Source organism: Panthera pardus, unplaced genomic scaffold, assembly GCF_024362965.1.
Source record: "Panthera pardus isolate Hobbes unplaced genomic scaffold, ASM2436296v1 HiC_scaffold_5, whole genome shotgun sequence".
In the NCBI taxonomy this organism is placed as follows: Eukaryota; Metazoa; Chordata; class Mammalia; order Carnivora; family Felidae; genus Panthera; species Panthera pardus.
Genome location: NW_026526980.1, coordinates 19,052,478 through 19,121,872, shown reverse-complemented (window position 1 = coordinate 19,121,872; position 69,395 = coordinate 19,052,478). Strand labels below are relative to the sequence as shown.

Below are 69,395 nucleotides of genomic sequence, written 5' to 3'. Positions count from 1 at the left end.
TTCTTGGCCATGCTGGCTGTGAATACATATTGGTTCAATTTAGGCATTGTGAGGGTCGGGAGAGTGGTTTATGGAATAGCTAAGGCTCATATGTGGGAAGCTGTATTGATTTTTATGATTAAAAGTTAGCACAGTTAACCTTATTTATTTGTAATGGGAAGATTCTCGTTTTAAAGAATCCTTAATCAAGAAGCACTAAGGTGGTGCCTGGGTAGCTTAGTCGACTGAACTTGCCAACTCTTGATTTTAGCTTGGACCCCTGTTCCCAGGGTCATGAGTTCAAGCCCCATGTCAGGCTCTCTGCTGATCTCATGGTTCATGGGTTTGAGCCCTGAATCAGGCTCTCTGCTCAGTGCAGAGCCCGCTTCAGGTCTTCTGTCTCCCTTGCTCTCTGCCCCTCCCCCGCCCATGCATGCTTTCACTCTCGCTCTCTCAAAAAATAAATTAACATTAAAAAAAATAACAACTAATTGGCATTGATGGAAGTCAGAACAATGGTTACCTCTGGTGGAAGTTTTGACTAGGAAGGGACACAGAGAAACTTGCTAGAGTGTGGGAAAGTTCTATATCTTGATCTGGGTAGTGGCTACACAGGTGTACACAAATGCAAAATTTCACTAAGCTGAACTTTTAAGATTAGTACACTTTATCACTTTACTGTATGGTCATTATACCTGAATGGAAAGAGATAAAACACATCTTACAGGTAAGTGGGTTTTGGGGTCAGTTAAGGATAAATGAACTGAACCAGATCCAAAAATGCTTTCCTAGACCACAAACTTTGGTAGAAGGTGGAGCATTACATCAGATATACCAGGGAGTGCGTTATGTAGTTTCTGAAAATTTAACCAAAATAATGAAACCCTTTAGCAATTGGAGAAACAATAAAAGCATGCTTAAGCAAAGTTGTTGCTATTATATTCCTGATAAAAAAAAAAAGACATAATCTCTTTTTTAAAAAATTTGGTAACATTACTTATTTTCTGAACTGGGCTTCTCGCTAAAAAGGTTGATTATCACTGACAGAAAAAAAGACATCCTTCAGATAATCCTTTAAAAATATTGTTTTGCAAGATGCCTGGGTGGCTCAGCTGGGTTAAGCGTCTGACTTCGGCTCAGGTCATGATCTCGTGGTGAGTTCGAAGCCTGCGTCGGGCTCTCTGCTGACAGCTTAGAGCTTGAAGCCTGCTTTGGATTCTGTGTCTCCCTCTCTGTCTCTCCCCCAATTGCACTCTCTCTCTCTCTCTTTCAAAAATAAATAAACATTAATTTTTTTAATAAAAATATTGTTTCACTTGTATGTCAATTATTTCTTAATAAAACTGGAAGAAAAATGTTGTTTCTATCAGCCAAGCTTTTGAAAGGTGCTGAATGGTGGGAACAGGTGACCGTTTCACCGGTTAGCGGCATAGCCACATACAGGTTACATAAGCTGAGGCTGACAGCACTGCATCTCCCTGTGATAAGAGGATGTGTACAAACTGGAAGTTACTCCACTTCTGGTCAGAGCTTCTCTGTGAAGATCTTGCTGGCAAGACCCTCTGTCTCCTCAGAAAAGAATCTGGGGTGTCTACTCAAATGCACCCCAGAACAGGTACCCCTGCAGAGCAAGTCTGTAAATATTTCAGTTTGGAAAACTGTTAAGGCAGATATAATGCCTTGCAAGGTTGCTAGATAAAATAGAGGATGTTCAGTTAAATCTCACATAATTAATAAATTTTTTGGTATAACTATGTCCTGTGCAATATTTGGGACATGCTCATACTAAAAAATCATTTATGTTTGTCTGAAATTTAGATTTAATTGGGTGTCTTGTATTTTTACTTGGTAAATCTGGCTACCCTGTTACCTTGGCCATAATATTGTCTTGCTAAGTAACTGTGTTGTCTCCTCTGCTTGGAAGAATGAGACTTTCTGGGGTGTGCTCCAAAAAACTTGATGTAGAGTCTAAAATGCACAGTCTAGGGGCACCTGGGTGGCTCAGTTGGTTAAGTGTCTGACTCTTGATTGTGGCTCAGGTCATGATCTCATCGGGAGTTCGAGCCCTGCATGGGGCTCTGTGCTGGCAGTGCAGAGCCTGCTTGGGATTCTCTCTCTCTCTCTCTCTCTCTCTCTGCTGCTTCCCTGCTTGTGCTTTCTCTCTCTCTCTCTCTCTCTCTCTCTCTCTCTCCAATAAATAAAATGCATAGTCCATGTTACTCGATGGAGTGATCCTCTGAATGGGGATATTTGAGAAATTATTATTATTATTATTATATTTTTTTTTAAATTTTTTTTTCAACGTTTTTTATTTATTTTTGGGACAGAGAGAGACAGAGCATGAACGGGGGAGGGGCAGAGAGAGAGGGAGACACAGAATCGGAAACAGGCTCCAGGCTCCGAGCCATCAGCTCAGAGCCTGACGCGGGGCTCGAACTCACGGGCCGCGAGATCGTGACCTGGCTGAAGTCGGACGCTTAACCGACTGCGCCACCCAGGCGCCCCTAGAAATTATTATTATTATTTTTTTAACGTTTATTTATTTTGAGAGAGAGAGCGAGCGCCGGGTAAATCCCGAGCAAGTTCTGCGCTGTAAGCACAGAGCCTGACGAGAGGCTTCTTGTGAACCGTGAGCTCATGACCTGAGCTGAAATCAAGAGTCGGTCGCTTAACTGAGCCACCCAGGCACCCTTGAGAAAGTATTGATGAAAGCTGAGGACATATTGACTCCACTCTGTATGAGAAGCCTGGTCAACAGGTAGGATCCAGTTGTGCCTCCTGGTGCTCCCCCTTGTGACAGGAAGAGTAACTGTTCCTCTTTCCATTTCTCTCTGCTGGACCCCCTGCCTCCATCACCTGGGCTGCAGAGACCATGTTGTTACCAGGTCACCACCTGAGTCATCTCCCAACCTTTCTCCCAATATAGCCCTGGAGCAGGTGAGGCCCACTGGAGCCAGAAATTGCCCCAGTACTCAGCACTTTGGTTTCAAATAAGCAGCCCCACTTCAAGAGTACCTCATCTTAGTGAGATGCATTATATGCCATTTGGAGAGTGGTTCTTGAGAAAAAGAGGAAATGATCTGGTTGGTTTCAGGGATAGCTCTGTCTTGGAGGAGAGCAGTTGTGGGGTTCTTCACAAAATAGATGAGTGTGGCTAAGCCAATGCAGTCCCTGGGGATGAAGAGGGGAGGCCAGGAGAGGATGGAGGTGAGGGCTAGATTTTTTTAAACTGTTTACTTATTTTTGAGAGAGAGAGAGAGAGAGAGAGAGAGAGAGAGAGAGAGAATGCACACATGTTTGAAGGCTGGAGAGGGGCAGAGAAGGAGGGAGACAGAGGATCTGAAGCGGACCCTGCGAGTGACCTGAACTGAAGTCGACACTTAACCCACTGAGGCCCCCAGGCACTGTAAGATTTTATTTATTTATTTATTTATTTATTTATTTATTTATTTTGAGAGAGAGAGAGAGAGAGAGCACACAGGCGAGCATGGGAGGGGCAGAGAGAGACTCTCAAGCAGGCTCAGCAATCAGTGCAGAGCCCAATGTGGCTCTCAAACAGGAACCTCAAGATCATGACCTGAGCTGAAATCAAGAGTTGGACACTTAACTGACTGAGCCACCCAGGTGCCCCAAGAGCAAGAGTTTTGAGAAGTGGCTGGAGTAATAGGGCCCTGATTTGGAGGCCTGTGGGTTGTTTTTGTTTTCTGAATTCCAAACATCTAAAATGAGTGCATTAGGGGTGTCTGGGTGGCTCAGTTGGTTGAGTGTCTGAGTCTTGATTTTAGCTTAGGTCATGATCTTGTGGTTTGTGGGATCAAGCCCTGAGTCCAGCTCTGGAGGCTGCTTAGGATTTTCTCTCTCCTTTTCTCTCTGCCCCTTCCCTACTCTCTCTCTCTTTCAAAATAAATAAATAAACATTAAAAAAATAAAATAAAATGAGTGCATGAGGGGGCGCCTGGCTGGTAGAGCATGGGACTCTTCATCAGGGTTGTGAATTTGAGCCCCACATTGGGCAAAGAGCTCACGTACATACATACGTACATAAAATGAGTGTATGAAGAAGAAAACTGTAGGAAACAGAAGTCCATTCAGACTATCTTTGTTTGTTTGTTTGTTTTAGGAGAGAGAGAGAGAAAAAAAGTGTGTGTGCACTAGTGGTAGAGGGGCAGAGAGAGAGAGGGAGAGAGAGAATCCTAAGCAGGCTCCGTGCTGTCATCACGGAGCCCCCAACTCAGGGCACCCCTCCATTCAGACTACTGGGGTTTCTCACTGAATCCCAAGAGCTCCCAAGGGACTAGAGCTACATGTGCTGGACTTCTACACCTGTACTGTCCACTACAGAGGTCACTAACCACAGTGACTACTAAAATTAGAATTAAAATTAAAATGAGGGGCGCCTGGGTGGCGCAGTCGGTTAAGCGTCCGACTTCAGCCAGGTCACGATCTCGCGGTCCGTGAGTTCGAGCCCTGCGTCAGGCTCTGGGCTGATGGCTCGGAGCCTGGAGCCTGTTTCCGATTCTGTGTCTCCCTCTCTCTCTGCCCCTCCCCCGTTCATGCTCTGTCTCTCTCTGTCCCAAAAATAAATAAAAAAAAAAAAAAACGTTGAAAAAAAAAATTTTAAAATTAAAATGAAAAGGGTGCCTGGGTGGCTCGATCGGTTGATCATCAGACTCTTGATTTCTGCTTGGGTCATGATCTCATGGTCGTGGGATGGAGCCTTGAGTTCGGCTCTGTGCTGGGTGTGTGGGGCCTGCTTGAGATTCTCTCTTCCTCACCTTCCATCTCTCTCTCTCTCCCTCCCCCCAAAAATAAAATTAAAATTGATTAAGTATAAGTTAAAATGTACTTGCTTAGTTACAGTAACCACCATTCAAATACTCAGTATCACATGCGGCTAGTGGTTCCCACACTAGACAGCAAAGTTGTGGAATTTCTTTATTGCAGAAAGTCGTATGGGACAGCCAATCTGTTCTAGATTATTTGTCCAGCTTACAATAACCATTGTTCCTATCTGCTCCATGGTCCCCAAGAGTGGGACCTTGGCGGCTATTAAATCAAATTTAACAACTCTTTGCCCCTGGGGTGCCTGGGTGGCTCAGCCGGGTAAGTGTCTGACCTTGGCTCAGGTCATGATCTCAAGGTTCATGAGTTCAAGCCCTGCATCAGGCTGTGTGCTGATAGTGCAGAGCCTGGTTGGGATTCTCTCTTTCTCTCTCTCTTTCTCTGCCTCTTCCCCACTTGCATGTGCTCTATAAATAAATAAATAAATAAATAAATAAACAAACAAACTTAAAAAAATAAAATGAGACACCTGGGTGGCTCAGTTGGTTAAGCATCTGGTTTCAGATCAGGTCATGATCTCAGGGTTCATGGGTTTGAGCCCCGCGTTGAGCTCTGGGTTTGGATCCTTTGTCCCCCCTCCCCACCACTCTCTCTCTCTCTTGAAAATAAATAAACATTTAAAAAAAATGTTTGCCCCTTCTTATGGGGTGCCTGGCTGGCTCAGTTGGTGGAGCATGCAACTCTTGATCTCGGGGTCATGAGTTTAAGCCTCATGTTGGGTATAGAGATTGCTTAAATAAACATTTAAAAAATAAAAATAAATACATAAAATTGTTTGCCCCTGATTCAAAATTTTCTGTGGATGGGGTGCCCATCTGGCTCAGTCAGAAGAGCATGTGACTCTTGATTTTGGGGCTGTGAGTTTGAGCCACACATTGGGTGTAGAGATTACTTAAATAAAAAATAAATTTGGGGCGCCTGGGTGGCTCAGTCAGTTAAGCATCTGATTTTGGCTCAGGTGGCGATCTTGAGGTCCGTGGGTTCAAGCCTGTGTTGGGCTCTGTGTTGACAGCTCAAAGCCTGGAGCCTGCTTCAGATTCTGTCTCCTTATCTCTCTGCCCCTCCCCTGCTTATGCTCTCTCTCTCTCTCTCTCTCTCTCTCTCTCAGAAATAAATAAACATTAAAACAAATTTTTAAAAATAAACAAAAAAATCTTCTGTGGCTGCTCAAGGCTCTAATAATTGAATTAAACTTAGTATGGCCTACCATGCCCAAAAGAAACGTCTCGGACTGCTTTTCTCAATCTCATACTATCAGCCATTTTGAAAGACCCTGGCAAGTTCTTGGTCCAGAACAATAGACTGAAGCTGGGCCAGTGTTAGAATGGATGGTAATCTGCTAGTGATCTTGACTGGCCCTGCCCTCTGATCCATATTTCTCATAGTTCTCTACAGAGGGGGCACCTGCTTTGCATCTTGGTTTTGAAATTGGGTTAGTTCTTTTGGTAGTTGACCTTTCCAAGAAATGGTCTTATATTTCTGATCACTAAAGTCCACTTGGGTTAGGTTAGTACACAAGCTGTCTAGGTGTGGACTTGTATTTAGCCCCAATCAGCTTGTAGAAGAAACCATGTGGCTTCCTGATCTCTTTTTGCTGGGGACTGTTCCACAGAGATTTCTTAGGAGATTTGGCTACTGTCAGGGATCTCCATTTTTTGGAATTTATTTAATTAAGTGACTAAAATTTTTTTTAGACAGAGGGCATGTGCACACAGGAGAGGGGCAGAGGGAGAGGAAGAGAGAATCTTTTTTTTTTTTTTCTCTTATTTTGAGAGAGGGACAGAGAGAGAGGGAGAGAGAATCTGAAGCAGGCTCTGTGTTGTCAGCACAGAGCCTGAGGCAGGGCTTGATCTCACGAACAGTGAGATCACTACTTGAGCCGAAATCAATAGTCAGACACTTCATTGACTAAGCCACGCAGGTGCCCCTCCAACTTTATTTTTACCCTGTTTTCAGATTGATTTTTATAATAGATCATAGTTTAGTGGCATTAATTCTAGTTCAGGAGTTGGCAAACCGGCCGTCCAGCCAAATCCAACCATCAGCTTGTTTTTTTAAGTAAAGTTTTATTGGAATACAGCTACTCCCATTCATTTACCAGTTGTCTATGACTGCTTTTGTGCTTCAAAGGTAGCATTGAATACTTGTGACAGAGATCTTTACAAAGCCTAAGATATTTACCATCTTCCCTTTAAAGAAAAAGTTTAATGGTCTTGTTCTAGATGGTCAATTTGTGGACTGAATTCCCATTTAAAACAATTTTAAAAAGCTAACATTATATCATTTTTAAAGATATCAATGAATAAAGGCGTCTGGGTGGCTCAGTCAGTTAAGCAGGTGTCCCACTCTTGATTTCAGCTCAGGTCATGATCTCATGGTTGTGAGAGCCCTGCGTTAGGCTCTGAGCTGACAGCACGGAGCCTGCTTGGGATTCTCTCTCTTCTTCTCTCTCTGCCTCCCTCCCCCCCAATAAAAAAAATAAATCTAAAAAAAGATTATCAATAAATAAAACAAAAATCTCTAAAGTTTGAAAAAGAAAAAAGCTGAATGTGCTTGACAGAACAAGATATTCACTGGGAGTGATGCTGAGAGGGAGAGGTCAGGAGTTTTGAGTATTACAAAGGAGTTTTGATGGTAATATGCTGATTAAGAATTAAAAATCAAGGGGTGCCTGGATAGTTCAGTTAGTTTAGCTTCTGACTTCATTCAGGTCATGATCTCAAGTTTGGGTTTGAGCCCTGCGTCAGGCTCTGTGCTGACAGATCAGAGCATGTAGCCCGCTTCAGATTCTGTGTCAATCTCTCTCTCTGTGTCTCCCCTGCTCGTATTCTGTCCCTCTCTCTCTCTCTCTCTCTCTCTCTCTCTCTCTCTCTCAAAAAATAAAATAAAACGTTAAAAAAAATTTTTTTTTAAAATGAACACTTTGGATAGAATGGAATGAGTCCATAGGTCTGACCCAACTGGTTAAAACAAGTCCCATTGTCATTGGCTAGGAAGGAGTCTTCAGTTTGTTCCCATAAGGGTCTGGCATCCAGGAGTCACTCAAAGTCCACACCTGTTTATTAGCTTCAGCTGGTTAGAACCAGTTGTGATGAAATACAATATTCAGTTTTTCTATCTCTTAGACAAGTGTTTCTCTAAATGGAAATCTTCTCTTTTAAGAGATACACCTCTGGCATCAGTGGTGCCTGGACTGGCTCAGTAGAGCTTGCGACTTTGTCTTGGGTCATGAGTTCAACCCTCACATGGAGGGCAGAGTTTACTTAAAAAAAAAAAAAGAGGGGCGTCTGGGTGGCGGAGTTGGTTGAACATCCGACTCTTGATTTCGGCTCAGGTCATGATCTTCCAGTCATGACATCAAGCCTTGAGTCAGGCTCCACACTGACTATGAAGCCTGCTTAAGATTCTCTGTCTCTCTCAGGAGCACCTGGGTGGCTCAGTTGGTTGAGCATCTGACTTCAGCTCAGGTTATGATCTTGCAATTCATGAGTTCGAGCCCCGTGTTGAGCTCTGTGCTGACAGCTCAGAGCCTGGAGCCTGGAGCCTGCTTTGGATTCTGTGTCTTCCTCTCTCTCTGCCCCTCCGCCACTTAGGCTCTGTCTCTCTCTCATTCAAGAATAAATAAACATTAAAAAAAATTTAAGATTCTCTCTCTCTCTCTCTCTTTCTCTCTGCCCCTCCCCCACTGATTTGTGTACTCTCTTTCTTTCTCTCAAAAAAAGTCTGTCAAAAAAAAGAGATACTTGGCACACCTGGGTGCCTCAGTTGGTTATGTATCTGACTTTGGCTTAGGTCATAATCTCGTGGTCCTTGAGTTCAAGCCCTGGGTCAGGCTCTGTGCTGACAGCTCAGAACCTGGAGCCTGCTTCAGATTCTGTGTCTCCCTCTCTCTCTCTGTCTCAGAAATAAATAAACGTTAAAAAACTTTTTAATAATAATAAAGAAAGAGATATCTTAGGTACCTTAAGTATGTTTCCTGCCTATTTCAACATACTATTTGTGATTGCCAATGTGAGGGCAGACCAAAACAAAAAAGGGGGGATGATGGTGATAGCCATTCCTCTCCTTCTTTCTTGCTAACCAGACTCCAATTTTGTTTAGCCATTGGGTGGGCAGCAATATGTTCATGGATGTAGGTCCCCTACCCTCTGCCCAGGAGTGCATGATAATGGTGCTGAGGCTGTTTGGGTTAACACTGCTCCTCTTTACCAGCAATTGGTCAAATTCTGACCCACAGAAAGTCTGTCGGGGCTTCTGAGAAAGACTCTGTTTCCTTATTGAAAAGAAAAAATATTTTCAAGGAGAAAAGATCATTTTCACATGATAAGATTGTACTTCCCAGCCCCTCCTTATGGTTGAGGAGAGCCATGTGACTACTTCTGGCCAATGAATTGTGAATGGAAATGAATGTACAACTACTGGGCCAAAGCTTTAATTCTGAGACCTTCTGGTGCTAGCTTTTTCACCATTGCTCCAATAACCAGCAACGTTCCACTTTGGTCCCCGAATGAGGATGATACAGAGCAGAGCCTTCAGTGGACATGCACATAAGCAAAAAGCAAACTTATGTGTGTAAAACTACTGAGATTCTGGGGTTGTTTATTGAGATAGCATAATAATCTAGTTCAGCAGTTGTCAAAGTGAGGTCCGGGGACCTCTGTGGGTTCCCAAACCCTATCAGAGGGCCTGTGAGATCAAAACTATTTTCATAATAATACTAAGAGGTCATTTGCCTTTTTCACTTTCTGAAGTTTTCCAGAGACTACATAACATGTAATGATAATTTAAAAAGTATCAATTTCTAGGGTGCCTGGGTGGGTCAGTCCGTTAAGCATCTGACTTCGGCTCAGGTCATGATCTCACTGCTCAAGGGTTCGAGCTGCATCCAGTGTTAGGCTCTATGCTGACAACTTGGAGCCTGGAGTCTGTGTCTCCTCTCTCTGCTCCTGCCTTGCTCATGCTGTCTCTCTCTGTCTCTCAAAAATAAATAGATGTTAAAAAATTAAAAAAATATATCAATTTCTAATACAGTAATTGTAGATAGAGGTAACCTATGCAAAGGAAAGCTTTTGGCTCAGTTGGCTAAGCATCCGACTTCATTAAAAATTTTTTTTTTAATGTTTATATTTGAAAGAGAGACAGAGACAGAGACAGAGCATGAGTAGGGGAGGGGCAGAGAGAGACACACACACAGAATCCAAAGCAGACTCTAGGCTCTGAGCTGTCAGCACAGAGCCCGATGTGGGGCTTGAACCCACAGACTGTGAGATCATGATCTGAGCCAAAGTCAGCTGACTGAGCCACCTAGGCACCCCTGAGCGTCCAGCTTCAGCTCAGGTCATGATCTCTCGGTTCATGGGTTCGAGCCCTGCATCGGGCTCTGTGCTGATAGCTCAGAGCCTAGAGCCTGTTTTGGATTCTGTGTCTCCCCGCGCCCCCCCCCTGCCCCTCCCCCACGTGCACTCTGTCTTTCTCTCTCTCTCAAAAATAAATAAACAGTAAAAGATTAAAAAAGAAAAAAGAAAAGCTTTTTGGGTGTCCTTTCTTTTTTCTCCCTTTTCCTACTTTCTTTTTTAAAAATGCTTATTTTATTTATTTTTGAGAGAGAGAGCATGTGCATGAGCCCTAGCACACGTGCACAAATGGGGGAGGGGCAGAGAGAGAGTTAGAGAGAGAATCCCAGGCAGGCTCCACACTATCACCATAGAGCCAGACACGGGGCTGCATCTCATGAAGCTTGAGATCATGACTTGAGCTGAAATCAAAAGTCAGATGGTCAATGGACTGAGCCACCCGGGTGCCCCTTCCTTTTTCCCTACTTTGTTTTCATGAATATATACATTTCCCCCAAATATTTGTTTTATGACATGTATTATCACACAAAAGTATATGTTTAAATTACTGTGCTATCCAGACCTTTGTGTTTTATCCGGGAGGAGCATGATTGCACATCCCACTTGGAGTCTGAAGTACTAATATAGTTTACATACAGAGTGGATGGCTAGCATATCTGTTGAAACAGTGCAACGGCCCCTGTAATTAGCGCATCCTGAAACAGCCCCTGCAGCGTGTGGGTCCCAGCGGTGCTCCCAGCCAGCATGTCAAACACTTACAGCCATAGGGTCCCCAGCATGCCAGCTGGAACCCACACTGTTGCAACCTATTTTTGTATTTTCCAATGTATAAAATCATAGGCTCTCCATGTTACAGGAAGTTTCCTTATTGTTCCTTTCCCTGTGTTAGGAGTGAAAAGCTTACATCCTTGTGTTTTATTTTACCATCTCTGTGTAAAGATTCTCCAGGTTTCACCCACTTTTCAAAGATGTTTTGTCTTTAGGTCTGTGCCCATTTGCCCTCTGGATTCTTTTTGAGAGAGACAGTGTTTCCAGGGTACAGAGATTAAAGATTAAAGGTTTTATTACTCAAACATTTTAGAGGGTAAAGTAAAAGTCTGAATTATTGAGAATTACTAGGGAAAACAGGTCCTGCACATCTATTTGCTTTTGGTAATAATTAAATAGCTTAGACCAAAGCTGAACAAAGTTATCTTCGGGGGGGTGCTTGGCTGGCTCAATCAGTAGAACTCTTTCTTTTCCTTTCTTTCTTTCTTTCTTTCTTTCTTTCTTTCTTTCTTTCTTTCTTTCTTTCTTCATGTTTGTTTATTTTTGACAGAGAGCTAGCAGGGGAGGGACACAGGGAGAGAGGGAGACAGAGGATCCGAAGTGGGCTCTGTGCAAACAGCAGAGAGCCCAATGCAGGGCTCGAAGTCATGAACCATTAGATCATGACCTGAGCTGAAGTCAGATACTTAACCCACTGAGCCACTGAGGCACCTCTACTTGAACCATTTCAATGTAAATACTACTTGTTTGTCTTAGACCAGTAAAAGGAAGTTCTGAAATACGAAAACCTTGGTGAATCACAAATCCATAATTCCCCTACATTTAGATACATTTTGATATGGTTATCAGCAAATTTCTACACAACTTTGGTACTGGTCCAGAGGGTTTTGCCTATTGTCATAGAAAAGTATCAAATAACAATTATATTGGGCAGGACTATGTTATTTTTCCCTGTGGACTAAAACAAACCATGTCTGCATCTCCAATTTTATACTCATTGGTAATTTGGCTTTTGGGATGATGTCTTTCCTCTATCACAGAGAAGAAACACATCTTCGCTAGAAATTACTAAGGCCAAATTTACCCATAAAATTGCCTTATTTCAGTAAGGATCATCAGGTAAGAAAATGTCCAAAATGAGAAGCAAATCTTCCAGTTTTATTATGCTATGTTTTTCAGACTTTTTTTTCTTTTCTTTTTTTAAAGTTTATTTATTGAGAGAGAGAGAGAGAGAGAAGCAGAGAAAGAGGGAGAGAGAGAGAATCCCAAGCAGGCTCCATGCTGTCAGCACAGAGCCCAACGCGGGGCTCAGTCTCCAGAATCCATGAGATCATGACCCGAGCAAAAATCAAGAGTCAGACGCTCAACCAACTTAGCCATCCAGGCACCCCTCTTTTTTTTTATTTGAGAGAGAGAGAGAGGGAGAGTGTGAGCAGAGGAGAGGGGCAGAGGCAAAGAATGAGAGAATTCTAGGCAGGCTCCATGCTCAGCACAGAGGGATACTCAGGGCTCCATCCCCCAACCCTGGGATCATGATCTGAGCCAAAATCAAGAGTTGGGAGCTCAACTTACTAAGCCATCCAGGTGCCCCTGGGCTTCTCTGTTTTTTAATTAACTAATTACTTTTTTTAAAAGTTTATTCATTTACTTTGAGAGAGAGAGAGAGAGAGAGAGAGAGCATGTGAGCAGGGTAGGAACAGAGAGAGACAGAGGGAGAGAGAATCCCACGCAGGTTCTGCACTGTCAGTAACAGAGTCTGATGCAGGCTTGAACTCTTGAACCATGAGATCATGACCTGAGCCAAAAGCAAGTTTTGAACGTTTAACTGACTGAGCCTCTCGGGCACCACTCTTTTTTTTTTTTTTTTCAAACAAAACTTTTTATTTCATATGAAGCTTTTACTAAAGAAAGGAGTTGCTAAATTCTCTGGTTTCTAATCAGCTAAAAGGCAGGAGTCTTAGGACAAAATTCTTTTTTTAAATTATTTTTTATTTTTGTAATGTTTTATTTATTTTTGAGAGAGAGAGAGAGAGAGAGAGAGAACGGGGGAGGGGCAGAGAGAGAGAGGGAGACACAGAAGCCGAAGCAGGCTCCAGGCTCTGAGCTGTCAGCACAGAGCCTGATGCGGGGCTTGAATTCGTGAACTGTGACCTGAGCTAAAGTCTGATACTTAGCTGACTGAGCCACCCATGCTTCCTAGTACAAAATTCTTAGAAATAACAACAACGGAAAAACAACTGTTTAGTTGGGAATAGAAAAAGCAGTCATGGAAATGACCAGGGATGGCCTTCTAGGTGTGTACGTGTGTCTGTCTGTGCCTTCTTGGTGTGTGTAGCCTTTTCAGGCTCATCTTGGTGGCCTACCAGATTTCAAAGATTTAGGAGAGGAAAAAAATAATGTAAACTATCTCACTAATTTGTTTTACTTTTTATTTTTATTCATTTTTAAGTTTATTTACGAGAGATAGAGAGAGAGTGAGAGAAAGAGAGAGAGAGAGAGAGAGAGAGAGAGAGAGAGAGAGAGAGAGAACGAGTGGGGGAGGGGCAGAGAGAGAGGGAGACACAGAATCCAAAGCAGGCTCCAGGCTCTGAGCTGTCAGTACAGACCCCGATGCTGAGTTAGAACCCATGAACCTTGAGATCATGATCTGAGTTGAAGTTGGATGCTTAATGACTGAGCCACCCAGGTGCCCCTCGTTTTACTTCTTAAAATATTACTCCTAAAAAATTTAAAGTACATAGGTGGATCATACTGCTCTAGATAGTTCTCTTGAGACAACAGTTTACAGAAAAAAAAATTTCATATGTGTAATTTTCCTTTTAATTGCCCCACAGAAAGTCAGAACTCTTACACCTTTCTGTCAAAATATGCAATTGAATCTGAAGTATATATATTTTTGGCGACACCTTTCTGTCAAAATATGCAACTGAATCTGAAGTATATATATTTTTGGTGTGTGAGGGTTTAAATCTTCTTTGCATGAACAAGTCAAGCATAAACAAGTTTTGTCAGATTCTTTTGCATATTTGTCTGGCAGTCCCAATTTCTTCTGCTCTACCCTCTCCCTTTTCCTTTGTCTTTAGAGCTGAAGACCCTAAGGGCCCTGGAGCCTCAAAAAAAAGCAATGATGCAGGAATGCTACCAGAGCCTTTTATGTTACATTTTTCATGAGCCAGGTACCAGAATTTGGGTATGCCTAATTTGTTCCCTTGGGACATCTACCCCATTCGGAAGTCATCGTGGCACAAAGGCGGGACAGTTTCCCACTGTCCCCAGGCTCCTCATCCTGTGCCTGTTCAATTTCCTCGCCCTGCCTCCTGGGAGGCCTTGCCCTTTGTGTTCAGACCCAGTGACCTGTGTGGCCCTTTTCCAGCTGGTGCAAGCAGCTTTTCTCTTAGTGCAGCCCAATTATCTGCCTGGTATTTACTTTCCCAGTTCTGTTTACCATGACAACCTCTTCTAGAGACACAAAACCTGAGTGGGCCCCATAGGGGCACTTCCTGTCCTGCCCAAGGAAATAATAAAATAGTTATTTCTTTCTGGAAGCTGTACATCTTGAAGGAGGGTGAGAGAGAAAAGGACTTTTATTCATGCCTATTATGTTCCAGATGAAGTTACAGGTGATTTGCAAATGGAAATATCATTTGATATTCACAACTGATCTACAAGGTCACTTTCTTCTATTCCTGTTTTGAGTGGTATGAAGTAAGAGTCTTTTTATGCCTCAAGGCCTCTGCTTGGGATGGTATGGATTTTGTCCTACAGAAAAGCTAATTGGGGCAGAGAGAAATTCAGCTCCTGGCTGGGGTGATTGGCTGGCTCAGTCAGTAGAGCGTGCAACTCTTGATATCAGGATTGTGAGTTTGAGTCCCAAATTGGGAGTAGAGATTACTTACAAAGGGAAAAAAAAATTTTTTAATTAAAAAAAAAAAAAAAAAAAAAGGAAAGAAACTTAGCTCCTGCTCCTTTCTCCAAGGCTTCAGCCCTGCATTTGTCACATTGGCCTAGAGGAAGGAATGAGTTTCTCTAGTTAGCACTGCAGGCTGGAAGTGGCCCAGGTCTGGTCTACAGCCCTAACACTATCCCTCCACACTGTTCCTTGGGCTCAGTGGACACTCCTGAGGGACATTTTCAGTTCTTCCTTCTGGATCTTGTAGACAGGGACCCAGCCAAAGTGCAAGGCCAGGACAAGAACTCAGTCAAGTTGTCTCCTCCCTCCTTCCTCTGTTCTAGCTGGATTTAGGCTGATAAACTCCAAGCTGAAATGTCATCACCTCAGGGAAGGATGACCCATTATATTCTACTCAATGCAAAACTAATCACCCCTCTCATCCTAATGGTCCCATTCTGTAAAATCCTTTTATCATCTTTGCTGTGCTGCTCTGTAAAAGTCAATTTCTTTTTTGTAATTTCTTTTTTGAATTGGTCAATATACATTCATAGTAAGAAATTAAAACATAAAAGAGGATCCAGGAAAAAGTGAGTTTCCTTTAAACACTTCATATATAAAAAAAATAAAGAAATGGGGCACCTGGGTGGCTCAGTTGGTTCCGACTTCCAGCTCTGGTCATGATCTTGTGGTTTGTGACTTTGAGCCCCATGTGGGGCTCTGTGCTGACAGCTAGGAGCCTGGAGCCAGCTTCCAATTCCGTGTCTCCCTCTCTCTCTGCTCCTCCCCCTCCCCCGCTCTGTCTCTCTCAAAAATAAATAAACATTAAAAAATAAAAAAAAAATAGGGGGACCTGGGTGGCTCAGTTGTTTAAGTGTCCAACTTCGGCTCAGGTCATGATCTCATGGTTCGTGGGTTCAAGCCCTGCATTGGGCTTTGTGCTGATAGCTCAGAGCCTAGAGCCTGCTTTGGATTCTGTGTCTCCCTCTCTCTCTGCTCCTTCCCTGCTCACGCTTTGTCTCTCTGTCTCTCTCAAAAATAAGTAAACATTAAAAATTTTTTTAATTAAAAAAATAAAATTATAAAATTAAAAATAAAGACAAATGAAATTATTCCTGGTACACATGCCATGCAGATTTTCCTTTTCAAATTACCTTTGATATGGGTTCCAGAAGTTCCTTTGTAGGTTTGATACTTTTTACTACAGAAAAAATTGAGGACTGTGCCCTAGGCTTTCCCACAAACTCCTACTAATTTAAGCCCTTTTGGTTCAACACCCTTCATCCACCCCATTGGAAGGTCAGTGTGACTCTGGAGTAAGACAAAGGGAAGTCCATCACTCATTCATTCATTAATTCTACAACTATTTACTAAGCACCTACAGTTTTCCAGGCACTGTTCTGGATACATTAGTGTGCAAAACAGATGAAGCAATTTGGTAACAAAACTAATATTTAATAATGATAATTTTATTTATCTTATTCTTCACAATAAAAGGTTGATGTGAGGATTGCATTTTGCAGATGAGCAAATAGGAACAGAAATGTCCAAAGCTATGCCCGGGGCTATACAGAAGGTAGCAAAGCCAGAAAGCCAGGTCACCTGGTCATAGTTCCTGCTCTTAACTTTTATGCTTCAGCAAACATGGTTAAAGCACTGCATAATATGTACTGAGCATGTGGCAGACTTGAGAGAGGAAGATGAAGAAGATCCAGTCCCTGAATCACAGAACTCCAATCAACATATTTCTTTCTTTTTTAAAAAAAATTTTAATGTTTGTTTGTTTATTTATTTATTTATTTATTTATTTATAGAGCATGAGCAGGGAAGGGGCAGAGAGAGAGGGAGACAGAATCCAAAGGAGGCTTTGCGCTGTCAGCATAAAGCCAGATGTAGGGCTTGAACCCATGAATCGTGAGATCATACCTCGAGCTGAAGTCGGATGCTCAACCAACTGAGCCACCCAGACACCCCCTGATCAACATATTTCTTCTTCTTTTTTTTAATGTTTGTTTATTTTTGAGAGAGACAGAGACAGAATGCAAGTGGGTTAGGGGCAGAGAGAGAGGGAGACACCGAATCAGAAGCAGGCTCCAGGCTCCGAGCTGTCAGCCCAGAGCCTGACACGGGGCTCAAACTCACGAGCCATGGGATCATGACCTGAGCCGAAGTTGGACGCTCAACCGACTGAGCCACCCAGGTGCCCCAACATATTTCTTAAAAACATCTTTGTGGGGGCACCTGGATGGCTCAATCGGTTGAGCTACTATGATTTGTTGTCTATAGACACCATATTGAGAAAAATGCTAAATGCCAATTGGAGGTTAGTAAAAAAAAAAAAATATATATTTTTCTGTCCAAATTTGTTATTCCCTGGATGCTATTTTCAAACCCCTAGTGGGGACTCCAGGTTAAAAACTAGGTCTAGACAATCTTATCCACGTTATGCCTTCAGCTCCCGGATGTGTATGTCCAGCCATGACCCTCTCAAGTTCCACGTGTGTCTCTTAATCATCTCCTGTCCAATTTTGTCAAGCAGATGCATCACACAAGATTGGAGACAGCAACCGTTTGTGGGAAGTTCAGATATTCTGGCCAGCATAGTATCTCAAGCTTTTGGTCTGTCACAAGTAGCTCTTATGGAGGTTATAACATCCCTAGTATAATTTACGTCAATGGCATGAGGTGACAGCACTGGAATTTATTTCTACCAGAAAAGGTCTCTGTGGTGTCATTGGACCTTTGGACTGCTATGTGTTATTGGCTAGGAAGCATCCAGGCTTGATTTTGACTCTATCAGAAATGTGGTAACTGCCTATCACATTTTTTTTTCTGCTTAAACTAAAGTGGATTATGTCATCTGCAACAAAGAACTCCCAATTTATATCACTGTCATTACAGGATGGTCTATATATCAAAATATTATAAGTCATCTAAGTACCTATCCATAGGAAATCTGGTCATCTTTATTATATGGCAAGGTGTCTCAATCTCAGCACTATCGGCATCTTGGGCCTTGTTGTGGGGGAACTACTCTGCATATTGTAGGGATATTTAGCAGCATTCCTGGCCTCTACCCATATTTTTAAAGTGTTTTACTTTTTTTCTCCCCCCCCATTTTTTAACAGTTAATTTACATATTTTGAGAAAGAGAGAGAAAGAGCATGCATGTGCGCATGCTAGAGAGAGAGCAGGGAAGGGTCAGAGAGAGAGGGAGAGAGGGAGAGAGAATCCCAAGCACTCCGGCTCAAACTCACAAACTGTGAGCTCATGACCTGAGCCAAAATCAAGAGTTGCTTAACTAACTGAGCCACCCAGGTGCCCCTCTATCTATTTATTTACTTATAGGGGCGCCTGGGTGGCTCAGTCGGTTAAGCTGCCGACTTCGGCTCAGGTCATGATCTTGCCGTTGGTGAGTTCCAGCCCCGCGTCGGGCTCTGTGCTGATAGCTCAGAGCCTGGAGCCTGTTTCAGATTCTGTGTCTCCCTCTCTCTGACCCTCCCCTGTTCATGCTCTGTCTCTCTCTGTCTCAAAAATAAATAAATGTTAAAAAAAATTATTTATTTACTTATAGAGCATGTGGGGGCTGGGGGGAGTGCAGAAGGAGAGAGAGAATCCCAAATAGGCTCCTCCCCGTCAGCTCAGAGCCCCACACCGGCTGGATCCCACCAACCATGAGATCACAACCTGAGCTGAAATCAAGAGTTAGATGCTTAACAGACTGAGCCACCCAGGCGCCCCTGTCTTGTTTTATTTAATACTTTAAAATTTACTTCTTTAGGCAAGGCTGCTTAAAATTCAAGTTGCAAGTTATTTTGAATTTCACTTTTTGTCCTTGTACTCACAGGGAGTGAACAGGCTTCAGAGCACTGCAAAGTGTTCATTTAACCAACTAAAGCAGTGTTTTGTGGCTACGAAGACCTCTACTCCAATCAGGTTAAACCTTTAGCCACTCTATAATCTGTATTGCACTTGGTCTTAGTTTCCTTTCTTGTCTATAAAATGGAGACACCTTTACCTTCTTCATAAGATTGTGATGGAAAAGCAGTTGATTACACTTTTTTTTTTAAGATTTTATTTTTAAATAATCTGTACACCAGTATGGGGCTGGAACTCACAACCCTAAGATCAAGAGTGGCAGGCTTCACCAACTGAGCCAGCCAGGCGCCCCTGATTGTACATTTTGAAACCACTTAAGCTCTATCTAAATATCAGTTATTACTGGATATTCACATTGGTTCCTTGCTAGGGCTTCAAGAAAATAAAAAGCTCCGTATCAGTAGAAGGCTGGGAGACCGGAAACTAATCCCAACGCTCTCTGAGGTCGAGGGCCTGGGCTTTCTGGTCCTACCGCTAGTCAAGGGCAAAACCCTGAGGGTTTGGTGGGGTACCAGTGCTGGACCAGATTAGGACAACTCTATTCCTTCTTTCAGGTCAGCCGTCACAATCCACAAATCCTGGCAAGGACTAAGGAAATGCGACCCCGAAAGACGATGAAATCGAGATACAGGAAGGGAGAGGTTCGGTGTGTGTTTCGGGGGAGGAATGTTTGAGCCAGAGAAGGTTAGCGCCGGAGTTACCAAGCTCCTGGGGCAGTGGATGGGCAATAGAGCGCAAGAGCTTGCCATCCTGAGTGAAAGTGGGGCCCAGTGAAATGGGCCAGCCAGAAGAATTTCGGTTCCCGCCCCACGACTCCCGGCTACGACTACAGTTGCGTCCGCAGTCGCCCTAGGCCCCTTGCCCCGCCCCCAGAGGGTAATCAGACCGTATCATTATACCTTTATAGGGGTGAAGGTGGATAGTGGGCTAGTTCCACAGGGCGAGTCGAAGTGCTTTGCCAGAAAAAATAGGATTAGATACGTTATTTGCAAGTTTCTTAGTTAATATGCCTCTTCTCTGTCTGTTCGGGCTCTTTATACTCCCTGAAGACTGGTAGGAATCCGGCCACGCTCCCCCCTTTCTTTCCAGCATTTGGTACATTCCTCCGCGGTACGTAGGCGGGGAGGACTACATAAGCCTCGACGCAGGAGGCGGGGCTGCTCAGTCCTCGAGGCGTCGGTGCTCTGTGGTGTTGGAATCCTGTTGCTTGTTGGCCTGTGCGCGCGTGCGCGGACATGGCCTCAAACGGTATGTAAGGGCGGGAGGCGGCGGTGGCGCGCCGGCGTGGGGCTTCGTTCCCTCCAGTTGGGCTTTTGTTTTTCGGTGGGACCCGGGCGGCGATCGCATGTAGGGTCTTCTCGCACCACTGTGGCGGGAAGCAGTGAGGGGGGTGGAAGGGGGAGGCCGATGTCGCCATTTTGTTTCGCTCCTCTGGCGCCTTGCGCGGGGCAGGGGATTTTCCCTTCGTAGTCCCTTTACTTGAGGTGAGATTTGAGAGGGACGTTTTTTGGTGATTTGAAACGTGAGACACGGATGGAAATGCTCGGTCCTCGAAGCTTTTTTTCCTCTCATTCCCAGCCCCGAGCTCGGCCCCGCTTTGTCGCAGTGCTGCATCCGGGCATTCGGTGCGCGCACGCGCTCTGCTGGCCCCTCCCCCCTTTTTCGCGGCGCGAACCCCCTCCCTCCTCGTGTTAGCCCTGCTTTTTGTCGCGATACCCTCCGCTGGAGACTCCGCGGCGCGCGTCCGGTGTGGGCCTCGCCCCCGGGGTCCCTTGGGAAGGGGCGGGACCGCCTGGTTCCCGCCTCGGTTGCCACGCGGCCGGGGGCGGAGGCTGGGGATCGGGGCAGTGCGCCCGCTTAACGGTTTGGGGGAAGGCCTGGGGGAGGGGGTCGTCTAACGGACTTGGGACCTGGCCGAGGGTTTTCCCGCCTAAATTTCCGCTTTCTATGGTGGGACCAAAGGAATGACTGCTTGAGGCCACACCCTCTCCCGGTCCTTTACCCTTTTCCTGCGGGGGAAGCGGCCTCGTTTCCTGTACTGAGGAGATGAGTTGATCTGCGCGTTCGGTTGGCGATTTAAAAGCGCTTTCGCTGTCTTTGGTTTTCGAGTCTCCTCACAGCCCCGAGGAAAGCAAGGTAGATGAAAAAACCGAGTCGGAGCCACGGGACTGGGGACTTGGGTACCCAGATTGGGCTCCCAGGGAGAACTCTGATGATCTCTGTCATTTGGGGTCAAAGCGTTCTCTTGGTTACCTGGTTTTCCTCTAAGAGCCAACTTTGCCATTCTCCAAAATTGGGCAAAGGGTGAAGCTTGGCCTTGGTCGGGAGAGTGGGGAGGCCCATCCTGATCATTGCTGTCTCCCGCTTGCGTTAAAACCTGTCCCACTTAGGTAGATCTGTGACTTTAGTTTGACTACTGGTGATCCCTTCCTCGTAGAGTGGGTATGAAAAGAAAACGTGTGTAGGTTTGTGCAGTTCCTGGCATCAGTTGAATTTGCAGAAAATTGTAGTTTTCCACCAAGATTCTAGTTTATTCCAGTAGTCAAGACTTAGTGGTGTCTGTAAAAATTTGTTTTTCCCCCCTTTCTTTTCTTTATTGTAAGTAAACTTGATTATGACCTGCCACCTTGTCCTTCCGCTCAACTAGTGTTTCATGAGGGAATTTCTGCTTTTTTCTAAACATAGTTGATATTATCTGGAGGTCCTAGGGCTTGAGTTAAGAGATTTAATTCCTTTCCACTCGTGTAGGGATGGCTGAGGTAATGTAACTATATTTTTCTTTTGCAGACTATACCCAACAAGCAACCCAAAGGTGAGTGTCATTTCAGGGCTTTCAGGAATTTGTACAGGGGCAGGGGAGGCTAAGGTATCTTTTCCTGATTGCAGTGTTTTTCTTTTTCTCCAGCTATGGGGCGTACCCCACCCAGCCTGGGCAGGGCTATTCCCAGCAGAGCAATCAGCCCTATGGACAGCAGAGTTACAGTGGTTATGGCCAGTCAGACACTTCAGGCTATGGCCAGAGCAGCTATGGTTCTTCTTATGGACAGACCCAGAACAGTGAGTCTCTTTGAGTGGGTTACCCTGCCTCTTCCTGCTCTTCCTGAATGTTGCTTTTCTTAAACTTAAGCGGTGCTCTAATGTTGGAATTGTCATATGTTTTTTTCCCTTAACCAGTCTGTAACCCTGAAAACATTTTGGAGTCCGAATCTTTTCTTCTTTCTTTTCTGTTTTTCTTTCTTGGAGTCTGAATCTTTATTTATTCAGAGTCCAGTCTTTTCAAACAAATACTAGTTTGTAATTCTGGTTTCTTTTTTTGACTTATTTTTCTGTTCATGGTCTACTTTTCCCTGTTTTCCCTCAGCACGACAGTGAAATGTGGGGGCGAGGATTTCCTAAAGGGAGAAAGTTTTAAGCTTTTCATACAGGGAGAAAATATTAAAAACACTGTTAATGAATAGGGATCTCTTGGGTTGTGGGTTGTGATTAGTAGTGGTCCTGGAAACTGGCTTTGGGGTAGGTGGGATGAGATTGGAACTCTGAAGCTGGTAGAAGTTAGAGTTATAAGCCTTAGGGTAGAAGGGGAAGGGCATCTTTGATTTAAAAGATTTGCAAGCAGCTTCTAAGAGGCTGACTTTTCAAGTATGGGTAGCATTAAGTGGTACATAATGATTCTTCAACCTATTACCTGTCTTTTTTCTCATAGTATTTGTGACTTCCTTTCTTTTCCTTGTTAGCAGGCTATGGCACTCAGTCAGCTCCCCAAGGATATGGCTCAACTGGTGGCTATGGCAGTAGCCAGAGTTCTCAGTCATCTTATGGGCAACAGTCCTCTTATCCTGGCTATGGCCAGCAGCCAGCTCCTAGCAGCACCTCGGGAAGGTAAGGTGTTTGGGGAGGGGGAGGCCTGGAATATGGTTAGGTGTGAATTGATAAGAATTCATTTCTCCCTAGGAGCAACTAGGAGTAATGTTGGGGGAAGGAGACTTTGTAACGGGGGTGGGTACAGGGAATGGAATGTGCCAAAAATGAAGTTTTGGACATACTGGCATTATGATTCTGTTTTTTTCTTTCTCCTTAGTTACGGTGGTAGTTCTCAGAGCAGCAGCTATGGGCAGCCCCAAAGTGGGGGCTATGGCCAGCAGTCTGGCTATGGTGGACAGCAGCAAGGCTATGGACAGCAGCAAAGCTCCTATAATCCCCCTCAAGGCTATGGACAGCAGAACCAGTACAACAGTAGCACTGGAGGTGGTGGTGGAGGGGGTGGTGGAGGTGAGGTGTCTTCAGTTTTGTCTCATGCCTGTTTTCTGTAGAGACTTCTGTTCTGCTGTTTGGCCCCTTATCCTAAAAGGTTCTTAACATTTTGTTTTCTTGTTCCTTAGCTGTCTTTTTATTTCTGTCGTCTAAGTGTTGGCACTGTTTTTTCCCACTTCAGTTTTTTCTTTAAAAAATTCTTTCACTTCTGACAGGTAACTATGGCCAAGATCAGTCCTCCATGAGTGGAGGCGGCGGCGGCGGTTATGGCGGTCAGGACCAGAGTGGTGGTGGCGGTGGCTACGGGGGAGGCCAGCAGGACCGTGGGGGCCGCGGCCGGGGCGGTGGCGGTGGTTACAACCGCAGCAGTGGTGGCTATGAACCCAGAGGTCGTGGAGGTGGCCGTGGAGGCAGAGGCGGCATGGGGTAGGTGTTCTTGTGAGCCAGGGAGTAACCTCTCTTGGGGACTGTGGAGGATTGCATGAATATCCCTTGAAGCCCAGTTCCTTAGTGCATGATTAGTTTTATTCTAGGGATTTGTGAGGGCTTGGAGTTGGGACGTTGATGGTTTCTTCGTACATCCCCATTTTTTGGTGAGAATTTGGGAGGCTGAACTCTCACCCACACCTTTGAATAGAGATTTGAGTACTGACGTTTTATTTTCAAAGAAAAAGGAAAAAATATGTGGGTGTATATGGATTGGAGTCATTGATATTCTAGGCAAGAAACATGCAAGTAAAGTCTTCTTTGCAAGGGAAACCGATGATCCCACTCCTGGTAGTAGGGAAACTTGTTAAATGTATTCCCATGTGTCCTCTAAAGGAGTTGTTAATGCTTAACCTGATGACTTTAGCTTCCAGGAATTGGCTACTCTTCCCGCATTTTGTAGTTATTTGAATCCATGCGCTTGATGGCAGTAATTTGACTGGCAGTAATGATTCTGTGTGTGACTTGGTTCATGGAGCTGTCTGAAGTGTGCAGACCTTTTGGACAAAATACGCTTGACAGTGGTATCCCATCTATTTGCTCCACTGTCCCCCTCCTCCTGCTACTTGTCCAGCTGGACCTTCTCTTTCTTCCCCTTCCCGCTGTAGTTGAAGTATAAAACCTTAGATTTGATGTTAAAGCATTGGTCAAATCTGTTGGTAAATATGTTTGAAGGACCTTCCTCTGTCTCCCTTTGAAAAGGGGAGGAATGTCAGTGTGTTAACTCCTTTTTTGGAAAAGTAGGGTTTTTAAATGAGAGTTTGCGTGTGGTAAGTATTCAGAGGTGGGTGGGGGCAATCTCAAAAACCTTACAAAAATAAGGAAAACTCTGTTGTGTGCGTGTGTTTAATGCAAAACTTTGAAAAGAAAAACAACTGTTATGTGACTGTTAACTTGCTCTGCATTTTATGTGCCACAGGTATGAAAGGTGACATTGCAAAATACTCCGCTCTTCTCGCAGTGTAGAAGGGGTGACCCCGGGGGTGGGGGGAGATCAAAAAGAGCTCAGTAGTTAGGATAGGGCTTAGCGAAGTTTGTCTTGCTTTAAGGGGAAATTGCCTTTGGTTTTGACTTTTTATGGAATGGGGTTGGGTCTGCTTGCTGCTTTCAAAGCAAAAACCACAAAAATGTGTTCAGGGCTACCCCAGCCTGGTGTGAAATGTCTTCTGGGTGAATTGGGGGGTAGGGTTTTTAAACGAACTACTGGGTTGTCAACCACTCGCGACAAGAGGAAAAAACATCTGCTACATCGGAAGAACGACCAAGGAAAATGGGTCATTTTTTTTTTCCAGAGGAAATAGATACATAACCTTTTAAAGCAAAATCCTTAAAAACTGTGTCTGAGAAATTGCACACGAGTGTGTGACATGCTCAAAGGTCAGACAAGGGGTGGTCAGGAAGGGGAATGGATTTTAGTAGCCACTTGTATCTTTTTCCCAAAACACCAACTCACGTTTGGGGAATGTTAAACAAAATCAAAAAACGCCCTTTTGTAGCCGTTGGAAGCTTCATGTCCTTTCTTCTAACTTGTCTTCTCCAGCGGAAGTGACCGTGGTGGCTTCAATAAATTTGGTGGTAAGTGAACAGAGTTTCCAAAATTCCCAAATCCCAGCAATGCTTTGTCTGATTGTTCATTTGCAGATGTCTTAGCGTGTTTTAAATGTCAAAGGTATTGGAAGTGTCCAGAACCACCTCCAGAAAGGGGTGGGGTAGAATGTCACCTGCTGCCAGATGGGTGCTAACTTGGAGGCAGGCGGGGTAAGACTCAGCAGTCATCTGGTGCCAAATTGGTTTGACCCAGGTTAATAAGAGGTGTTTAGTAGGCCTCTGACAGGACTGTTGCCACACCTGGCACTTAGTGACCACCGTTATGTGAAACTGGAGAGTGTGTGCTGGAACACGTGGTGCCAACTTGGCTTTAGGATCCTTTTGATCAGTGTGTCCAAGGCTAGTGTGTGTGTGTGTAACAATCTCCAAATGTTTTAATTCTGGAAGGGGGATGTGAAATATTGCCCTGCCCTGAAGATGGTGAAGTTGGTATATGTTTATATATTAAATACTGAATGGTGTCAATGCATTTCTACATATATGTACTTAAACTCAATTCAGATGAGCAAATAGAAACTAGCTCTGGGAAGGAAGGTGTGGACTACTACAAGAAAGGTTGGGAGCATGTGTGGCTCATGGGAAATAACCAGGTCTTAACAGCACAAACTGAATTCATGGAAAAATGGCAAATTTGAGAAGTCTCCCAGTAAGCTGGAAGGAACTTTTCTGGTTTGGTTAACTAACAAAAGGTTTCTTGATTTGTCTCAACATTTAAAGCCAAAGGCTTGGGTTCATGATTTAGGTGTCATTGAGTGTGGGTACAATATTTATATATGGTGAATTCAGATAAACTTTGGTCAAAGATGGTCTCTGGAAAAAAAATAGAGGCTGCATTATGGAAATAAGATTTCTGGTCTGTTCCCTGGGACATGCTTTAAAAATACAATAGCTGTTATGTATGCTTTTTATCTTCATGTGGTTGGGGAAACAACATGGTTTTAAGAATGGTTTTCTAAAGATGAAATTAAAAATTGTTCCACAAGGGATAAGTGTCTTTGGTGTTAAAGTTTGGAGAAACTGGATGAATGCATATCACATTGCTGGTGGTGAGCCCATTTCTCTCTGGTGTGAGAGAACAGGGCCAAGCTATGAGTTGGTTTTGTTAACTGCAATGGGTCTCATTCCTGGCCCCCCCCCAGTCTGTGCTGAGGACATTTCCCAGCCTGAGCTGGGGGAGGCAGAATTTTCTGAAGTGTGGAGTTGTCCCTGTGGGGACTCAAGTTACATACAGATCTTATGTATGTGTGTCTTCCCCAGCCCTGTCTAGGGTTTTCTCTGGGTAGGTAACCCAGGACAGGGTTTGGATGAGGCTGGGAGCACTTAACCTGATAATTTTGCAAGAGTTTGGATTGGTGTTAATTTTGTTCCTTGTCTGTCTCTCCCTGTTGACTAACAGCCTCTCTTTCCTTGTTTGTTTTTTTTTTTTTTTTTCATGTCACTTAAGGCCCTCGGGACCAAGGATCACGTCATGACTCTGGTGAGTCCAGTTAGCATGAAAGAGTGGCTAATGTGGTGTCAGAACTTTTATTGGTTGTTCTTTGATACTTAAAGGAGTCTGAAAAAGGTCAGGGGTAGAGAAGAAGGAAAATGAAGGGAATTTAGGCATAGTTGTAGTTAGCAGTTATCTGTAAATAAATGAGCATATATCAGAAATACCTTCATGAGTGGTTTAATTCCCCAGCAATTTAGTAGGTCTGGGGGGAGCCTGATAATCTGCATTTCCAATAAGTCTGAGGAGATGGTGATGCATCTGTGTGTAGATCATACTCTGGTACTGCTGATTTAAAGCAGTGGTTTTTACATATGTGGATCATGACTAAATTAGTAAATGAAAAAGACCCATAAAGGGAAGGATTTAGTAGTCTCTGTTGGCTGTGTGTTGGATTGTAGTGTAAAAAAGCTTTCTTACGTTGAAAATGGACAAACACTGTATACTTACTGTGTGATCTTGGGCAGTAAACTCCTGAGCCCTGGTTTCTTTAATGCCTATTAACATGTTTCAAAGGATAGTTGTAAAACTAAATTTGTGAAATGGCTAGCATATAGGCACTCAAATACTAGAGGGGAGGTAGACTTCTGTCTTTTGTCTGACCTTAAGTCAGATTGGTTTCTTTGGGATTTTTTTTTCTTTGAAAGCTTAATAACAAGTATTAAAGTTGGGTTAAGAGTCACTGTCACCTTTTTTTTTTTTTTTTTTTTTTTAACCTTTGCTGGTGTTCTCCATATTCACATTTCTTTTTTTGTTCAAGCAGAACAGGATAATTCAGACAACAACACCATCTTCGTGCAAGGCTTGGGCGAAAATGTTACAATTGAGTCTGTGGCTGATTACTTCAAGCAGATTGGTATTATTAAGGTACTGTGGAGCATAGTAGTGCTGTCTTTTCTGTCAGTGTTGGAAGTTTTTGGATTTCACACATTAGTAAAAATAAAAGTCTTAATGGTTGCCAGCTCAATTTTTTGAGGAAAAAACATTAGCTGTTGCCATTTTCTGAAAGAATACATCTTCACGCAGAAAGGCACAATTGAAAAAAGAGGAGGAGTGTCCTAAACTTTTGAATTTGCAGTTTATGATCTTTCAGTATTGAAGTGAGACATAATTGTAGTCAGTGACTTTAATTCAATTTACATGAGATAGGAAATTGTAACTGGGAAGAGAGGAGCTGAAATATGGTTCTGATCAGCCTCAGATTCTTGAAGAAAGGTGGAAGGTGGGTAATGCTGTCTTGTAAGATGTTATCTCATGTTGCTTTTTTCAGACAAATAAGAAAACAGGACAGCCCATGATTAATCTGTACACAGACAGAGAAACAGGCAAGCTGAAGGGAGAGGCAACGGTATCCTTTGATGACCCACCTTCTGCTAAAGCAGCTATTGACTGGTTTGATGGTATGTATGAGGAGGCTGGTGGAGTGTGTGGGATAGGACAGCTAGCCTTGGGAGATAAGTTACATTTTAATGTTTCCTTTTACATCTTCAATGCTGTTTTTTTTTTTCTTGTAATGTTTATTCGTTTTTGAGAGGGTGAGTGGGGGGACAGGTACAGAGAAGGGGACAGAAGATCTGAAGCTGGTTCTGTGCTGATAGCAAGCAGTGAGCCCAGTGTGGGGCTTGAACTAATAATGAACCTTGAGATCATGACCTGAGCTGAAGTTGGATGCTCAACCGACTGAGCCACCCACATGCCCCATGTCTTCAATGCTTTTTACCTGGTGCTTTAGCATATATACAGTTGACTCTTCAACATTCTGGGGATTTAGGACTGCTGACCTCTTGTGCAATTACAAATATACGTATAACTTTACTTCCCCAAAACTTAATTATCAGTTGCCTACTGTTGACTGGAAGCCTTACTGATAAGTTGATAAACACATATTTTGTACATAATATGTTACTAAGACAAGTGTAAAGAGAAGATACATTCAATGTACTGTACTGTGTTGATTGAAGAAATACATGTATAAGTGGGTCTGTGCAGTTCTGACCCATGTTCAAGGGTAAACTGTAGTCTTTGGCTTCTATCACATCTGATGATAAACCTTTGTTAGGAAGGTGTAGAATCTTTTGATTGTACCAAACTTGCTTTTGGATTCATAGGTCTTAATAAAAAGTCTCATTGTAAACCTTTATTTCTTCAGGTAAAGAATTCTCCGGGAATCCCATTAAGGTATCATTTGCTACTCGGCGAGCAGACTTCAATCGGGGTGGTGGCAATGGTCGTGGAGGCCGAGGGCGAGGAGGTGAGGAGCTACTCCCTGCTGGTGGTATAAAGAGATGGGTAGAGTGGAGAGGATGGTAAGGGCTTGCATAGGAAAAGAAGGTTAGGTTAATGAAATTTGGAAGGGGAGCAGACTCCTACTTTTATCTACACTAGGACCCATGGGCCGTGGAGGCTATGGAGGTGGTGGTAGTGGTGGCGGTGGCCGGGGAGGATTCCCCAGTGGAGGTGGTGGTGGCGGTGGACAGCAGCGAGCTGGTGACTGGAAGTGTCCTAATCCGTGAGTGAAACTTTTTTCCTCAGTCCTGTTAAATGTGTGTCTTTTGATACTATGGCAGAGTTGGATATTTTCTGGACAGATGTCAAGGGTACAGTGACGGGGACAGAATTTGGTTGAGAGCTTACCTAATTAAGGTTGTTATAGTGGGAAAGATACTGCACTGGATTTAGTAATCTGTACTTTTTCTTCCTGGTTCTGTTCCTGAGAAGACTTTTTGCTTTTCTGAGGCCTCTGTTTCCTCGCTGTATCTCTAAAGTCACTAGAATCTTTTCCTAATTCTTGGGTCTTGTTTACTCCCACTTTTCCAAACTAATTGTTTGTCTTCTTCTCAGTATATGTGAGAACATGAACTTCTCTTGGAGGAATGAATGCAACCAGTGTAAGGCCCCTAAACCAGATGGCCCAGGAGGAGGACCAGGAGGCTCTCATATGGGTAAGAAGGGGCAGAACTGGTAATAAGGAGTTGGGATCACAGGGCCCTTAATTTTAAGCAGGGAGGTTAGAGGGAAGGTAGGGATTTGGGGGTGTATGATCTATCCTATTTCTTTTGTCCTAGGGGGTAACTATGGAGACGATCGTCGTGGTGGCAGAGGAGGCTATGATCGGGGCGGCTACCGAGGCCGAGGCGGGGACCGTGGGGGCTTCCGAGGGGGCCGGGGTGGTGGGGACAGAGGTGGCTTTGGCCCTGGCAAGATGGACTCCAGGTAAGACTCTTAAATAAAAGTAATTGAAGGGAGGTCATATGATAGGAAGGTTTCATTTTGAGAGCTAGATTGGAAAGCTGAGATTATAACCATAGTGGGGGAATGGAAGGAGAGCAGGAGGGTTATATTATCTTGGAGAACTAATCTATAGACCACATTTATTTATACTCTATACTTGTAGAGAAGAGACCTTTCTTGGTGGTAGGTAGCAGGGGCAGATAGGATTTGGGGGGTTGGATGGGTGGAGAGGTTGGTAATTCAGACCTAATGGATACTCTTTCTTGCAGGGGTGAGCACAGACAGGATCGCAGGGAGAGGCCGTATTAGCGTGGCTCCTGAGGTTCTGCAACAGCTTTTCTTCTTGTACCCAGTGTTACCCTCATTATTTTGTAACCTTCCAACTCCTGATCACTCATGGGTTTTTTGTGTCGGACTATGTAATTGTAACCATACCTCTGGTTCCCATTAAAAACCATCATTTTAGTTAAAATTTTTTCCTTCCTCCTCTTCACTCTACTGGAGGATTGATACCTGCCTGGGTCAAGAATGTGGGGAGTTTTTCTCTTTCAGATCGTCCTGCTTAGCAGGAACTGGAATAATCTGTTCCTGTTTAGCAGGAACTGGAATAAAGTGTGTGCTACTTAGTCCAGGGGAGAAAAAGTTAAGTGGCATCCTTGAAAGTAGAGATTCAAACTTTTCTGTCATGGCAAAAGTTGGATGTATAAATGGGATAAGCGAAACTTGTGATGTCATGACTGTGGCCCCAAAATATGCCCCACTATGTGGGGGTTTTTCTTTTACCACCTTATACCACATTTATTTATGTGTTGGTCTTGGTTTACTATTCTATCCGTTTTACCCTTTTTAAGGACTTTTGGCTCTGTTGACACTTTTCTAAGGTGGGCTCAAACAAATTAGATTGGTTTTGGGGGCAGTATTCAAAGTAACCATGATGGAGAGCACATAGCCAGCCAAATTGGGTCTTTTGTAGGAAGGAGTGTGTACCTGCTTATGTCAGAGCTTCTGTGGCCTCACTCACTCTATAGGCAGATGATGACGTGCATGGGGTTATGTGGCTCTCAGAATCAGAACATGGTAGAGCCAAGATTGAGGCCTAGTTCTTGGAACTTCATTTTCATTTCTTAGCATTTTCATTCTGAAATCATTGTTCTCAAGGGGATAAACTAAAGCTTTTTGTTTGCTTAGGTCTTAGGAGGATGCTAAATTTGAGGGAAGAGGGAAGGTTGGCTGGGAAAGGAAGGTAGAAGTAGCTCCTTATTATATTTTCAAGGTGAGTGGGGCCTCCCCCACCCTAGTTTTCCTGAAGGGGGGCTTGGGTAGATAGGAGACAGGGTGTCACTTTTGTATCCTGCCTGCACTTAGAGGGCTGAGGTCTTGGGTATTTTGAGATTTTAGGCTTGAACCTTAATGACTGGTGGTGGAAAGCCCTCCCTTTTCCAGGGGGTGTGTTGGAGATAGGAAAGGAGTAGGGGCAATGAGTTGAAACCTCAGGTAGTTCTCAACTTTACCGTATGCATTTCCTGACCCCTCAAACCCTTTGTTTTCTGGTTTTTTTTTTGAAAAACTTTTTTTTTTTTTTAAATTTTTTTAATGTTTATTTATTTTTGAGACAGCATGAACAGGGGAGGGGCAGAGAGAGAGGGGGACACAGAATCTGAAACGGGCTCCAGGCTCTGAGCTGTCAGCACAGAGCCCGACGTGGGGCTCGAACTCGTGGACTGTGAGATCATGACCTGAGCCGAAGTCGGCTGCTTAACCGACTGAGCCACCCAGGTGCCCCTTGAAAAACTTTTTTTTAAAAAAAAATTTTTTTTTTTAACATTTATTTATTTTTGAGACAGAGAGAGACAGAGCATGAATAGGGGAGGGGCAGAGAGAGAGGGAGACACAGAATCTGAAACAGGCTCCAGGCTCTGAGCGGTCAGCACAGAGCCTGATGCGGGGCTCGAACCCACGGACCGTGAGATCATGACCTGAGCCGAAGTCGGACACTTAACCGACCGAGCCACCCAGGCGCCCCTTGAAAAACTTTTTAATGTTTACTTTTGAGAGAGACAGAGTGTGAGTGGGGGGAGGGGCAGAGCGAGTCCGAGACAGAGACAGAATCTGAAGTAGGCTCCAGGCTCTGAGCTGTCAGCCCAGAACCTGACACGGGGCTCGAACTCCCCAACCGCTAGATTGTGACCTGAGCCGAAGTGGTACACTTAACTTGGGCCACCCAGGTGCCTCTCCATTTTTTTCAACTCTCAAATGGGAGTTTAGAAAACTTGCCTGTACCTGCCAATGAGTTGGTGAGTATGAATTTTAGTTAATATAGGACAGAAAATCACAGCCAGTAGAAAAAGGTATATTGCTGTCAGAAACATAGATTGTGGAGTTCCAGGGACTCTTAGTTTGGAAGTGTTTTCCTCTTTGTTGAGAGTTGTCGAGTATGCTTAAGGCCTTCTCTATAGACGGTTGCTTCACCAAATTTCCAAGACGGAAGTGGTGGCCTTGGAAGTAATAAATAATTGCTTTACTCTCCCTACTGAGTGGGGGGTGCTCAGTAACTAAGAGTAGGTTGAGATTGGCTGAGGTTCTCCCAGGCAATCCTTTGGTTTGACTATGGAACTTGGTACATGTGAGAATCCTTCATTTAGAGCCAAGGATGTGGTAGTTCTCTTTGGTGTGATTGGGCTGCCTTTATTATTTCTTTGATCTGTTTTTTGAATCTGCTTAAGTGATTGATTTGAATAGTCTTATTCCAAAGGAAAAAAAAAAAGACTGATTCATGTTTATAAAAAGTTTGTTTCTGCTTCAACTACTAGGGTTCTGGTGTTAGGGTTCAGTTGTGGTTCCTTGATCCTGCTGCAAGGAGTGAAGGAGGTTGGAGTTTTTTGTGAACTTGATTACTGACTGGGTCTGCTAGTATTACTATCTTATATCCTTTATTAGTATTTTTTAAAAATGCTACATGGGGCACCTGGGTGGCTCAGTTGGTTAAGCTTCTGACTAAAGCTCACGTCATGATCTCATGGTTTGTGAGTTTGAACCCTGCATCGGGCTTTGTGCTGACAGCTCAGAGCCTAGAGCCTGCTTCGGATTCTGTGTCTCCGTCTCTCTTTGCCCCTTCCATGTTCACGCGCTCTCAAAAATAAACATTCAAGTTTCATTTCATTTGTTTTTGTGAGAGAGGTCGGAGAGGGGCAGAAAGAGGGAGACAGAGGGGATCCGATGGGCTGGAGCTTATGAACCGCGAGATCAGGACCTGAGTCGAAGTTGGAAGCTTAAACCGACAGAGCCACCCAGGTCTTCTATCCCTTAAAGGGCTTTAGCGATTGGCATTGCTCTTAAAGGAAATAGGGTCCCAGGTGTCTCAGATGTCTGGTTAGTAGGTAGATCCAATTTGGAGGCTTTCCCAGGACAATGGATGAAGATGGAAATAGAATGTTGGTTCTGAACATCTTGTTCTTTTTTTCAGCTTATTTTGAGAGAAAGTATGTGGGGTAGGGTCAAGGGCAGAGAGAGGAGAGAGAACTCCAAGCAGGCTCTGCAGTGTCCCGTGGGGCTCCGAGAGCCACAAACCCTGAGATCATGACCTGAGCTGAAATCAAGGGTCTGGTGCTAAACCGACTGAGCCACCCAGCTGCCCCCTGAGCAGCTTGTTCTGATTGCAAGTGCATTGGTGAGAAGATGAGACCGGGGTTTTGGAATTTGGACCTTCTGTTCTTTGCTGCATTCCCTTGTAAAAGTATGGCCAGCAATAGCTAGTCATGTTTCTCTGGTGAGGATTTTAGGCTAGTCCTTTTTCTTACTCCTAAAGAATACATACTGAAGTATTGAAAACAATCTGCTGTCTGGAAGCATTAGGTGTCTGGCAGTTTTTGGATTGAGATTGGGGCAGGCTAACTAGGAAGGAAGGGAGAAGGGTAGGTGGTGAGTGCGGAAAGGTGTGCTGCAGATCTGTTTGCTGCCTTTTGATTTAGTTCTGTGTTAGTCTTCTGAGGTATTTTTTGCCATCATATGCTGCATCTGTCCAGGTTTGAGTACCTTTGGTATGGGGTGAAGTCATTGATGGGTAGGTAGACCGGGAATTAAGGTCTAGGGTGCAACCCTATGAGACAACACATTACATCTTTATGCATGTTTCTTCCCAGCCCACTCCATTCTGTTGTTTCTTGATCATCCATCATGGGTTTTGTCACCAGATCTCACTTCCACACTAGTCTGCAAGGGAGGCTAGACTCCAGTGTGAGCTGTGGGGTCTTATCTGCAACCATTCCTGCCCCAGTTTTCCAGAACTCAGATTGTTTCCTACCTTGGAGCCCTCAGTACTTAGCCTTTTTCCTTTCATCTTTATTATTAAAAAAAATTTTTTTTAATGTTTATTTTGAGAGAGGGGAAGAGAGAATCTGCTGTCTGTGCAGAGCCAGATGCAGGGCTCCATCTCACGAATGTGGAGATCATGACAACTGAAATCATGAGTCAGACGTTTAACTGAGCCAGCCAGGTGCCCCCGCTCGTCTTTAGTTTTTATTTTGAAATACTTAAAATTTTTAAAAAATGTTTATCTATTTTTGAGGGGGGGGGAGGGGCAGAGAGAGGGAGACACAGAATCTGAAGCAGGCTCCAGGCTCCAAGCTGTCAGCACAGAGCCTGACGTGAGGCTTGAACTCAAACTGTGAGATCATGACCTGAACTGAAGTTGGATGCTTAACCAACTGAACCACCCAGGCGCCCCTTATCTTGAAATACTTTTAGACTTAGAATTACTTATTAAGTTTATTAAAATCGTCTGTTTTACCTTTCCATGAAATAACAATCTTTATGGTACTGACACATAAGAGCTGAAGAAGTAATGTCAAGCGGATCTTGCCAGCACATTTGACTTTAGGGCTTGGCTTGTTGAAATTATTGGGCCCGTAATCCCATGGTGTTAGTAGTTAGAAAAGCTTGTGGATGCTGTTCAATCTAAAATCCTGGTGTTGGGGCTCCTGGGTGGCTCAGTTGGTTGAGCGTCTGACTTTGGCTCAGATTATAATTTTATAGCTTGTAAATTCGAGCCCCGCGTTGGGCTCTGTGCTGGCAGCTCGGAGCCTGGAGCCTGCTTTGGATTCTGGGTCTCCCTCTCTTTCTCTGCCCCTAACCCACTTGCTTTCTGTCTCTCTCAAAAATGAATAAACATTAAAAAATATATTTTTTTAAAATCCTGGTATTGAGGCAGGAATAAGTGAGGAAAATATTTGCCTCATGAGCAGGAGTTTGGGTCTGGAAATCAGGCACCTTGCTGATGGATAGTGCTCTCTCAGCTCTTTGGACAATGGCTTTAGTCCTAAATCTTGGGGCTGTAGTGCCAGAGAGAAGGGTTCCTTTAACAGAACAATTGAGCCACTAGTGTGAGGAGTGCAGACAAGAGTGGAGTTGGGACTGCTGGATTAAGAATTTGGGATTTCCTGTGCTGTAGTGGGAACCAAATTAGATGGCTAAGTAGAGAACCCCCCAAGGAGGGTGAGTGGGATGGGCATGGGAAGAATAAACATTGAGGGGAGCAGGAGCCAAGCCTTCCAGGTAGCGTCCTGCACACACACCTCAGGGTGGCAGTGTTGCACCGTTGTACGCATTCCCTGTAGCTTTTCATCAGTGTCCTGCAGGCTCTGTAGGGAGTGGGGACTTGTCTGTTAGATCTAGACTGACAGGGCTTTTATAACTATTTTTTTTCCAGAGTTTGAGAGAAAACTGGCCTACCCTGTTTACTGTCTCCGAGTGAAAAAGCACATCCAGGGGGAGGCCTCTGCAAACCTCAGACTGAGATGGTGGAGCCAGTTCCTCTACAGCAGTGTCTTAAGTTGAACCCATTGAATCATTTGGGGATTTTGTTTGCATGTGGATTCTGATTGTGTAGGTCCAAGTGGGGCATGGATTCTCTGGCAATGTTGATGTTGCTGGTTCAACTGCACACTCAGATCTATACCCTATAAAAACTTTTGCAGAGATTCCTTTTATGCTAGTTCACTGCACTTTCCACCTGTGAAGAGGAACTTGACATTGTGTGTAAAACATTCTACATAAATGGTGTTAGCTAGGAACTAAGCTAAATGTCATTCATAGAAGGTTGAGTCCAGCTTACAGAATTTTATTACAATTTTTATTTTATTTTGAAAAATTTTATGCTTTTTAGCTATTTAGTTTTGAGAGCATGAGTGAGCGAGGGGCAGAAGGAGAATCCTATGAGAGGGAGAGGGAGAAAGTGTGGAGCCATAAGTGGGGTGTGAGATCATGACCGGAACCGAAGTTGGATGCTTAACTGACTGAGCCACCCAGGCGCCCCTGTTCTTATTTTAAAATAACTATCCTGGGGATGGAATAACAGTCATGGTACTAAGTAGGGGTATATTCAGATCTGCAAGGGTGTAATACTGTGTTTCTTGTTTTCCTTTAAGCTTTTTTTTTTTTTTAATGTTTTTATTATTTTTATTTTTGAAAGTGCACGAGATAGGGAGACCCAGAATCAAGCTGGTTCCAGGCTCTGAGCTGTCAGAACAGAGCCCGACATGGGGCTTGAACCCACCGACCATGAGATCATGACCTGGGCTAAAGTCAGACCCTTAACCGATTGAGCCACCCAGGTGCTCCTAAGATCTTTTAAATAATCTACACCCAGTGTGGGGTTTGAACTTAAAAGTCCTGAGATCGAGATTCACGTGTTCTGCCAACTGAGCCAGCTAGGCGTCTCTGTTCTTTTTTCAGTCTTGGGATGCTTGGAGATTAAAGCAAAAGTTGATTGTTTCCGGTGCTATTTATGTTAAGTCATTGGGTAGCTTAGGAACAAAAACATCCTTTTTTAATTTTTAAAAATGTTTTATTTTTGGGAGAGCATGATCGAGGGAGGGGGGGAGAGGGAGACCCAGAATCTGAAGCACAGAGCTGAAATTGGATGCTTAACCGACTGAGCCACTCCAGGAACCAAAACACTCCAGTGGAGATATTTGCTAATGCTAATTTGTACTAACTGTGGGCCAGTTACTGTTCCATTCCTACATCCCTATTTGAGAGATGGGGATGCTGAGGCACAAACTGGCCTAAAGTCTCATAACTTGATATGAAGTGGAGCAGGGGTTTGAGTTTATGTCCTTTGGCTGTAGAACTTGTGTCTTTGACTACTATGTTGTACCGTGCTTAAAGACTTCAGGCAGGGGGTGCCTTGGGTGCCTCAGTTGGTTAGGCGGCAGATTCTTGATCTTGGCCTAGGTCATGACCTCGTGGTTTACAAGTTCGAGCCCCAAACTGAGCTGTACCTGAGACCATGGAGTCTGCTTGGGATTCTGTCTCCCTCTCTGCCATTCCCCACCTCAAAAGTAAGTATTAAAAGCATTAAAAAACAAGACTTAAGGCAGGATTCAGTTCTCCCATGCTTCTCCCTGGCACCCCAAGGGGAAAAAAAGCTCTGGAGAAATTTTGACTTCAGGAGCAGTTTCTTAGAACCATTTCTTTTGTCTCAGGCTTGCAGTTTTTTTTCTTTTTACTATTTGAGTAGAGAGCAAGTGTGGGGGAGGGGAGGGAGAGAATCCCAAGCAGACTCAAGTCCACACACAACCCCACACAGGGCTCAAACTCAAACCGTGAGGTTATGACCTGAGCTGAAAACCAAAAGTTGGTCACTTAACTGAACCACCTAGGCACCCCTGTGCTAGTTTTTGTAACTTGTTTTTAAGGATCTCTGTTGTGCAAGCAAATGCTACCTATGCTCCCATCTGCTGAGACTCCTTAGGTTCATGTGGAGTTTTAGAACAAACCCTCTAGAGATAAGCTACCATTTATTACTTCCTGTATGCAAGGCACTTGTTGGAAAGGTGTCTTTTTTATGGGGGGGGTAAGTCTAATGGGAGGATCTTATGTAAGAACAAACTAACATGGTTTGCTTTACCATAGTGACATGGAAGAGCTACTGGAACGCAGACAAAGGCATGCCTGTGGGCATGCTAGGACAGGTAGAAGTTTCAAGGTGTTATAGTTAAGGGACCAGCGTGTTCTGGGGATTGGGGTGAGCAAATAAGTATTTTTGGGATCATGGGATATGTGAAAGGGAGATAGAGGTTGGATGGAGTCTTGAAGGGCCAGGCTGGAAGAGTTTAGGTGTCCTAATGTTAGAAGTGAAGCCATTGTCTCCATGATCAGTTTTAATCATTCCAGCCCTTGAAGGTAGACTAGAGGTAGAGAGCCTGTCGCAGGTGAGATGTTAGGCATAAGCCAGGTGGCAGCAGTGAGGTTGAGAAAGAAGGCGGTTGGATGGATGTAAGTTAGTCTTGGATGTTAGTCTTTTTTTTTTTTTTTTTTTTTTTTAACGTAGTCTCCATGCCCAACATAGGGCTTGAACTCATTACCTTGAGATCAAGAGTCGCATGCTCCAATGACTGAGCCAGCCTTGCACACCTGGGTGTTAGTCTTGGAAGAGCTAGTAGCATCAAGCAAGACTAAATCTGGACTTTTATGGAACATGCTAGGATTTCTTGTTTTTTTACGCTGATACCACCTTATGTCAAGATCCAGGGATGGTGAAAGGAAGACCACTTCAGTTTGAACATGGTGAGGTCCTTGCAGAACATAAGTGAACACATCTCAGGGTTGAGTATGGAATGGGGACCATTAACATTTATTGTATGGGGTAGCTGGCTTAAGAATGATGAGCCCACAGGAAACAGTGTTAGGGCTGATTGCTGCTTTGGGAAAACTCTGCCCTTCTGGAGTCCCAAGTAGCATTAGGAACAGTCAGTCCCATGTGACTGGGTGGCCCTGACAGAGGCCACATCTTAGCTTGGTAGCTTCTTATAGCCAACTACGTACTTGCTTTCTCTTGTTGCTCTGGTGATCCAGTAGATCAGGATAGGGACATGTTAATACAGACTGTTCAGGATATTGTGCACACACCTCTGAGGGAGTTCTTGTGTCCTCTAGGTGAGGGTATTCAGAGTGTAGTCTGCACAGCTTTTCATTGTGAACTCGTGTATCATTGTGAGTGGTACAGAAGCAGCCACATTGTACCCGCATATCTGGATCCTGTGTCTGATGATCTAACCCCTAAGAATGGGATACTGGGCTGGTGTGCCAGCCTGTTGTTGTGCTTAACCTCCCCCATCCTGTCTCAAAGCCAGAATTTGGGTGCAATGTGTACTTAGGGTGTAGTTCTAGGATCCTGGTTCCCTGACAGCCTTTGAAGAAGGCTCCTTAAGTGCGGTTTCCTAGAGAAAAATATATGTTCCTCTGTAGGCAAAAATTCAATGAAGAGAAGAAATGGCTATTAGAACTCACTTCCAAAGTCTTGCTTTTGTGGTTGGCATGTTTTCTGGGCAAAGTGTAATCTTTAACCCCTTCCTCCAAGGTGGGGAGGGAACAGAGGGGGCAATTAAGCCTGCTGAAGGCCGTGCCAGTCCCAGAAGGAACCCTAGAATTATGCTTGATTTCTTGTGCTCTTCTGTTTTTTTTTTTTTTTTTTTTTAATGTTTATTTTTGAGAGAGAGAGAGAGTGCCTGAGTGTGTGTGTGCAGGGGAGGGGCAGACAGAAGGAGACAGAATCCTAAGCAGGCTTCATGCAGTCAGTGCAGAGTAACATGGGGCTCAAAACTCATGAACTGTAAGATCGTTACCTGAGCCAAAATCAAGAGTTAGATGCTTAACTGAGTCACCCAGGTGCCCCATTCTATCCTGTTTAGTGGATACTCTGTCTCTGCCCTTGTAAAGTGCTCTAATTTTACAGTATTTTTTTCCCAAAGGAAAACATGAAAGAAGCTATTGTAGGCTAGTCTGCTGATAAATGTCTCTGACAAGGCCAACCCGTTTCAGTTCCAGACCCTTTGTACACACCTCTCTTAACTTTTAGACCTTGGCCGCAGGGCTAACTATGACCTCAAGGACAGACTCTGAAGAGCACTGGAGGAGCTACCAAATGGTAAATGAGGGGGTATTTCATGGTGACTGAGGCAGGAAGGATGAAGTGTTTGGGGAGCTGGCTGCCCTAGGAACAGGCCTTCACTTGGCCTCTGTGGCATTTATAAAGTAGCTTAGCTCTGCATGTACCTTCAGGCTGGGAGTAGGAAAAACACACAAGTACGAGCTGGATTTTCCTCTATTATGCATAAGAAAAATCATATGGGGTAAGTTGGCTGGAACTGCCAGGGGTTGTACATGGGGCCACTGCTGGCGAAGATACCTCAGCTTTGCTCCAGGTCAAGCACCAGGTAGGGCTGGGTGTCCCTCAGAGCCTGAAGGAGCAGATCTTTGCAGGTCACGTTCCAGGCTGGAGTGAAGCTGAAGAGTTTCCTCATCTTCAGTGCATTGGTGGGCTCTGCTCGCACTGCCTGGTACAGCTCCTCTGTCAGGACCTTTCCGTACAGGGCATCCAGCACCCCGTCCACATCTGTGACCCGTGTGATAAGGGCCATCCGGTGCTGGTCCACAAAGTGCATTGCTGGGGGCAGGATGGAGGAAAAAAGATGAGCCAGTTCCCAGGGCAGATACTGGGGCCTGTTTTGTTGATCTCTCCCTCCCCTGAACCCCCTCCCACCAGAGGTGGCCAAAGGGGCATGTAGGTGAGTGGGAAGGGTAGGGCCCAGCCTTCTTCAGTGTTCCTGGCTGTGGGATACAGCTGCAGGCCTGCAGGGGTGGGGTGTGTGGTGGGGTGTGGCTGGAAAGGTTGGGTGTGGAGGCCTCACCTGGCTTGGCTGCCTTCAGGTGAGAATCCTGGATCCCAGCAGGTGCGGCTGCCTGGTCTGTAAGGAAATTAGTCAAGTGGTCCCCTTTGCCTCCTACCTTATCTCCAGTCTCTGGCAGGGGCCCCTTGGTCAAGAAGCCAAGATCAGGGCCAAGCACAGGTCGTCAGGAGGAGGAGTTTTTGCAATTTTAGTCCGTAGGAGGAACAGAAAGCGAAAGAACCCAAAGGGGCAAACGTTCGAGTGGGGGTGGTGTAGTGTGGGCATGTAGGAGGCCCAGCGATTGGGGCCCCTCCAGAGCGTGGAGGGAGAGTGCTCACCTTTGCGCGTGATCTGCTGCAGCCGCTCTGATAGCTCTTTCATGCCAATGTCGCGCAGCACAAGCGCCGTGAGCTCTGCGCCGTACTCTTCCAGATAGGAAGAGACCAGCTTGTCTGTGAGGTCCATGGCGTCCATGGACAGCAGGGGCCCCCGCGGGATGCGCCCATAGCCTTCGCGCAGGGGCACTGAAAGCAGCTTCAGCTTGAACTTCTTGAACTCCTCTGCAGTCAGGTTCTCCAGTGCGTCCAGGATGGCGTCGCGAGTGCACCCCATGGCTCTCGGGTCCCCTGCTGCAGTCGCTCTCCTGGATTGTCTGCGGACCAGGAAGTCTGCTCCGGGGCGGGACCTGGAACTCCCCGCCTTCTCCCAATAACCGCCTTTGCCCCCGCCCGATACCCTGGGGCACAGAGTGCCGGACTACCCCATTGGTTCCTACACACCAAGGCCTGCAGACTGTAGCCTGGCCATTGGGGGGCGTCAGGATCGCATCCTCCAGCTGATTCGCGAGGTGAGACCCCGGAGACTGGCAAAGAGAGGGGCTCATGGGGTAGTGCCTGCATCTCCAGGTTTGCAGTAGCTAGCACCGACCAGGAACCTGGGTTTTTGAAGCACCAAGTCTTAGAATCTTGGAATTCTAGAACGCTAAAATCTCCACGTTTCCCTGAATCTTAACATCCTCTCTTACGTGTCATAGAATCTTTAGAATCATAGAACCCTAACATCCAGAACCATGTAGCTTACCAAATCCCACATGCTGGGGAGAAATGAGATGTAAAAAAAGGGGTAGAGAATAGCTGTGTGTGCTTTTTCTGTATGTGCCTCAGTTTCCTTATCTGTAAAATGGGATAACACGCATCCACTTATTAAGTATTCCAGCGTAACATGGGCTACCTGATGGCCTCTCAAACCTTGCCAAATGCTGGGGCAGCCAGGATTTGGTCTCAGGAGCTGAATTTCTAGGGAAGTGATGATGAGACACTTGTGATGAATAGTTGAGAAAATTCATGAGGGAAAGTCATAGGTGGAGAGCCACTCTGGGCCCAGGGGGCTTGATCTAGAAGAGCAAATGAAAGGTGGCATGGATAGGCATTGGAGCCCAAGCTATGCCCCAAATCTTTAAGTTGCCTTTACTGTGTCTGGGAAGGCCCTTCTGGTCTGGTGCCCGCAGACCTCACTAGCCTTGTCTTGTGTCACACCCTGCTCTCCCTCCATCTCTGAGTTTCAACCGTATTGGCCCCTCAGTTCTTCAAATGTGCCAGACTCCTTTGCTTCTACAAGCCTTTCATGTGTTGTTCCCTGTCTCTGGAAGTCTTTCTTCACTCTTTGCCTTATAAATTCTTGAGACTTTAGGACTCCAGTTAAATGTCACTTCCTCTGGAAGGCCAGGTTTGGAATCCCTCCCAGACTAGTTCATAACACCTGCTCTCATAGCAATTGTGACTAAATTGTAATTATGTGGATTTGTTTAGCATCAGTCTTCTTTGCCAGTCTGTAAATCATGCTTGTGCAGACACTTATATCCACAACGTCTAAGACAGCGCTTGGCCTATGATGGTTGTTCGATAAATCTTTGTGGAATCAGTAATGAATGAAGGGCCTTGTGGCTAAAAGGAGGATACTGGTAACTGGAGGGTGTGCTTTGCATCTAAATGTTCAAAGGGAGGCAGCTGCTAGGAGCTAAAAGACCATGGACTTGAAGCTGTACAGTTCCTAGTTTGAATCCTGGCTCTCCTTCTTAGGTGGATGTTGGAATCCTTCATTTTTCCATTTCAATTGGGTTGTAACAATCACCTTTCCTTTTACTGATGTGACCCTGACATGTACATTTATTCATTTATTGGACATCCATCTCCCCATCAGAATGTGAGCTCAGTGAGGTCAGGGACCTTGTCTGTCTTGTTCATTGCCGAATCCCCAGCATCAAGAGTACCTAGTAGACGCTCAGTGATGACTCGCTGAATGAAGGGATAAATGAGGCCATTGTTACCTGCAACACGTTGTGTTCAAGACCTTCCAGCACAGTAGCAGGGTCCATTCTCCATCCTTGTGCATGTTGCACTCACATGGTCTGGGTGTATTATGTGCCATTATTATGTGCCATGGCTGGCACTTGTGGCTCAATAGCCAGTGTTCCTTGGCTGATGGCTGTTTATTTTATTTATTGTATTGTATTTTTTAAATATTTATTTTTGAGAGAGAGAGAGAGGGAGATAGAGTGTTAATGGGGGAGGGGCAGAGGGAGAGGGAGACACAGAATCTGAAGCAGGCTCCAGGCTTCGAGTGGTCAGCACAGAACCCGACATGAAGCTAGAACCCATAAGCCACGAGATCATGACCTGAAGTCAGATGCTTAAATGACTGAACCACTCAGTTGCCCCTATTTTTTATTTTTTAAAGTTTAATTTTATTTATTTTGAGAGAGAGAGAGAGAGAGAGAGAGAGAGAGAGAGAGAGGAAGTGAGCAAAGTGAGCAAAGTGAGCAGGGGACGGGCAGAGAGAGGGAGAGAGACAATCCCAAGCAGGTTCCTCAATGCAGCATGGGGCTCCATCTCACGAGTAGTGAGGTCATGACCTGAGTCAAAATCAAGAGTCTGACTGAGCCACCTGACTTATGGCTGTTTATTATTGTTCTTCCTCACTGGTCTTTATCTTTTCAGAATATCCAACTCATTTTTTAAAAATGTTTACTTTGAGAGTATGAGCATGGGAGAGAGTGGGGGAGGGGCAGATAGAGGGAGAGAGAGAATCCCAAACAGGCACCATGCTCAATGAGGAGCCCTATTTGGGGCTTGATCTCAGGACTGTGAGATCATGACCTGAGTTGAAATCAAGAGTCAGAGTTGGAGGCTTGACCGACTGAGTTACCTAGGCGCCCCTCCAACTCATTTTGTACACTGTGGCCCAAAGGCTACATCTTCCCAGCCTACACACTGATCTTACCCCTCTTGCTCAGAACTCTGTGACTCCCTAGTGTCCTCAGAATCAAGTCCAAGCTCCTCAGCTTGGCCTTCAAGGCCCTTGCTAACCTCCTCAGCTGTACCTTCTATCTTTTTGGCCTCTGGACTTCTCTCCACATGCAGCACCTGTTCTCTGCTTGGCCTCTTTTCCCATCTGGTCTGCTTGATGAGTTCCTGCTTGTCCCAACATTCATCAGTAGTCACTTTTTCAAAGAAATAATAAAATTTTGAGAACCGCTTTAGGTTGTGATCATACGTTATTTCTAATCCTGACAACAATCCCCTTGGGACAGGGGCTAGTAGCTCCATTTTACAGGTGAGAAGACTGAAGCTCAGAGAGGTCGAAGGACTTGCCCAAAGTCATATAGCTGAGGGGATCATATAGCTTGTCTGTCTAGCTTCTGAATTTGTCCTCTGTCTACTCTTCCCTGTTTTTTCTGTCGTCTCTGCACAAAACTATTCCTTTACGTATCTGCAGGATGCCTTTATGATGCCTTTATCATACAGTGTGTCTGTTCACTCTGTTTTTCCACCAGAGTGAGAGCTCCTTGAGGACCCTCTGTGGTCCCTGGTACCTACCACAGGGCTTGGCATAGTTCTAGCCATTATACGCTTTTATAGAATGACAAAAGAATTCTGGAATCTAGAATCATAGAAACCTGCTCCTTTCACATTTGTTAGAATCTTTAATGCTTTGGATTTTTGAACCATGGAATTTTAAAAACGATTGCCTGATTCAACCCCTACATAGAGCAGGGATCCTCTTGACCACATGGCCATTTGACTGTATCTCTTAAACCCCTGTTTGGATGGGATGGCCTTGGCTTTAAGTAAACTTAATGTAACATATTCCTTTTTTTTTTTTTTTTAGTGTTTATTTTATTTTTGAGAGAGAGAGTGCGCAGGTGAGCCCAGGGATGGGGAGGGGCAGATAGAGAGGGACACAGAGGATCCGAAGCAGGCTCTGCGTTGACAGCAGAGAGAGCCCCATGCAGGGCTCAGACTCATGAACCTTGAGATCATGACCTGAGCTGAAGTCAGACCTTAACTGACTGAGCCACCCAGGTGCCCCCTCCATGTAACATATTTCAATGGAAACTGTGTGGCTGCAGGAAATTGCTTCTGGGGGAGTATGAGTTGTGACTAGGAGTAGAGGGTGGGCTTCTCACAATTGGCTTTTTTGGAGGTGATCAGATTGAGGATGTGTGTCATGGTGGTGTGACATTTTGTCCTTCCCTTGTTCCTACATGTGACTACCCAGGACCCTTTTGAGCCCAGCTTGTTCTTGGTGTCCAACCCCAGTCATGTTTTTGCTTGCACACACATTCTGACTGGGACACAGAAGATCCAGGCTGTGATTTTCACCCAACGTCTCAGAGCAAGTGTTAGCCTTTTGGTGTGATGTCATAGGGAAGGAGAGGAGGGGCTGGAAAAACAACTATTCCTCTCCTAGAACTGGAAGTCTCGCTCCTTCCAGTGGTTTCAGGCTGGAGCTCAGTGAGAATAAGGACACTTTTTGGCAGGTGGATGTGAACTCAGAAAGGAACAAAGTTTTTGGAGAATCTATTTTACTCTAAGATGTATTAAGCATCTACTAGATGTACAACCACATGGTAAGTGCTGGTGGGAGGCAGTAATAATTGTAATAACAACTTCCATTCTTTGGAATTTACTATGTTCTAGGCATTGTGCTAAGCACTTAACATACATGATATCATTTAAACCTCCAAACAGTCCTGTGAGCTGTGTGTATTTATCCTGCTTTACGGAGGAGAAAACTGAATTTTTCAGAGTAGTCACTTTTTCCAAGAAATAATAAAATTTAAGAAATTAATTTTTTAATTTAGAAATTTTAATTAAGAAATTAATTAATTAAAATTTAAGAATTAAGAAATAATAAAATTACTCTGGAAGCTGACAGTGGTAGTAAACGAGGAAACACAGATTGAACCATCTGACCCATAGGCCCAAATTCCAACCACCTAAAAGTCCTAAAAGTCTCACTCTCCTCAAAAATTGATAAATGGCTTGGAGAGATTATGTATATGGAAATTTATTCCTCCTTTGGACTGTCCACAAATATGGAGGGCAGATGTTATAATAATGATATTAACTTCCTCCTTTTTGCAGAAAGCTCTAGAACTAGTACATTCAAAAGATTGTGGAATAGTGGGAAAAGCAGGAAATGAGTGGTGTCAGACCCACTCAGATTCAATTCCCAGATCCTCTCTTAGCTGTGTGACTTAGGGAGGTCACAGCCCCTCTCTGAGGTCTGCGATCTGTAACATTAATGCATTCACCTCATCAGCCCGTAGGGAATCAGGACCCTGAAGTAGGGCAATGACTTGGCCAGGGTCCCCCACGGAGATAAAGGCAGAGCCTACTTGTCAGGGTGATTTCCATCTGGGGAGGTGAGGAATAGGTGAGGATTTCTCTGGGAAGCCATGATAATCTCTTCTCCCTCAATACCTCCTTTTCTGGGGGAAGTGCTCAAAGAGAGCTCTGAGCTTTGATCTCTGGCAGGAAAGAACCTCCAGGTCTTACCTCAGGCCCACCCTTGCCCCCTGGACTAGAGCCAGAGCTATTGGTACTGGTAAGGTGCCTCCTGGGTGTGCTCCCCCCACCCCCCCCAACAAAAGTGACCTTTGATTGCTGGAACCAGATTGCTTCTTCTGCAGCCAGAAGGACCATAGACTGCTAGAACATTATTAATCTTGTGCCTCATTGCCTCCTTGTAAAATAGGAACAATGCTGGGGTGTTGCAAGGTTATAAATGAAGTTATGAGGTTATAAATGGATTAAGAATGGTAAAGTACTTGGAACAGGCCTGGCACATGGTAGGTGATTTTGTCATTTTTTTTTTTTTAATTTATTTTTTAAAATTTACATCCAAGTTAGTTAGCATATAGTGCAACAATGATTTCAGGAGTGGATTCCTTACTGCCCCTTACCCATTTAGCCCACCCCCTTTCCCACAACCTCCCCAGTAACCCTTTGTTTGTTCTCCATATTTAAGAGTCTCTTATGTTTTGTCCCCTCCCTGTTTTTATATTATTTTTGCTTCCCTTCCCTTATATTCATCTGTTTTGTATCTTAAAGTCCTCACATGAGTGAAGTCATATGATATTTGTCTTTCTCTGACTAATTTCGCTTAGCACAATACCCTCCAGTTCCATCCATATAGTTGCAAATGGCGTGATTTTGTCATTGTTAAGGTTTCTGAGCCTCACTTCCCCCAGTCTCTGGAGTAGGGATGATGTTATTGGCCTTACAGGGTTGTAGGGAAGATTCATTGGAATACTTAGTAATAATAATTGTAATATCAATAGCCAATGTTTACTGAACATTTCCTATGGGCCTGACATCGTTCTGAGCGCTTTATATGAATTAGCTTGTTGAATCTTCATAACAATCCAAGAGTCTTAATAAAAATCCTTACATGATTCCCATTTTATAAATGAGAAAATCAGGTTAAATGACTTGCCCAAAGTCACATGAGGAAAGAGCAGAGTCAAGATTTGAGCCTGGTGGTGGCAGTCACTGCCTCCTAAGCCCCTGGGTGCCAGCATACTGTCCCTGGCGTTTTAATATAATATCTGGTTTAATCCTCATAACAACCCTACAGGGATGGTATTATTATCCTATGTATCCTTATATTGTGGCTGAAGGTGTTGGAGCCCAGAGAGGCAGGCGATCTTCCTGGGGACGCCCAGCATGAGTCTGTGATATCAGCATTCAGGACCTGCTTCTGCTCTGGCCCTGATTGGGGGATTTCTGCCTTCTTTCTGCATTTATCCAATACAAGGAGGTCTTACCTCCGATGGCATTTATGACTTCAGCTATTGGGAAGCTCCCCCTTAGGGCAAGCTGAAATCTGTCCCCTCTGAGCTCTGGGCCCCAGGGACCTCACAGAGCTTCTTAGGGTTAGCCATACAAGTCCTTACTTCTTCCTCCTCTAGATATTGTTTGTTCCTGGCCCCTTCTTATCCTCCAAACTGCTGTAGACAACCAATGTGTACATTGTCAAATCTGGCCCATTTATGAAGAGGGATTGAGTTGACTGTCCTCCTTGTCCTGGGCACCAACTCCTATTGACCAAAACCTTTAGCCTCAGCCTGGCAGTGTTGAAAACTCCAGGTGAGATCTATATTCAGTATGTTGACTTTTTATTTTTATTTTTGAGAAAGAGACAGAGTGTGAATGGGGGAGGGGGAGAGAGAGAGGGAGACCCAGAATCTGAAGCAGGCCCCAGGCTCTGAGCTGTCAACACAGAGCCGGATGCAGGGCTTGAACTCACGAGCTGAGTGATCATGACCTGAGCCAGAGTCGAATACCTAACCGACTGAGCCATGCAGGGGCCTCTTGACTTTTGAGTGGAAGTAAAGTGGTTTGTGGTTTTAGAGACCAGCTCCAGATATGCTCTTGTTCCACCCCCCTCTCCCCCCCTGCCCCTGTTTGGGGAAATCAAACTTCCCTGGGTTTCTCAGCATTCTCATAAAAAGCCCTGGTAGCTTCTTGAGACTTTTCAATACCCTGAGGGTAAAATCTGTAGTCATCTGTGTAGTCAATTGCTATGATCCAAAAGGAGAGGCCTAAATGATTATAGCCTGTATAATGTTTCTAGGTTAAGCCTCTGAGGTGCCAGGAAGCCTGGGGTATGTTCCTAAGTGGGCCAGCATGTAACATGCAAGCACTTCAAGTATTCAAGAAAAAATGAGCCTCAGAGCTTGGAGACAAGTTCAAAGACTTGTCATATTTAAGGTTTACTTATGCTTTTGAGACTGCAATTCATTGTTTATCTGGACACTGCTTTGGGATTTAACAAATTATTAAAAGGAATGGGAGTTTCAGTTCATAAATAAAACTTTTGTAGGGTGACAAATACAAGAATGCCCTGCTTAAATAACAGAGTTCTTTTTTCTCCCTAAATTCTGCATTTTCCTAGGATTTTGATCAAGCACATAAGCACAAATCTATAGTTAATCAACAAGGCTTAATAAGACAATCTTTAATATTCATCTATTATAAGATCATTGAGATTATAGAGCTGTGCTATCCCATTTGATAGCCACTATAAACATGTGGCTCTTGAGCACCTGAAATGAGGCTATTCTGAAATGAGATTTGCCCTACGTGTAATATACACACTTGATTTCAAAGACTTAGTATGAAAAAGAGAATGTAAAATATTTCGTTAATTAATTTTTTTTAATGTTTATTTTTTGAGAGAGTGTGAGCGGGGAAGGTACAGAGAGAGAGGGGGGCACAGAATCTGAAGCAGTCTCCAGGCTCTGAGCTGTCAGCACAGAGCCCGACATGGGGCTCGAACCCATGAGCTGTGAGATCATGACCTGAACTGAAGTCAGATGCTTAACCTACTGAGCCACCCAGGTACTCTTCATTAATATATTTTTTAAAAATTTATTTTTGAGAGAGAGAGAGAGAGAGAGAGAGAGACAGAGTAGGGGAGGGGCAGAGAGAGAATCCCAAGCAGGCTCCAAGCTGTTAGCACAGAGACGTGGGGCTTGAACTCATGAACCATGAGATCATGACCTGAGCTGAAATCAAGGGTCGGACGCTTAACTGATTGAGCCATCCAGGCACTCCAATAATTTTTTTTTAAAGTTAGCTCTATGCCCAATATAGGGCTTAAACTCACTACCCTGAAATCAAGAGTTGCATGGTCTATGTCAGTAGGATGCCCCACATTAATAATTTTCAAATTGGTTACATGTCAAATGATAGTATCTTGGATACATTAGGTTAAATAAAATATATTCTTGAAATTAAAAATAAGTAAATAAAAACAATCAAACAAAAGATGAGCTGAGATGGACAGGGATCTACCTGGCTTCTGGGGAGATTTATTTACTTGGCAAAGAGTTGCAATAAAAAGATCTTCAAGGAGGGTAGGGGAATAGTTGATTTCTACTCCTTGAAAGGAATTCTTCCTTGTTGCTCACCTATAAGGTGTCTGGCTACTCTCATGGGAAAATTGACCTGGCTCTCATCCCATCATCCTATGGCACAGGACATTTACTGCTTGCTGGGAGATATTTAATAACTCTGTCTCTTCTTATTAAAGAGCACCTCATGTGCACATTTGGGATAAAATTAATAAAAATGAACATTAAAAACCCAAGAGGCAAAAAGAGAGTCCAAAGGGGAGATTAAGACTGAAACATAAGCAGGAACTCAGAATAAGACAGAATGCCATTGAGGGAGAAATGAACAAATACAGGGAAAAGCTGAGAGAAAGTGACTGCGAGGCCAAAAGAAAAGGACCCAGTGAGCTTGTGTGTTTATTCATTCATTGAGTATTTATTGTGTACGTGCAGTGTGTACACACTTTATTCTAGGTTGGAGACAAGCAGTGTAAAAAATTTATATTCCAGTAGGAGGAATCAGACTTTCAAGAGCCAATAAGTAAAATGTTGCTTGTCAGATGGTAATAAATTTTATGGGGGAAAATAGAACAGGCAAGGGAAATGTGAGATTTAAAATCAAGGAGTTAGGAAAAGCCTCACTGAAAAGGTGACACCAGGTAATGAACTGAGGCAGAACAGGAAAGAAACCAGCTGTACAGGGGTTTGAAAGAGTGTTCCAGGCAGAGGGGACAGCAAGCCCAAAGGCCAAGGCTGGAGTGAGCAGGTGGGGAGGGGTGAGAGAAGAGTAACATAGGGCCTTGAAGGGCACAGTGAGGACTTTGGTTTTCATTCTGAATGATACGTAAACTGAGAATCGAAGGCTAAGCATGTAAAGGTCTGAAGCTCTCAGGGCAGAATCAACTTCTCGGCTGCAGGCCCTGGATTCAGTTCATTAATTTATTCAACTGTCCCTCTAACATTCATTTTCCAAGCACTTAGGGAAGCCGGCTTTGCCCCAGGGATTCTGCTGGGCACTGGAAAGGCCAGCAGGGAAAAAAAGCCTTTCTCCTCAAGTCTGGAGGAAGAAAAGCTTTCACGGTGGGCTGAAGTCCTGTCCTCCTGCAGTGTGATCTTGGAGAGCCATAAACTTGGGGAGTAAGTGGGTGACAAACTGGGGAGGGACCACAGGCAGGGAAGGGGGAGGCTAGAGAGTGTGGAGGTGGGGGTGGAGGAGAAAGGAGAGACTCCTCCCAAACATGTTCCTGGTTTTTTGTTTTTTTTTTCTGTGGTATGACAGGCCCTGCCTCCCTGCTGGTTGTGATTTCTGGCTCCAGGCTGAGCCGGGGAAGGGACAGTGGGATGGGCCAGGACAGGTGGCCTTGACATGTGATGCTTGTCCCCTGACCACTCAGTCCTCACTTTTAGAACGGTTTCCAGAAGTGATGGGAAGGGGTGGGCAGGGCAGCTAAATATAGTCCTGGGGCCAGGGCTCAGTCTGGGAGGGTCTGTCCATTATTCACTGTGTGCCTTCCCGGTGGTGTCCACTGTTAGCTGCCCCTGTGAGTTCCCGTCCTTGCTCTGAGTTTGCGGCTTGCCCCTTGCTTGTCTTCAGACACAGCTTTGACTCCCTGTAAGGTTAGGCCTGACCTTGACCGGGCCTCCTGGGAGTCTCTTTTTGCCCAAGATCTCCATCCAGACCTGTGAGTCCTATGGATCCTCGGGAGGCCTGGAGATGTGGGGGAGGGGAGGGCTGGGGGTCCTGGAGAGGTGAGTGAAAGAATGGTAGGGCCTGGGGGCTCTGGGGAATTTGGGGCTGGGGCTGAGGCCTGGGGTTAAGACAGGGAAGGACAGTGGGTAAGACTGCAACCGGAACTCGGGTTTAGGACCTGGGATTGAGACAAGGTCCCTCTTAGAAGCAATTTTGGGGACTGAAGCTGAGAAATGCAGCTGAGGCTGCTTTGGGGACTGAAACTGAGTCCCTCTTCCCCCTTGCCCAGAACTAGAGTCCTTTTGTGTATGAGATGTGGGGTCTTTATAGGCTGGGGATCCCCCCTGTCTGGGTCTGGGGCCGGGCCTAGCTCGCGGCTCCGCGGAGCCTCCCTGACTGACCCCTCCTCTCCTCAGGTCCGTCATGTCGGCCGCGCCCGGTCTCCTGCACCAGGAGCTGTCCTGCCCGCTGTGCCTGCAGCTGTTTGACGCGCCTGTGACGGCCGAGTGTGGCCACAGCTTCTGCCGAGCCTGCCTGAGCCGCGTGGCAGGGGAGCCGGCGGCGGACGGCACTGTGCCCTGCCCGTGCTGCCAGGCACTCACGCGGCCACAGGCGCTCAGCACCAACCTGCAGCTGGCGCGCCTGGTGGAGGGGCTGGCGCAGGTGCCGCAGGGCCACTGCGAGGAGCACCTAGACCCGCTCAGCATCTACTGCGAGCAGGACCGCGCGCTCGTGTGCGGCGTGTGCGCCTCGCTCGGTTCGCACCGCGGCCACCGCCTGCTCCCCGCCGCCGAAGCCCATGCGCGCCTCAAGGTGCGGGGCTCGGGAGGCCTCAGGCGGCAGTGGGGGCGGTGGCGGGGACCGGGGTGGGACGAGGTTGTTGGCTGGAGCGGAGTTTGGCCGATCTGGAGGTCACTGCATTGACCTGGATTCTGAGCTTCAGGGCCCTGGGCGCCTGGAGTTTCGGGGGACGCGGGCGGGGCGAGGCCGCTCGGGAATGCGGGCTGAGGCGCTGAAGGCGGAGCCTGCCGGGGCCGAGCCAGGAGCCTGGAGGAGGCGCTCAGGGGCTGCGGCCCAAACGTAGATTTTCCGGGTTTAGCTACTGGAGCGCGCCCAGAGACGCGGGGGCCACCGCCTCCAAGCCGAGTTGGGTGGAGGCCCGGGAGGAAATGACTAGATGGGCGGGGCTTGGGGCCAGGTCAGGCGGCTGGGGGCCTCCGGCTGAGGCGGCTAGGCTACTTCGCCCACGTTCTCCTCGGAGCTGCAAAACTTGTGTGGGCCTAAGGGTCACAATATCTGGCGGGGAGGGCAACGCAGGTCTGTGCGCAGGCCCCCTTTGGCACCGAGACCCCAAACCAGGTTGTTTTTCTAGATGGAGCTGGAAGTCTTGAACGCTTCCAGAGCCCACACACAATTGTGGGCACCCCAAGGTTTGCAATTGCCACGGGTGCCCAGAAAAGACACCCAGACATTAGCAAACAGAGACGCAGGCTCACGCTGGTTCGTCCATGTCAGAACGTGTGCCACATCTGAGGGCATGTAGCTGAGGGAGAGTATGTGTCTACACAGGCCCCCCAAGGTGTCATGAAGCATTTGTTGGGCTGTGGAAGAATAAAGGACAGCTGTGGGGAGCTGGAAGAGGCGGGTTCTGGAGGCAGGCAGCGGTCCTTACTCCCCCGCAGTGAAGCTGCCATTGTCTTCTCCTGAATGAGGAGTTGGGTGGGATTCTGCGGATTATCTTTGCCCACAAACATCAGCATTGCACTGCATGGATTCTGTTTGGTCCCCAGACAACGACTTCCTCTTCTTCCTCCTCCTCCTTCTTCTTCTTCTTCTTCTTCTTCTTCTTCTTCTTCTTCTTCTTCTTCTTCCTCCTCCTCCTCCCCCTCCTCCTCCCCCTCCTCCTCCTCCTCCTCCTCTTCCTCCTCCTCCTCCTTCTATGTTTATTTTTCAGACAGAGAGAGAGAGAGAGAAGCAGGGGGGTGGGGTGAGGGTGGGGGTGGGCACAGTATCCGAAGCTGGCGGGCTCTGTGCTGACAGTAGAGTGCCTCGTGCAGGACTCAACCCATAAACCTGAGATCATGACCTGAGCAGAAGTCTAACGCTTAACTGACTGAGCCACTCATGCACCCCAGGCCCCCAGACTTCTAAAAAGGGTAGACCACCTCCTCAGGCTGATATTCGAGGCTTCCAGACTCCTCCAGGGAACCAGCCTCACCATTCTTCCAGCTCCTGCCTTGCCCAGTTCTGTTCAGTGCTGACTGGTGGTCCCCTAGATCAGTGCAGGAACTTCCTCTTCCCAGGAGCCTTCCTAATCCAGGCTTACCTTTGCTGTTAACCCCAGAACTCCCAATCTGGTCGAAAGAGAGAGAGGGAGAGAGAGATCTGCAAAGAGAGAATAGAGTCTGCGAAATGGAACAGAGCACCAGGTGACCCAGGAGCCTCGAAGGGGCAGGTGGGGCAGGATACATTCCTGCCAGGGTATGCCCTGGCCGCATGGAGGGGCTGGCAGGAATTCTGAAGAAGGGACGCCAGGAAGAAGTCTGAAGGAGGAGGGAGACAGGAAGGCTGGGGCATGGCTGAATGCCTGGGTCCCTGGCGACGAAGAGGGACTGGGTCCACAGACCATGTGTCCTCAGGACTCAAGAGTGGTCGAATGGGATCTGCTGGGACTCACGCCATCCCCTGAAACCTTGCGGTCTCTTCTTGCATACCGATGTCGCGCAGCAGGACTGCCTTGAGCTCATAGTCCTCGCGGCAGAGGGTGTCCAGCTTGTAGGTGAGATCACAGCACGTCGAGGCCCAGCGGCCCAGCGACCCGGGCGGGATGTTCTGAAAGCCTTCCGGGAGCGGCTCCTCCCCTTGCTTCAGTTTGAACTTCTTGAGCACATCGGGAGTCAGGGGTTCTGGTCGCACTTCTGCCTCATGGCTTAGCCCTGCCGCCTCTGAACCTCTGACGGCTCCATGCTGAGAGCCACCAGGCCCTCTCTGTCCTGTGCAGGCGGGGCCGTTGCCCAGGAGGGCGTCCCAGGAAGGAGACGGACCTGGCGCCTGGCCAGGTGACCATGGTCTCCATGGTCCAATCCTGGGGCTACCGCCAGCCGTGGACTCATGCGCAGATAGAGCCTAGAAAGTCTCTCAGTTTCCCTTAGGGGGAGTGGGGAGAAGGCCGCCAATTTGTCATAACCACAGGTGAGGTGAGGGTGACTGCTCACATTCTGCAAAAGAGGAAACTGAGGCTGGAAGCCATGGAAGCAGGACTGGAGCCATCAGATTCTCCTTGTGGAGAAGAGTGACTTTGGCTGGAGCTATTAGGAGTTTCCCTACACTTGCGTTTCAGCACTCACCAACTGACAGACCTACAGATGTGTTTAATTGGCTGATACAGCAGACTTTTTTTTTTTTTTTTTTGGTAACATTTATCCCCCAAGGTGGGGCTGGACCTCACGACCCTGGAGATCCAAGAGTCTCATGATCTATTGACTGAGACAGCCAGGTGCCCCAACGCAGCAGACATTTTTATTAAATTGCCACAGCCCTCAGGTGTGCAGGAAGGCCGATTGGGGTGTTTTGCTAATGTTCTGCTTTTAAGGGTAGGGTAAAGCCCAGGGAGAGGGGGAGGCCGTATTTCTTCTTCATACAACCTACACTCACCCTGTGAAGCCTGCTGTGTGCCACCACTGCACCCCTGTTTGGTGGAGGACCCCACATTTGTGTTTGCACTCTCACAAAGACCTGTGCTAGGGGTGCTGACTGCTGAGGGGTGGGATCAGGGAAGGCAAGGCCATGGGGGACTTCCTTAAATACACAATGGGAGGGTAAGCATTCTAGACATTGGCAAGATCTGCACATGAGTTTGGGGAATGGTAAGATGTTAGCCTGGCTGGAGGAGGAGCTGGCATTGAGGCTGAGCCAGAGATGGCAGGTTTAGGGTGGGAGGTGAGGGTTTGGTTGGGGGGGGGGGCGACAGCAGCATCACTTCTTTATGCCTCATCCCCCCCAGACGCAGCTGCCACAGCAGAAGATGCAGTTGCAGGAGGCGTGTATGCGCAAGGAGAAGAGTGTGGCTGTGCTGGAACATCAGCTGTTGGAGGTGGAGGTGAGGGGCTCAGCATGGCAGACCCTGGGGACTGGGCATCCAGGCTGGGGGTCCCAGCCAACGGATTTTGCCTGTCCGCTCCCACAGGAGACGGTGCGTCAGTTCCGGGGGGCTGTCGGGGAGCAGCTGGGCAAGATGCGGGTGTTCCTGGCTGCACTGGAGGGCTCCTTGGACCGTGAGGCAGAGCGCGTGCGGGGTGAGGCAGGGGTTGCCTTGCGGCGGGAGCTGGGGAGCCTGAACTCCTACCTGGAGCAGTTACGGCAGATGGAGAAGGTGCTGGAGGAGGTGGCGGACAAGCCACAGACTGAGTTCCTCATGGTGAGCACTGGATGACCTTCCCTTTCTGCCTCTCAACCAGAGTTCAGGACCCAGAGAGGGACAGGGACAGAGTCAGGGTCATGCATCAAGGAGGGGTGGGCCCCAGGACTGCTGTTATGGTTGTTTAGGCTAGATGCTGCACAGACACTGAATCTTAGTGGGCACCATTCCTGTCATAGACATTGGAGGTTTGTGTATTTATTTGGACAATCTTCTACCAGGTGGAATCGGTTTCTTCTTTTTTAAAATTTTTAATGTTTATTTTTGAGAGAGAGAGAGAGAGAGAGAGAGAGAGAGAGAGAGAGAGAGGAGGCACAGAAAGAGAGGGAGACACAGAATCCGAAGCAGGCTCCAGTCTCTGAGCTGTCAGCACAGAGCCCGACGCGGGGCTCAAACTCACGAATTGTGAGATCATGACCTGAGCCGAAGTTGGTCGCCTAACCAACTGAGCCACTCAGGCGCCCGGGAATTGGTTTCTTGAAGAAGGCGGGGTACATTTTTTTAATTCACACAGAGGTAAAGGGCTAGGGTTGGCTTTGAATTCTGGGTTTCTTTGGGCTTTTCTGAGTCTTCCTGACACCACACTCAGCATTCCTGCTGGTCCACCCATTCTCGTAAGTCCCCAGTGTCTCCCCTGCCTGCTTCACCTCCATTCTCTTTTTCTCTCTTTCTAGAAATACTGCCTGGTGACCAGCAGGTGAGACCAACTTGGCCCTTCCCCTTTTCCCAAATTGCCCTAGTCTTCAGGGACACTGGCCGGCCCACCCTCTAACCACAGGAAGCTCACACACCTCCATTCTGTCCACCTTGATCTCCCTGCATTTGTGTTGAGCACAGAAAGGAACCTGACCTGGTCCTTCTCCTCAGGCACCTCCCAGACTGGCGCTGGGGACAGATGTGGGCAGGGACACAGCTTAGTGCTGTGTGGCAGGAAAGGGGTGGCCGGGGCAGGCTTCCCAGTAGAGTGCACATTTGATGGGCCACTGGAGGAATGACAAGGAGAGGTGAAGAGCTGGGGGAAGAGGTGCTACAGGCAGAGGGAACAGCAGGTGACAAGACTGGTAAGAGGGAGAGAAGACAAAGTCGGTGTGGTAGATGGGAGCAGACTGAAGGGCTGAGGAGTGTGGACCTTATCCCAACAAAAGGTTCTTCTTAAAAAAAAATTACGGTATAATATGCATGATATAAAATTTTCCATTTTAACTATTTTTTCTTTTTAGTGTACATTTTAGTTCCAGCGGCATTAAGTATGTTGCCACCACCTCTCTCCAGAACATTTTTGTCTTTCCAAACTGAAACTCTGACAGAGTGTTAGGGCAGGGTATGATGCAGGAGAGATCCTGGGACTCCACACCATGGCCCCTGTCCTCCTCTCTTTGGGATAACATCTCTTGTCCCCCCCACCCCCACCCCATGCCTCCTCCAGGAAGTCCCCCCACAGACACCTCCCCCCACCTTTCCCTCCCCGCTCCAGGCTACAGAAGATCCTGGCGGAATCACCACCGCCTGCCCGGCTGGACATCCAGCTTCCTGTCATCTCAGACGACTTCAAATTCCAGGTGTGGAGGAAGATGTTCCGGGCTCTGATGCCAGGTACTGGGAGGTGCTATCTCCGGGTTTCTGTTTGTAACTGTGTGGTTGAGGGGAGGCTCCAGCTACACACAGAGAAGCCTCAGTCCCAACTTGGGGAAGTCATCAAAGAAGGTCCCCATTGCCCCGTTACTTCTGGGGTTTCCCCTGAACCCTTGTAACATGTGCTCAGAGAAAGAACTTTGAGGGCATGGGGTTTATGGGTGGGTGACTGACATGGGGAGGACTCTGCCTACTAGAAAGCTGCTGCTGCCGGCAAGGAGGGGAGGCTAGGGCTGGGGGTTGAGCCTTGGTGATCCCTGGTCAGTTCCTGCCCCTTCTGGACAGTGGAGATGATAATCCCTGCTAGTTGGAGGCTGAGGATCTGCATTGCTGGCACCCTGGGGGACTGGCTAGGGCCAGACACTGACTCTGGTGGCCTGTGGCTGGGGAGGCCCAAGGGCTCTCTGCTTCCTTTCCGTGAGAGCCAGATTGCTGGGAGGTGCCATAGATTGTAGAACTCCAGGACCCATATACATGGCTGGTTCAGCCCTAACTGCCTTGAGGGGAAGTGGGAATGGAGGCGGGTTCTGTTTTATCCAAGGCAAGACTAAGGCCCGGAGACTGGCTCAAGACTGACTGAAGTCACACAGCTGGGTGAGGTGGGGACTGACCTAGGACCAGGCTTCCTGACTCTCTCCTGCTTTGTGACCTGGGCCTCAGATACTGACTTAAATGCCTTCCTACTGTGGAGGGAGTCAGTTATGGCTTTGTTTTTCAGCTGAGCAGACTGAAGCTCAGAGAGGTACAGTCTTTGGCCCAGGCCAGAAGCAGAGAGGAAGGGGCTCACTAACCAAAGATATTGGGGGGATTAGAGCAGACAGGCCCCTAAATTGGTTGGGAGAAGCTCACAGGAGGCAAACATGTAGGGGTCTGACCACTCTTCCCCTGGCAGCTATGAAGGAACTGACCTTTGACCCGAGCACAGCCCACCCGAGCTTGGTGGTGTCTCCCTCCGGCCGCCGCGTGGAGTGCTTGGACCAGAAGGCGCCCCCGGCCGGAGAGGACCCGTGCCAGTTCGACAAGGCCGTGGCGGTGGTGGCACACCAGCTGCTGTCTGATGGCGAGCACTACTGGGAGGTGGAAGTGGGCGATAAGCCACGCTGGGCACTAGGCGTGATCTTGGCCCAGGCCAGCCGCCGAGGCCGGCTGCACGCTGTGCCCTCGCAGGGCCTCTGGCTGCTGGGGCTACGCGAAGGCAAGATCCTGGAGGCGCATGTCGAAGCCAAGGAACCGCGCGCGCTGCGCACCCCGGAGAGGCGGCCGTTGCGCATTGGGATCTACCTGAGCTTTGGCGATGGCATCCTCTCCTTTTATGATGCCAGCAACGCTGACGCCCTCGAGCAGCTCTTTGCTTTCCACGAGCGCCTGCCGGGGCCTGTGTACCCCTTCTTTGACGTGTGCTGGCACGACAAGGGCAAAAATGCTCAGCCGCTGCTGCTTGTGGGGCCTGATGGTGAGGAGGCCTGAGCTGCCTGCCGGATTGGGGAGGGGCGCAGGGTCCTGCAGGCCTGGAAGGAGATGGGTGGGCAGGGGACAGGTTGCGAGGGCTGAAGGCAGGGCCAAGGGGGTTGGGGACTGGGAACTCGGGACTCCAAAATTTCTGAGAAGTTAAGGGTTTCAGGGGCTGGGTGGCTGTGGGGAAGGAAGATCTAAAGTCAGGTCAGTGAGGAAATTCCAGTTTGGGAACCAGGAAGCCCAAGGATTCCAGGAAGAAATTGAAGTTCAGGGGAGGAGTGAAAAGGGCAGGAATATGGGGGAAGGGGGACTGAAGAACTCTGTGGAGCAAGGAACCCCTCACATTCACCTCACATTCCCCTCCTTCTTGGTGGCCTTGGGGCAGGGGTTCCGGATTCACCATACAGAAAGATCTTTCACTTAGTGGTTCTCCAACTTGGCCAGGCATCAAAACCACATTTTCAAAGCATGTAACAGTGACTTGTTAAAGCAGAGTGTTGAGTTTCTGGTTCACTAGGTCTGGCGGCAGAACAAAATTTAGTTTTTGTAACAAGTTCCTAGGGTGATGCTCTTGCTGCAGGTTACAAGTGGGGTCACCTGGAGAACTGCTGACTTAAGACACTGGTCTGTTCAATCAGCTTCCGTTATACGGAGTCAGTTATCGATAACTATCAGCTCTCAGGCATAGGAAAACCACAATATATTCCTCTGGAGATCGACAGCCATTTGAAAACTGCCAGAGCCCATGCTGAGTGAATAAACTGACCCCCAACTATTTCTCTCTGCCTCTGGAATATGTTTACTGAGTGTCTTGGACGTTGAAGAAATACCCCAAGTTGCCAACCAAGAGGAAAAGCCTGATGTTAACTCCAGCCTGGGCCCTGCTGCTTGTGGAGAATAGAAAGCTATTCCCCTATCCCTCCACCCATTGGCCCCTCACTGCTTACTTCCTGGTTCACACATTCTTTGGTTTTAGCTCAAAGGCCCATTTCTTGGACTCTGGAGTAACCACTGACACCCAGAGAGTCCCTCTTACTTGGAGGGGCCTTGGGGGACTCAGGCAGGTGGGATTAGAGGCTACTGCCCCTCCTGTCATGAGAGAAGATGATGGTGTGGGGCCATTTGCTCTCCCAGGTCAGGGATGCTGCTGCTGATGTGTGAAAGGGCCTGGGGAGTCCTGGAAACTGGTGCCAATATGGGAATTTTCTTGGGGGTTAGAGAGAAAAGAAAGTGGGTAGGATAAGGGAGGCCTCAGGTCTGGCTGTGTCTCCCAGAGGAATAGGTCTGGGGAGAAAGGATTAATTTGAGAAGTTGTTTCATGATAGAAAGTAAAATAAAAGGGTTAGTTGGCTGTGAAATCCAGTGGCATTAATAGAGATGATTATATTCAGACTCTTTCCCCATTAAATCTGTGTGAAAGACAAATGACCTATCGCCTATTGTCCACCTGGCTTTCATTCTTGACCCATTTAATATTTCTTTAATTTTTTTTAACGTTTATTTATTTTTGAGGCAGAAAGAGACAGAGCATGAACGGGGAGGGTCAGAGAGAGAGACACACACAGAATCTGAAGCAGGCTCCAGGCTCTGAGCTGTCAGCACAGAGCCTGACACGGGGCTCGAACTCATGGACCATGAGATCATGACCTGAGCCGAAGTCGGACGCCCAACCGACTGAGTCACCCAGGCGCCCCGACCCATTTAATCTTTCTAAAAACACAAATGTTGTCCTATGATCCAGTTGCTCAAAACTTTCAAAAACTCCTTGCTGCCTGCAAGAAAAAGCCCTAGATATTTGGCCCTGCATCTGAGATACCCTGCTATTCTCCAGCCTCATCTTGTGCCACTTTCCTGCATACATCTTCACTCTGGCCCTACTGAACTCCTGGGGTCCCTGCAGCACCAAAGCACACAACTGTCTGTTAGGAATGCCTTTTGCCTCTCACTCACCCTACAGGAATTTCCCCCAAACCACCTTCTCCTATCCTCTCTTGACCTCAGCACGTCTTTGCAAGGTGCATTCCATTGCACTCCCTGTCATGAGCTGGTGATGTCCAAGAGCCCAAAGCTACTTTCTGAGGAATTGGGTACTTTGAGAAACAGATGTCAAGACAGCATTAAATGTGCAAGGATTTTATGAAGGAAGATGCCCATGTGGGAGCAAATGGGGCTGTCAGATTGTGATGCCAGTCTGGCCCTGAGTGAAGGAGAGACAGCAGGAAGGTTGGGTGGCAGTGTCCTCAGTAGTTGTGGGGGTTTCTCTACAAGCTACCTGTGCAAGGAGCCTGCGTGTGCTCAGAAGGGGCCTGCCTTTGTGTCCCTGCCATGCTCTGTTACTGCCGGGAGCAGCCTACGGGATGGCTGTCACAGCTCTTCAGCTGCTGCCCTCAGTCTTTGCTCCCCTTTGTTGGAGTTCTATCAGGAAAATTTCTTCTCACACCCTCCACAGGTTCCTTCTACATAAGGTTACCCTGGCTTGAGCTTGTGCATTGAGGGAAGTGACGTTGTGACATGGTCTGTGGCTGCCTGAGTGAGAGAGGGGGTCCCTGAGGCAAAGGCTGTCATGATGGGGCAAGTTTGTGGGAAACTTTGCCTAGTTAGAATGTTCCTTTTTGAGTGGTGGCCACCTGACCCATCCAGAATCTCCCTGGTGATGTTGGAAGGTAAAATGGGAAACCAGAACTGGGTCCCCCCCGCACTTGTGTCTCAAAAGATCAGAATCTTCTCCTTTAGTACTCCCCGCTCATGGAGACTCTGGAAATCCAGAGCAACTGGCTGCTGAGAGGTTTCCTGAGCCTCGTGACTTCCTTGTGTACAAGAACAAACTGGCACCCGTCAAGGCCATGCTAGACTGCAAGGAAAACCCTTTATCAAGAGCTTGTTATTTGATATGTGTCCTCACAGCACTAGGCTTCACAATGACAAATGCCTGACCAGGCTCTGTTGCCTCTTTCCCCGAAGTTCAAGTAACCCCTGAGAACATGATGATATACCATGAAAGACCCAAATCCACAGGTACATGATGAATCTTAGAGTATCAACTTTACACCAAGATTATTATTCTTTTTTTAAAAAAATGTTTATTTTTGAGAGAGAGAGAGAGAGAGAGAGAGAGAGAGAGACAGAGTGTGAGTGGGAGAGAGGCAGAGAGAGAGGGAGACACAATCTGAAGTAAGCTCCAGGCTCCCAGCTGTCAGCACAGAGCCTGACACAGGGCTTGAACTCACGGATGGTGAGATCGTGACCTGAGCCGAAGTCCGACGCTTAATCGACTAAGCCACCCAAGTGCGCCAAGATTATTATTATTCTTGGTATGGTGGTGGTGAGAAAGTTGTGTAATTTAACCAATAAGTAAACATTGCAGACATCAGGTTCGTATTAAAACAAACATATATATACTTCTATTCTCAAGTTAGTTAACATACAGTATAGTCTTGGCTTCAGGAATAGGATCCAGTGATTCATCACTTACATACAACACCCAGTGCTCATCCCAACAAGTACCCCCCCTTTTTTTGTTTAGTATATGTGCTGCCGAAGTGAGCACCCAAGAAGTGCCCTCCTTAATGACCATCATCCAATTTCTCCACCATCAACCCTCAGTTTGTCCTCTGTATTTACGAGTCTTTTATGTTTTGCCTCCCTCTCTGTTTTTATCTTATTTTTCCTTCCCTTCCCCTATGCTCACCTGTTAAGTTTCTCAAATAAAACAAACATATTATGGAGTACAGAATTGACATGAATTTTTGAGATTAAATAAGAGATGTTCACAAACTTTTGCATTTGTACTGGCTGTTGGGATCTAGATCCTCAGGGATGTGAATTCTTAAAATTATTTTTAAAAATTAAAAAAAATAATGCACAAATATACTTAAGAGTATCTTACAGACAAGGGGAAATTTCTTCAACCATGTTCCCCTCCCCTCCCCATTCCTAATTTCTTCTCTTCCTCCCTCATTAGAAATAATGTCTGTTGTCAATTTGGTGAGTAGTTTTCTAGGATTTCCTGTACGTATATATGTTTCACAGAAAATATACAGTATTATGCTATTCTTTCTATATAAATGATGTTATATTCTACATGAATATGACATTTTTTTAATTTTAGAGAGAATGAGAGCACAAACGGGAGAAGGGCAGAGAGAGAGAGAGAGAATCTTTAGCAGGCTCCATACTCAGCACGGAGACCAATTTGGGGCTCGATCCCATGACCCTAGGATCATGACCTGAGCTGAAATCAAGAGTCATATGCTCAACTGACTGAGTCACCCAGGTGCCCCATGTCTGCAGCTATTTTTAGAATGTGGGGCAGTGTTTCAAACACATGCTGTCCTTAGCTTTGGGGCTTTAAACAAAAACTCTACTAATTTACACTCTAAACAACATCATGTGAGATGAAAATTTCCCTAAATTTTCTCCAGCACTCAATATTCTCAAACTCAAATTCTTTTTTGTTTTTTGCCAATGTGATGGGAAATAGATAAATAAATAGTATCCCGTTTTTCTTTTACTCTAATTTACATATTTCTCATTACATCCACTTTTTGACCAGTTATAGTTTCTCTTACAAATTGCCTATTCAGGGTGCCTCGGTGGCTCAGTTAAACGTCCAACTCTTGATTTCAGCTCAGGTCATGATCTTGCAGTTAATGAGTTGGAGCCTCACCTTGGGCTTTGCCCTGATCGTGTGGAGCCTGCTTGGGGTTCACTGTCTCCCTCTCTCTTTGCCCCCTCCCCCCCCCAACTTGTGCTCTCTCTCTCTCTCAAAATAAATAAACTTAAAACATTGCCTGTTCATATCACTTGCTTATTTTTATTAATGAGTTATAGTGACTTTTTGTGTATTCTGCATATTTATCCTTTGTCTACTACAGACATGTATAGTAAGTATTGTCTCCTAATCTGACAGCTTATCCTTTATGGAGTTCTTTTTCGTGTGTGTGTGTGTGTGTGTGTGTGTGTGTGTGTGTGTTTTAATGTTTATTTATTTATTTATTTTTGAGAGGAGAGAGGCAGATAGAGAGGGAGACAGAGAATCCTAAGCAGACTCCATGCTGTCAGTGTAGAGCCTAACATGGGACTCAAACTCATAATCTGTGAGATCATGACCTGAGCTAATATCAAGAGTTAGACACTTAAACGACTGAGCCACCCAGGTGCCCCTTTTCTTTTCTTTCTTTTTTTTTTTTTTTAGAGGAAAAGTTTAAAAATCTGTGGCCTAAGTGTCATCTGAACAGGGCATTTTTGTTCAGGCCCTCTAAGTGCCTGAATGATGACACATGCTTCTCTGTGTTCTATGAGTTCTTCTCTTGGGTCAAGGCTTATGAATTTTGAGTTTCCCAACATGTGCTCTACCACTCTGTCTGGTAGAAAGATTCCTTGTACCTAAAATATCTCTTTCTTTTTTTCATGTTTGTTTATATTTGAGAGAAAGAGAGAGAGAGAGAGAGCAAGAGAGCAAAGGCACAAGCAGAGGAGGGACAGGGAGAGAGGGGGACAGATGATCCGAAGTGGGCTGTGTGTTGACAGTAGAGAGCCTGATGTGGGGCTCGAACTCACCAACCGTTAGATCATGACTGCAGGTAAAGTCAGACGCTTAACCGACTGAGCCACCCAGGTGCCCCCTTGTACCTAAAATATTTCTAACTAGAGTTTAAACTTTGAAGCCTAACTTATTTAGAGCATCTCAATTCCTAATTTTTGTTACAAAGGGAGTGCTTTAGAATTTATTAGTTTAATTTATTAAATTTAGTAATTTAATTACAGAGTGCTTTCAAATCTATAATATTATCTGATCCTCTTGGAGGGCTGGAATTATGTCTCCATTGTGAGAAAACTGAAGCTCTCAGTAGTTCCCAATGGTAATTGAATCATGCTGCCAAGCCTGAAGCCCTAGTCTGTTCCTTCCAAACTGTGGCCTCTTTTGGCATGGTCTCCTACATAGCCATTATTTAATCCCCATCTTAAAAGAATTCTGAAGAATTTGCCAGGAGGATGTGATAGGTACTTTGAGATTCTCAGAAGGAATACTGTGTTAGTAAAATTGAAGGTCATCATAGACAATCTAAGTTGTTGCTATTGTTTTTCTAGCTTTTTCCTGAGAGGAGATGCTGAGTAGAGAATTTAGCAAGGCTGGGTGGAGCTGGCCCTTTTAGGAAAGGACTTGAGAGCTAGGAAGCACCTCTTGCTTAGTTGCCCAAAGCCTGGCTGAATAGAAACAGCTCCATGGTGTAAATATATCCTTTGCCTTCAAATAATTGTGAAACTTTGTGAGATATAATAGTGAGGAGTTTTTAATGAAATGGGAAATATTCATGTTACGAGTGAGCAATGAGAAATAAAACATTGTATCAAACTATGTAATCACCATGGTTGCAATTATGAGAAAAAATTTCTCTGAAAAACAAACAAACAAACAAACAAAAAGATGAAAGAAATACCAAAACATTCTTGGTGATTTAGTTTTTCTTCTTTTTATTTTTATTATTTATTTATTTATTTTAATGTTTATTTACTTTTTAACTGAGACAGACAGAGTGTGAGAGGGGGAGGGACAGATAGAGGGAGACACAGAATCTGAAGCAGGCTCCAGGCTCTGAGCTGTCAACACAGAGATGACGTGGGGCTCAAACTCACCATGAGATCATGACCTAAGCTGAAGGTGGACGCTCAACCGACTAAGCCACCCAGGCGCCTTTGATTTTTCTTCTTTTTATTTCTCTGCAGTCTCTCCATTTTTGTTAGTGAGCAGGTGCCATCTGAATGTCTACGAGGTGGAGGGATGAGGGCTCAGAGAGAGAACAATGGACTGCTCTCTTAGGAGCATTGTTTGTTAGGTGGGGACTATCAGTGTTGTTTTCTCTTTCAAACCAATGAAGATACTGATACTCAGAGAAGGTAACACAGATAGCAAGTGGCAAAGCTGATTCGAACTCAGAGCTGGTTTACTGCTCAAGGATATGAAGTAAGTTCTGTCTCTGGTAGGGATGGTCTACCAATTATAAGTTGGTTTTACTGGGACAAACTTGGCATTCATCAGTGACTGACACATGAGAATGTTATTTTCTTTTTGGTGCTTCCATAATCCTGCTGATTCAGGACAGAAAACGTCTCCATTTGGGATTTAGCACCTCTCTGACACTCTCTTACACCTTAGCACTTCTCTGACACTCATTTTTGTAACAGAGAAAGAACACATCTTAGGCTCAGACCCTTTAAAAGCAAAATCTTCTAGGAATTTAATTTTTTTGTATTTATTATATTTATGTTTTACCATTACCTTCTATTCTTAAACAAGTGATACTGGTTTTTAGTTATAGTTTTGATATGACATTAACTTCTAAATATATGTATTAGAGGGGTACCTGGCTGGCTCAGTCTGTAGAGCATGTGATTCTTGATCCCAGGGTTGTTGAGTTCAAGCCCCATGTTGGGTGTAGAGAGATTACTTAAAAATAAAATCTTAGGGGTGCCTGGGTGGTTCAGTCGGTTAAGCATTTGATTCTTGATTTTGGCTCAAGTCATGATCTCACAGTTTGTGAGAAGGAACCCTGAGTTGGGCTCTGTGCTGACAGCATGGAACCTGCTTGGGATTCTCTCTCTTCCTTTCTTTTTGCCTCTCTCCTGCTTGCATGCACCTGCTCTCTCTTTCTTTCTCTCTCTCTCGTTCAAAATAAATAAATGAACTTAAAAAATACAATGTTAAAAAAACATGTATTAGAGAAAATACACATATGCACACTTGTATAGTCCAAGATTTTCTTGGGAAGGAGATATAGGAAACTGGTACTATGGTTTTGGGAGGACTGGGAGGGAAACTTTTCACTGTGTACATTATTGTACCTTTTGAATCTTGAACGATATGAATATATTATGTACTAAAAATACAATTTTTGTTTAAAAACAGAAATTAACATGGAAAAAGGAAATTTAAGTAAAAATGAGTCTATTAAAATGTATTAATTTACATTTATCATGATGAGCACTGAGTAATGTGTAGAATTGTTGAATCATTATATTGTACTCTTTTAAAAAAATTTTTTTTTAACATTTATTTTTGAGACAGAGAGAGACAGAGCATGAACAGGGGAGGGGCAGAGAGAGAGGGAGACACAGAATCCGAAACAGGCTCCAGGCTCTGAGCTGTCAGCACACAGCCCTACGCGGGGCTCGAACTCACGGACCGCGAGATCGTGACCTGAGCCGAAGTCGGTCGCCCAACCGACCGAGCCACCCAGGCGCCCCTATATTGTACTCTTGACATGAATGTAATACTATATGTTATTTATACTTGAATAAAAAATAAATTAAAAGTAAGAAGGTGGGTGGGGGATGGGCTAAATGGGTGATAGGTACTAAGGAGGACACTTGTTGGGCTGAGCTCTGGGTATTATATGTAAGTGATGAATCACTAAATTCTATTCCTGAAACCATTGTTACACTATATGTTAAATAATTTGGATTTAAATAGCATTAAAAAAGTATGAAAAAATAAATTAAAAAGTATATTAATTAAATAGTACCGGTGGTAATGTGGGTATGACAAGGATAAAGAGGACATGTGGCTTGTGGCAAAAATTGTGAAGGTAGTATGTGAATAAATGAAATCTGGAAAACACTACTTAAAGGATTTGAAATATTTTGGCAAGTTCTCTTTCAAGTAGAGGTGGCCATGTGGGTGGAAAGTCCATGGTGATGACTATGTGTTGGGGGAACAGGTCATCTTTCCTCTCCGGGGAACAGGTCATCTTTCCTCTCCGGGTCTCAGTCTCATCTGTAGTGGGAAAGGGCTGGCCTAGAGAATTCTCTGAGATCCAACTGTCTTCATTTGGGTTCCCCCAGAAGTGGACCTTAAGGCAAAGATCTTAGTGAAAACAGACTTATTTATGAAGTGCAGGAAACACCCAAGGGTTGTGGGGAAGCCATCCAGGGAGCCAGGGAAGGTGCATTATGAAGCAGGTTAGCACTGTGGGGAGGGGCGCTCCCTCCTGCTGAGAAACAGGGAAAAGCACTCCCCTCATCCCACATGGGGTTAAAGAATTTGGGCACTTAGACACTGACTCCTGTCAGTCCTGGTGGAGGGTGCCCCCAAGGGGTGATAATTCCCTTGCACTTCCAGCCTGCTTTTCACAAGGGCAGGTCATTTTCTGACACTTGGGAGAAAGTCCTCAGGCAGGGAGAAGCAGCTATGGTGGTGACAAGTTCTGGAGCACAGAGAAGTGTGAGGCCCCAGCCAGCAGCCAGCATCAGTCACACCCTCCAATTCTGATTAGCTTAGAGTCTCTGTGCTTGGAGGCTCCTGAGAAAGATGGAGGCAGTGAAAGGGCTGGATGTGGGCTCAGTTCCTGGATGTGAGCAAGACAGGAGAGAGGCAGGAGGACACATGAAACTGGCTTGGGAGGAACACAGTAGCAAAGCAGGTTCCCTGAGTATTTCCTGTTTCAGGCTGAGTCACCCCTGCTGTGAGGCCAAGTTACACTCTGACCCTGCCTGCACCTGGGAACAAACGTTTGGGCCTGGGGAAGGTGGTGTGTAGGTGGCTTTGTGAGCCACCAGGCCTTGCCCTGGTTCTACAGGTACTGAAGGCTGAATGGATTTCCCAAGAATAGAGACTAGGCCAGGGTGTCTGGGTTTCTGGGTGGGAAGTAGGAAGGGGGAGGGGGAAGGGAAGTTGAAGGGGCAGATACTGGGTTTGGGAACATCAGGAAATGGACTCAGCACTTGTTCTACAAGAGAGAGGAACCAGGGAAGAATGAAGGCCAGACCCAGGGTCCTGGAAGGTGACTGGAAATGGAGAAGTGAGGCCCTGGGGGAGGTTGTGAGGGGTGAGGTCTCTCTGCTGTGGGGAGGGGCTGTAAGCGTATTGCCAGAGAAGCCTGTTGTGTTTTGCCTCTTGGCCCAGTATCTGACCATCCTTTCTGTCTTAAAAGGAGCTTCAGCAACGGTTTGGCCAAATTGCTCATTCTATAGGTGAGGAAACTGAGTTAGCCACAGGAATTAGTTTCTAAAGCAATGTGGCAAGTTAGTGGCAGAACAAAGGCCAGGAGCTCTCTTTCCCAATTCCTAGTTCAGAAATCTTTTTGAGATACTACTCCCACTTTTGGAAGTGTAAGATCCCTGGTACAGAAAACATATACCGTACTTATTTTGGGTTAAACCTCAGGTGCACACAGAATTGGATTATGTGCAAGCCTTCATTTGTACACTATCATCAGCTGGTCTATGAATGCCTCTCTTGTATTCTGTAACTTATGTATTGAAAAACCTGAGCAACCATGAATCCAGTATCTAACCCAACAAGTAGATTTTTTTCAAAGAATTTACTCATGAATGGACTTCTCCCCTATCCCCAGAGGTGACAATTCACCTGGATTTGTTTTTCATTTTTCCTGGTCCTTCTTTTAATTATCACATATGTTGTTAGTTTCATTTGACTTGTTTTTGAGCTATATGAATGTGGCATGAAAATATTCTGTCTTCTGGGAACTGGCTTGTTTATTAAAATTTTTCTTATTGTGAAAATTTTAAACCCACAAAACAGAGAGAGTAGGAATATCATGAACCTCAATATGCTCATC

At 45.8% G+C, this 69,395-nt stretch overlaps 3 protein-coding genes across 6 annotated transcripts; 2 read left to right on the top strand and 1 right to left on the bottom strand.

Moving 5' to 3' along the window:
• Positions 1-19,851: 19,851 nt before the first annotated feature.
• FUS (FUS RNA binding protein) lies at positions 19,852-30,248 on the top strand. Of its 3 annotated transcripts, none has more exons than XM_019436323.2 (15): positions 19,852-19,959; positions 21,499-21,523; positions 21,617-21,768; positions 22,449-22,590; positions 22,790-22,980; positions 23,178-23,388; positions 24,989-25,023; positions 26,501-26,533; positions 27,309-27,412; positions 27,816-27,945; positions 28,695-28,796; positions 28,931-29,054; positions 29,387-29,487; positions 29,611-29,758; positions 30,046-30,248. In XM_019436323.2, exons 1-15 carry the CDS (start codon positions 19,947-19,949, stop codon positions 30,083-30,085), a joined length of 1,551 nt encoding a protein of 516 aa, XP_019291868.2. In that variant the 5' UTR covers positions 19,852-19,946; the 3' UTR covers positions 30,086-30,248. The 3 variants fall into 3 exon arrangements, with proteins under 3 accessions (XP_019291868.2, XP_019291870.2, XP_019291867.2); XM_019436325.2 differs by having other exon boundaries at positions 22,446-22,590; positions 22,790-22,956; XM_019436322.2 differs by having other exon boundaries at positions 22,446-22,590.
• A 9,612-nt stretch (positions 30,249-39,860) lies between these two features.
• On the bottom strand, positions 39,861-41,129 carry LOC109259036 (apoptosis-associated speck-like protein containing a CARD). Its single transcript, XM_019436346.2, has 3 exons — positions 40,782-41,129; positions 40,465-40,521; positions 39,861-40,220 (listed from the first exon to the last, which is right to left on the bottom strand). The coding sequence occupies exons 1-3, from the start codon at positions 41,053-41,055 to the stop codon at positions 39,964-39,966; spliced, it is 588 nt and encodes a 195-aa protein (XP_019291891.1). The 5' UTR covers positions 41,056-41,129; the 3' UTR covers positions 39,861-39,963.
• Positions 41,130-51,045: 9,916 nt separating this feature from the next.
• Positions 51,046-59,603, top strand: TRIM72 (tripartite motif containing 72). Of its 2 annotated transcripts, none has more exons than XM_019436343.2 (7): positions 51,046-51,306; positions 51,731-52,127; positions 55,318-55,413; positions 55,501-55,731; positions 56,406-56,428; positions 57,206-57,324; positions 58,256-59,603. In XM_019436343.2, exons 2-7 carry the CDS (start codon positions 51,738-51,740, stop codon positions 58,828-58,830), a joined length of 1,434 nt encoding a protein of 477 aa, XP_019291888.1. In that variant the 5' UTR covers positions 51,046-51,306; positions 51,731-51,737; the 3' UTR covers positions 58,831-59,603. The 2 variants fall into 2 exon arrangements, with proteins under 2 accessions (XP_019291888.1, XP_019291889.1); XM_019436344.2 differs by having other exon boundaries at positions 51,051-51,165.
• The last annotated feature ends 9,792 nt before the right edge of the window (positions 59,604-69,395 follow it).

Coding starts and splice junctions, on each gene's coding strand:
- FUS (XM_019436322.2), top strand. Junction 21,769..22,445: donor TTATGGACAGACCCAGAACA/GTGAGTCTCTTT, acceptor TTTCCTTGTTAG/CAGGCTATGGCACTCAGTCA. Junction 23,389..24,988: donor GGAGGCAGAGGCGGCATGGG/GTAGGTGTTCTT, acceptor TGTCTTCTCCAG/CGGAAGTGACCGTGGTGGCT.
- LOC109259036 (XM_019436346.2), bottom strand. CDS start 41,055: ATGGGGTGCACTCGCGACGCCATCCTGGACGCACTGGAGAACCTGACT. Junction 40,522..40,781: donor GCAGCAGATCACGCGCAAAG/GTGAGCACTCTC, acceptor ATTTCCTTACAG/ACCAGGCAGCCGCACCTGCT. Junction 40,221..40,464: donor CCTGAAGGCAGCCAAGCCAG/GTGAGGCCTCCA, acceptor TCCTGCCCCCAG/CAATGCACTTTGTGGACCAG.
- TRIM72 (XM_019436343.2), top strand. CDS start 51,738: ATGTCGGCCGCGCCCGGTCTCCTGCACCAGGAGCTGTCCTGCCCGCTG. Junction 56,429..57,205: donor TACTGCCTGGTGACCAGCAG/GTGAGACCAACT, acceptor TCCCCGCTCCAG/GCTACAGAAGATCCTGGCGG. Junction 57,325..58,255: donor GTTCCGGGCTCTGATGCCAG/GTACTGGGAGGT, acceptor TTCCCCTGGCAG/CTATGAAGGAACTGACCTTT.